Source organism: Lithobates pipiens, unplaced genomic scaffold (genome assembly GCF_037356315.1).
Source record: "Lithobates pipiens isolate NorthernLeopardFrog02 unplaced genomic scaffold, aLitPip1_a1.2 Scaffold_8, whole genome shotgun sequence".
Taxonomy (NCBI): domain Eukaryota; kingdom Metazoa; phylum Chordata; class Amphibia; order Anura; family Ranidae; genus Lithobates; species Lithobates pipiens.
Genome location: NW_027507903.1, coordinates 651,975,082 through 652,036,029, shown reverse-complemented (window position 1 = coordinate 652,036,029; position 60,948 = coordinate 651,975,082). Strand labels below are relative to the sequence as shown.

The window sequence follows — 60,948 nt, the reverse complement described above, 5'->3', positions numbered from 1 at the left end:
TAAGCTGCAGCCTGTAGCGTGGCCGAGCTCTTCTTCCTTCCTCCTGCAGTCCTTGCGGTACAGGAGATTCAGTTTCCTGTTCCCGGCCGGACTGTTTGTGAGAACTGAAAAATGTTAATGTGAGTGTGTGTGTGCATGTGTTTTAAGTATGTTGGATTTAGTTGTGCACTTTTTTAATGTATATTTGATTTTATGGTACAGTGGTGTTTTTTTTTACAAATGTTCAATTATTGAAAATTTTCAAATGTTATGCATATTATATGCAACAGCAGTATTTTCACTGTAAACCTTTTTTTATTTATATAAAGGGTTGGTCAACTTAAACTGTATCGCTATGCTGTGATTCCTGTAGGCATTGCGTGCATGTGGGGGCCTCCATGTCCATTTTGCTTGGGGCCCCCAAATTCCTTCAAATGGACCTGGTCCCTCCTTACATCAGGAATGGCCAGTAGAGTCCCTCCTTACATCAGGTGTCCCCAGGAGAGTCCCTCCTTACATCAGGTGCCCCAGTGGAGTCCCACCTTACATCGGGTGTCCCCAGCGGAGTCCCTTGGCTCTGCCTCTTGTCTTATAATCATGCATGAGTTGAACTCCGCCATCGTTACAGAAGTCCAGCTCTCGTGTAATCAGTCACTCGCCCAGGGGAGGAAACAAGAGGCATAACCTGAGTGGCTGCCAATAGAAATTGAGCTGACGCCAACTCCCCACCCCATGGTCTTTCTCACAACAGGTCACAGACCAGCAGCGGTTGGCGGCAGCTCCATTTCTATTGGCAGCCAACTTGGCTCCGCCTCTTGTTTCCTCCCCTGGGCGAGTGACCTGTTACACAAAAGCCTAGCTGGTCTTCTGTAAAATGGCAGGCGGCAGAGTCAATTCACCAGTGCTGGCCATGGACCTCTAGCGGCAGAGAAAAATCAGGAAACCACAGATTTTCCAGGACATTTCCTGTGATACAGTAAGAATGGGACAAAGGTCTAAATACCGGAAATGTCCCGGGAAATTTGGGACAGTTGGCAACGATGAATGGAGAGGAGCCTCTGTCTCCTCTCCATTTATTTTCAGTGCAGCTGAGACTGCAGAGAAAGGGACTGGGGAATCTCTGTCCTCAATCCCTTACCCTGAATCAAAGGGGAGATGCCAGGGGTCCGCTTAGTTCCCTGATATCTCACCAAGCCTCCCCCCAAGAGGGCTGATGAAAAAAAATAAAATAAAATTATGATAATAATAATAATAATAAAAATATGTACGTTTGGACACATATAAGTACACTTTTATATGGAAGTGGTACAACACTCTTTTGTTAATTAATGTAACATATGTCATAGGAACCACGTGAGTCTATACGTGGATGTGATACATTTTTTCACATGCACATATTTTCTTTTTAGCGCTACACTTTTTGCAATGTCCCCAACTCCGGTGCCAGTCTGTGGCCTGTTGGGGCCGCAATGCGCCGGGTTGGGGGGTAGGCAGTGAGTAGAGTGAGCCAGCACAACTTGCAATGCCACCCTCCAACCACCGGAGGGTGCCGGCTCCCCTTCTCCCAGCACCAGTACTCCCTCCCCTCTCTGGTCACCTTGGGAAGAAGAGGAGCAGAGATGAGGAGAAAGGAGAGAAGAGTCGGGCCAGGGAAAGGCTCCTCACCATCCTAGAGCACTGGTAAGACCTGTGAGCTGACTTCAGGCAACACGGATGTATGTCCCCCCAATCCCCCTGAAGTGACAGGCTGCCCCCATTCTCTCTTCCAGGAACCTGGTCCCTGGTGCCGGGGAGGTCAGGGACCGCTGATTTAGACCATTGAGAGTTTCTTGTGATTTTTTTTTTGATTTTCAAAACAAAAAAGTTGAAAAATGACAAATGATAGAAAATTCGACAGAAAAAGAGGAAATGATGGATTGTGTGTGGAGAGCCCCATAAACATTTGGGTATGCACTGAAGACCAATCTGGATATATGCAGCTATAAGACATCAAACAAGCCACACACTTTTCCTTACAGACAGGCCTGTGATTGGATAAAACCTTACTTACAACCCTCCCCTTTAATACATACACTATATTGCCAAAAGTATTGGGTTTTTCATCTGTATATGGAAGCGCTGCATTTCCTTTTTGGGTCATTAACGTTCATGTGTGTGTGCATAGGCAGGTGTCCCAATACTTTTGGTAATATAGTGTAGTATGTGACCAAAACATTAATGTATGTCCTATTCCAATATGACACCAACCTTCTTCTAGAATTACCAATTAAAGTGGTAAAATAAACCCGAAAACCCAAAAATAGCATATATTGCAGCTTACCAATCATTAGATGTGGCGGCTGCATTCGTTTTCTTTTTTTTAGGCTTTTTTCCCTCTGTTTTCACCTGGTGATCTGGCCAGTAACAAACCTCCTGTATTGGAGCGCCCCAATTATTCATAAAAATGTACATATTTACATTTATATGTACATTATTTCAAAATTAAATCAAACTTGAGTAGAAACACCGGCCCCCTGCCAGGAACCCTTGCCATGCGTGGAAGCAGTGGTCTCCCTGCCGAGATCTGACACACCCTCTGTTGAGTCAAATCAAGATCTCTCAAATTCATAAAGCTCATACTCCCTGTTAATTGGCCGTGACTGGTTGTGACTCAGCAATGGGTATGTTGGACCTCTGCAGAGAGACAGCTGCTTCCACACAGATAGCAAGGGTTCCTTTTTGAAGCATTTTGGCGGGGCGAAGGCTTTTCTACTTAGGCTGTGGCTGCTTTCTATAAAAAAAAAGCCCCACCTCCTGCCACCCTAAACCCCTTAAAGGGCTGGGAGGCGCTGGCGCCAAGGGGTTAAGCTGAAAGTTCTATTGGGATTTAATGACATCACAGAGTTCAAGAACTCTGATTGGATAAAGATGAGACATTAATAAGAACATGTTGTGGTGTAAATTTCCAGGGGGCGACATAGAGCAGTGCAGAGCTCAGACCCCCGACCCTGTATAAAGTAGATAGATGACAGACCTGTCCGTTTTGTTCTCTTTTCTCACTCTAACCCTAAACTTTATCTCCCCTCCCCCACATTTCTGGGGGTTCAGTCCTCCTGATAGGAGTACACCCGGACACACAATAATGTTACTTTGTACATCAAACAACCAAAGAAAAACATCATCTCACACCTACAGTATAAAGTGACTTTTTCTATTCTACTCATTTATTTCCTCTATTACATTGCAGATCAGCATGATTTTGTAGCACGGCCTCCTATTTCTGTAACCTGCACCCTGATTTGTACTGTACCCCAAACTACAATAAAAGAGACACCGACTGGAGTCCCCACCATCCGTCCCATTGGATGAATATTTAACCAATCTGTCCCTACCTTACTATGATGTCATCAGTCTCTGGGTGAAGCTCTCACATCTCCCGCCTCCCCCCACAGATCTTTATACGACCTCTATATACCCATATCCCAGCATGGAGGGGCTCAGTGAAGGTGGTGGTGAAGGTGTGGAGATGTCGGATCGGGTCACACAGATCATAAAAGGAGATCCGCCCGGCCTCATAATCCAGATCTATCCTGACTCTGTTACTGGAGAGATTGGTGGGGAAGAGGGTCTCTTTACTGTCATGTATCACCTTATACTGATTATAATACCTCTCCAATCCCCAGGACTTGTTATTCTTTCCAATCCCTGACTTCCCCCCTCTCCTGCCTATACTGGGGTAACACATCCCGACTCTCCATACATCTGACCCCCCGACATCCACTTCCCAGTAATGTCTCCCTGAGGAGAAACTCTGACTGCTTATCACCTGAAAACATTGGAATCTCTCTGGTGTTTCTGGGTAATTCTGGTATCTATCTGACCTGGATGCAGTTTTCCTGTCATCTGATATCTGTAGATAATTATTAGCTGTGTTTCCATCCAGTAATATGTCTGCAGCTCCCTGTATATAGAAGTAGACATTTACCACTGTTATTATATCAGATAAACCCATGTGTAAGACCCCCGCCACATCCAGACCCCCTCCATCATGGAGGAGCTCCTCATGTCTCTCTCTGTCCTCGTTATCTCCATCCTCAGTATCACACAAGTCACCTGTGTCTGATTCCTGTAAGACAGTCAGTGGATCCGTCACGTTACACAGCTCCTCAATGTGACGCAACTTCCTGGACAGCTCCTCCTTCTTTATTTCCAGATCCCGGATGGAGATGGAGATCCGCTCTGCCCTCCTGGAGATGTCCCTCAGGACTCTCTTCTCCAGGTCTTCCAGACGTCTCCTGAGATCTCTAAACAGGGCAGTGACTCTCTCGGTGTCACCAGCGGCTTCTTCTTCTACTTTCCTCCGGTGCTCCTGCAGACTCTGGACTCTTTCCTCCGTCTCCTCTCTCTTTGTCAGAAGTTTCTGCAGAACATTCCTCAGTGTCTCCTTCTTCTTCTCAGAAGCCTCATCCAGTGACTCCATCTCATGTCCTTTATGTCCTCCAATCATACAGCAAGACACACAGATACAGGTCTCATCCTCAGTGCAGTAATACTCCAGGATCTTCTTATGGACGGAGCATTTCCTGCTCTCCATGGACAAGGCGGGGTCACATAAGACGTGTTCTGGGGACTTTTTGTGGACTCTCAGATGTTTATCACACAGAGAAACCTCACAGTGCAGACAGGATCTAACAGCAGGTACAGGAGAGTCCACACAGTAAGTACAGAAGACCCCGGACTCCTCCTGATGTGGCTGAACAGACAGGAAATTCTCCACTATGTTACGTAGTGTTATGTTCCTCTGCAGTGCAGGCCGATCCGGAAACTTCTCTCTGCATTCAGGACAGGAATATCCTCCAGACCCCCCCTGTGTATCCAGCACACCATCAATACAGACCCAGCAGAAGTTGTGACCACATCTCAGCATTACAGGATCTGTATAAATGTTCAGACAGACGGAACATTCCAACTCAGCTCTCAGATCACCAGACGCCATCGCTGACAGCAGACGAGGAAATGAAATGAAGTTCTCTGACACCGGAGAAGAATGCAGTTGGGAGGGTCACGTCCTCCTACACAGGGCGAGGCTGGGCTGTGATTTGTACTGTAGTCATAGGATTAGTTATATGAAGGGACACAGATAATCAAGGCATCTCCTGTAGGACAATGTTCATCTCCTGGGAATATAACAGCCATGTTTGCATTTATACAATATACTGTGTACAGATAGTTTGCTATCTGGATGATATATAAAGATTACAAGCATTAAAAAAAGAAAAAACTTTGTTGCAGATTTCTTTTATTTTTTTTCTGAAGAAAAAGCTGTCCTTCCCAAACTGATTCCTGAGTGCGGGGGTCTGCACTCATTATAACCACCTGGTGCAATTTCAGTATTCTATTGAGATCAGTTGCTATGTTTGCATCCTTTTGGAAAAAATGTCACCCTTTGAAAGATATCCACCAAAAATAAAGGGGGTTTCCCTAATACTGTACTTGTGTGCAAATGTGAGATATTAAGTGAGCCAATCACAGTGGCAGGAAATTACATTTCTGGGGGTGTTCTGTACACCAGGTTACCATAGTGTATTGAATATTTGCTGTGCAAAATACAAATACCCCAGTGGATATAGTGCCAATATGGGGCAGATAGACACAAGTTGTAGGGAAGAAATGGTATCTAGCAATGTGCAGAGGGTTCATCCAGAATTTGTGGTCCCCCTTTATCACCTGATGAGTTTTTATATGTATAAGATATTGGGATCTGAGCACAGGTATGAAGGGGAGGAAAGATGAGAGATGGTGGTGGAACTCAGACTGATACTCTGACTACACCACGTGGTGGGTGAGGGCCTAGCACACCCTTACACTATGAGCACCAGTGCCCGGGGCCAGGCAGGAAATGCAGTCATGAGCAAAGTCCATCATTAAGGCTTAGAGATGAGCTGACACTGCAAGTATGAAGCTGAATCTCTTTTCTACGAGTTGTCCCCTCACTCTACATTCAGTGCTGTACTTGTGGTGCATTAGGGGCAGTGGGATGAACCACACGGCACCCACCAGTCAGCATACCTCTGTTACCTCCCTCCCAGTAACAGAATGAAACCCTGCCCAATACCTAGTGTGGGTAGGGTTGCCACCTGTCTGAGTTTTGAATCATGTGTCCGGGTTTCAGTCCACCTGAAACCCGGACACAATATTCAGACAGGAATGTAGCTCTGAACAGGGCCTGACAGGAGAGTGAGGGGGCGCTATTCACACTGCATCACTATTCTCATTGGAGCCCCAAAGATGCGCCAGGTCTGTTATGATCCTATAGTGTATGCTAAAAATAAAATGACTGTGCACCGCTAAAGTGTTCGGATTTGGTTCAAAGAAAAAGTGGTAACCCTAAGCGTGGGTCTTATGTGTGTCCTATGTTATCTCTTCATATACCGTACCTATTGGTCAGGGTGAGGGCCTCCATAATGCTGGTCTGCTCTCAGTTATCATGGGAGATAGACCACTAGAGAGAGAATCTCCCCTTTGTGAGCACAGGATACCCCACCTAACCGAGGTACCACACCTCATAGTAGGTGAGGTTAAAAAAAGACACAAGTCCATCGAGTCCAACCCATGTGTATGATTGTATGTCAGTATTACATTGTATGTAAATGAATAAGTAAAGTCGCGCTATGGAAAGAAACTCTAATTAGGTGAAAACAAAACAAACCTCAATGTGATAAAAAATGTGAAAAAAATTGTGAAAGAAATGTGAAAACAAGTTTACAGGGTTAGAGCTGCCTATACCTGGAGCCCTCACTTCCTTATCAGGGAGGGGAGGGAAATTTGAGAGTGTTAAATGAAAAGGTTATGGCGCTAAACCCGATTGGTGATGTGTTGAATTATCCTATCGCCACAGATTAGTGTTATGAGAAAGTGCTGTATGCAATTAAAGTGCTAATGCTTTCTAAAAAATGCAATCAATATTAAATCATCATATGTATCCCATCATAATTAAATCCAAAACCATGAAACTACGATCAATATTGAATCATCATATACGTGTCATCATACTATAAGTGAAACCAAATATATAATAAACATTCACTTAGGTTATTGCAGGTATGAAAAATGATAAAAATTATTTCAGACAGCCTAAGAAATACTACTGATATGCTTCAGTGTCCTTATTCAGAATAAAAAATACAAAATAAATAAAAATGAACTGTGCAAATAAGTGCAGAAAAAAAGTGCAACAAAAGTGCAAAAATTGCAAAAAGGCTAAGGATCAGAAACCAAGTTCAGCCAATAATCGCATAAAGACGCATATGCATCCAATATGTGTCCAATGTTAATATTTGGCTGGTAATGTTGTCACCGCAGACCACTGTGGTAATTGGTGCATGAAATCAATAAGGAACGTTTCATCCACTAGTGCAAAACAGTACTGATCTTCAATTTGAAACCTTCATCCCCGGTGCGCCACTCAGTGCTGTAATATGTAAATGCTCTCACCAGAAATTGATGCCCCTTATGGGGCTAGATGGACCTTCACAATGTAAGCCACTGTGTCGCTCTCTGGCTGCCGCTGGTGCACTGGGTGAAGTTTCACTGTTCCGTTCGTATAGTCTCCAATGTTAGTTATGCATGAGGAAAGACATATCCATAGTGTAATACGTTCATAACCAAATCGTTTGTTTATTTGCATTTAAAAACTACTCACATTTAATATTAAAAGCATATGCGTTTAAAAAATCTGCCGTTCGTCTCCGTCCGTTCAGATGGGTGCACACAACGTGGCCACGCCCTACGCGTTTCGTCACTCTGACGTCCTCCGGAGCGGCCATATTGGTGCACCTTGCAATCTAAATAGGGTGCAGTGCTCCACTACGCCTGCGCTAAACCGACAGCGCCATTTTAGATGTGGGATGCCCTTAATCTAATAAGCCTGAATACAGTTACTTCCCCCTTCGTCCGTAACGCCCTCGGGGATATTGACAGATTGAATTAGCCTCGGAGCACTGCAGCCTACCTTAGTCTATACCTATATAAACCGTACCCAATATTGTTGGCATCGATTAACATTATCCAATTGTTGTTGTTCATATTTTAAAACCTAAACATAAAACTCCATTCCGAAAATGAAAGTGTATAGTTGCTTCTGCCTGGGGGAGACCTAACCCAAATAAAAGGGGAAAACGGGGAAAAAACAAGGGAAAAAAAAGGAAAAAAAGGGGGGAGGGAAGAAAAAACTAAAGTTGTTAATGATAATTTTCTTCCCCCACAGGAAAGAAGCGCAGGCGTAGTGGAGCACTGCACCCTATTTAGATTGCAAGGTGCACCAATATGGCCGCTCCGGAGGACGTCAGAGTGACCAAATGCGTAGGGCGTGGCCACGTTGCGTGCACCCATCTGAACGGACGGAGACGAACGGCGGATTTTTTAAACGCATATGCTTTTAATATTAAATGTGAGTAGTTTTTAAATGCAAATAAACGAACGATTTGGTTATGAACGTATTACACTATGGATATGTCTTTCCTCATGCATAACTAACGTTGGAGACTATACGAACGGAACAGTGAAACTTCACCCAGTGCACCAGCGGCAGCCAGAGAGCGACACAGTGGCTTACATTGTGAAGGTCCATCTAGCCCCATAAGGGGCATCAATTTCTGGTGAGAGCATTTACATATTACAGCACTGAGTGGCGCACCGGGGATGAAGGTTTCAAATTGAAGATCAGTACTGTTTTGCACTAGTGGATGAAACGTTCCTTATTGATTTCATGCACCAATTACCACAGTGGTCTGTGGTGACAACATTACCAGCCAAATATTAACATTGGACACATATTGAACGCATATGCGTCTTTATGCGATTATTGGCTGAACTTGGTTTCTGATCCTTAGCCTTTTTGCAATTTTTGCACTTTTGTTGCACTTTTTTTCTGCACTTATTTGCACAGTTCATTTTTATTTATTTTGCATTTTTTATTCTGAATAAGGACACTGAAGGATATCAGTAGTATTTCTTAGGCTGTCTGAAATAATTTTTATCATTTTTCATACCTGCAATAACCTAAGTGAATGTTTATTATATATTTGGTTTCACTTATAGTATGATGACACGTATATGATGATTCAATATTGATCGTAGTTTCATGGTTTTGGATTTAATTATGATGGGATACATATGATGATTTAATATTGATTGCATTTTTTAGAAAGCATTAGCACTTTAATTGCATACAGCACTTTCTCATAACACTAATCTGTGGCGATAGGATAATTCATCACATCACCAATCGGGTTTAGCGCCATAATCTTTTCATTTAACACTCTCAGTATTACATTGTATATCCTTGTATGTTGTGGTCATTCAGGTGCTTATCTAATAGTTTTTTTTTTAACTATCGATGCTCCCCGCTGAGACCACCACCTGTGGAAGAGAATTCCACATCCTTGCTGCTCTTACAGTAAAGAACCCTCTACGTAGTTTAAGGTTAAACTTCTTTTCTTCTAATTTTAATGAGTGGCCACGTGTCCTATTAAATCCCCTTCTGTGTAAAACCTTGACTGGTTGCTTATGACTCTACATTGTGAACGTGGTTGCCCTTAGTAACGGCCTTGTTCTTCCTTCATGGTCTTGCTGTGCACTGTAATACCGTGCACTTCACACCCCTTATGTGCTTTAAACAGGCCCATGTTCTTTGTATACACCAGCCCCATTATGCTCCCCTTTAAATGACTTTAGACCAGGCCTAAGGACAAGTCTTTACTAATCTCTATATTGCAAATGAGATAACAAAACAAAGTGCAAAGGTTTCTTTTCATGACAATTACTATCTATCAGATGGCCCAGGAATACATGTTCAGTATATGATAGTCCATAATAGGTGGCATAGTCTATAGCTGGTGGCATGGTCCATGATTGGCGTCATCCCAGAACCCACGGTATTAGTGGTCCTTCTCAAGTAGTGGAATCAGCAGCAACAACAAAGCACAACAGAATGTGCGGGTAACCAGAGCCAACCCTCCCAAGCTGGAGGCCTCAGCCTTCCCCCAAATTTACACCACAGGTGGGCCGTCCAAAATCCAAAAGTCAGTAAACTGGTACAGAGAGTTTAACCCTCATCCAACCCAGTCCAAGCTGGTACCTGTCTAACTAGTTTTCAAACTGCTTATACCTGCTCCCAGCTAAACAACACATCACACACCCATAATGTACAAAACCATGATGGAACATCATAAATAACACATGCAGCAAAACAGTAATAAATATAGTTATAACAGGAACAGATAAATGCAAAGAGATCACAGTTCAGAGATAATAGTATGGGTCCGGAAGAAGGACCGTCTCTCCTGTAACTGGGCGTCTCCCATCGACTTGGTGTACAACCGGGTATACATAGTTCTGCTTAACCAGCTTGACCCGGTCAGTGTAAATATGATGTCCAATGTTCCATTCTTGATTTATATATATAACTTTGATAAATTTGTTCTGCTATCGGAATTCTTGGAGGTGTTCCTGTAGTCTTGACTTTTCCCAGAGAAACCCGCTCTTCTTTAATTGCCAGACCAACTGCTCAAGGACATACGGGAAGGTGCATGTGTGCTTTAACCACTACAGCCCCGGACCAATAAACACCTTAAGGACCAGAGGTCTTTTTCCAATTTCGCACTGCGCTGCTTTAACTGGTAATTGCGTGGTCATGCAATATTGCACCCAAACAAAATTTGCGTCCTTTTTATTTGATTGCCTCTGCGTTTCTTTTTTTTGCGATATAAATGGAAAAAGAGCAAAAATTTTGAAAAAAAAAGATATTTTCTTATTTTTGTTATAAGAAAAATCGAATAAACTAAATTTTAGTCATACATTGAGGGCAAAATTTATTCAGCCACATGTCTTTAGTAAAAAAATGTCAATAAGCGTATATTTTTTGGTTTGCGCAAAAGTTATAGCGTCTACAAACTAGAGTACATTTTCTGGAATTTACATAGCTTTTAATTTATGACTGCCTATCTCATTTCTTGAGGTGCCAAAATGGCAGGGCAGTACAACCCCCCCTCCCCCCAAATGACCCCATTTTGGAAAGTAGACACCCCAAGGAAATTGCTGATGGGTATGTTGAGCCCATTGAATATTTATTTTTTTTGTCCTAAGGGATTGAATAATGACAAAAAAAAAAAATGTTTACAAAAAGTTGTCACTAAATGATATATTGCTCACACGTGCCATGGTTATATGTGGAATTGCACCCCAAAATATATTCCGCTACTTCTCACGAGTATGGGGATACCACATGTGTGGGACTTTTTGGGAGTCTAGTCACGCACGGCACCCCGAAAACCAATCACCACCTTCAGGATTTCTAAGGTTGCAAATTTTTGATTTCACTCCTCACTACCTATCACAGTTTCGAAGGCCATAAAATGCCAAAATAGCACAAAACCCCCCAAAATGACCCCATTTTGGAAAGTAGACACCCCAAGCTATTTACTGAGAGGCATGTTGAGTCCATGGAATATTTTATATTTTGCCACAAGTTGCGGGAATATTACAAACTTTTTTTTTTGCACAAAGTTGTCACTAAATGATATATTGCTCACACATGCTATGGGCATATGTGAAATGACACCCCAAAATACATTCTGCTGCTTCTCCTGAGTACAGGGATACCACATGTGTGGGACTTTTTGGGAGCCTAGCCGCGTACGGGACCCTGAAATCCAAGCACCGCCTTCAGGATTTCTAAGGGCATACATTTTTTATTTTACTCCTCACTACCTATCACTACCTATCACAGTTTTGAAGGCCATAAAATGCCAAGATGGCACAAAACCCCCCCAAATGACCCCATTTTGGAAAGTAGACACCCCAAGCTATTAGCTGAGGGCCATGTTGAGACCATTGAATATTTTTTTTTTTTTGTCACAAGGGATTGAATAATGACAAAAAATAAAAATTTTTTTTTTTTTTACAAAAAGTTGTCACTAAATGATATATTGCTCACACATGCCATGGTTATTTGTGGAATTGCACCCCAAAATATATTCTGCTACTTCTCCAGAGTATGGGGATACCACATGTGTGGGACTTTTTGGGAGTCTAGTCGCGCACGGCACCCTGAAACCAATCACCACCTTCAGGATTTCTAAGGGTGCAAATTTTTGATTTCACTCCTCACTACCTATCACAGTTTCGAAGGCCATAAAATGCCAAAATAGCACAAAACCCCCCAAAATGACCCCATTTTGGAAAGTAGACACCCCAAGCTATTTACTGAGAGGCATGTTGAGTCCATGGAATATTTTATATTTTGCCACAAGTTGCGGGAATATTACAAACTTTTTTTTTTTGCACAAAGTTGTCACTAAATTATATATTGCTCACACATGCTATGGGCATAAGTCAAATTACACCCCAAAATAAATTCTGCTGCTTCTCCCGAGTATGGGGATACCACATGTGGGGGACTTTTTGGGAGCCTAGCCATGTACGGGACCCCGAAATCCAAGCACTGCCTTCCGGATTTAAATATAAAATGCTACCAAAAAAACTGTTAGCGATCGCAGGGATCAGGCCTGACTCTGCGATCGCTGCAGTTATGTGTTTAGTGTTTTGTAAGTGACAGTGATCGATCGATACTGCACTTGGGTGGGCTGGGCGGAGGGGCAAAACGCAGGTGCTAGCAGGTATCTGGGCTGCGTTTTTTTGGAACCCTGAACTGCTGGGGACGCTAGTATAGATCTGATCAGATCAGATATTGATCTGTTCAGATTCTATACCACTACAGGAGGTTTATGCTTTGCGTGTGGGTGTTAGCGGTACTGGCACTAACCTAGCACTGCCTGGGGCGACGCAGACCCTGACCCTAAAACCTAATTGATATCACCCACCGGGTGATCAGGGGGCTAAACTTTTATTGGGTAATAAATGGCGGGTGCCCTGATGCTATAAAAAGCAAACTAACCAGAGTCACCCGTAACACTTATACAGTGATCAGTGGTGAAAGGGTTAACTAGGGGCAATCAGGGGGTTCACATTTTTATTAGGTAGTATATGGGCATCCCTGGCGCTATATAAAACCCGACAGGGAACCTAAATAACTAACTGGCTAACCAGCGTCACCAGTGACACTTATACTGTGATCGCTGGTGAAAGGGTTAACTAAGGGCAATCAGGGGGTTAAAACCATTACTGGGTAGTATATGGGGGTACCTAACGCTATAAAAACCTGGCAGTGAACCTAAAAAAATAACTAGCTACCTAATGACACTAGTGACACTAATGCAGCGATCAGAAAAATGATCGCTTAGTGACACTGGCAAAAGGGGGGTGAAAGGGTTAACTAGGGGCAATCAGGGGTTTAAACCATTATTGGGTAGTATATCGGGGTACCTAGCGCTATAAAAACCTGGCGGTGAACCTAAAAAAATAACTAGCTACCTAGCGGCACTAGTGACACTAATGCAGCGATCACAAAAACGATCGCTTAGTGACACTGGCAAAAGGGGGTGAAAGGGTTAACTAGGGGCAATCAGGGGGTTAAAACCATTATTGGGTAGTATATCGGGGTACCTAGCGCTATAAAAACCTGGTGGTGAACCTAAAAAAAAAACTAGCTACCTAGCGACACTAGCGACACTAATGCAGCGATCAGAAAAATGATCGCTTAGTGACACTGGCAAAAGGGGGTGAAAGGGTTAACTAGGGGAAATCAGGGGGTTAAAACCATTATTGGGTAGTATATCGGGGTACCTAGCACTATAAAAACGTGGCGGTGAACCTAAAAAAATAACTAGCTACCTAGCGACAGTAGCGACACTAATGCAGCGATCAGAAAAATGATTGCTTAGTGACACTGTGGCAAAAGGGGGTGAAAGGGTTAACTAGGGGCAATCAGGGGGTTAAAACCATTATTGGTTAGTATATCGGGGTACCTAGCGCTATAAAAACCTGGCGGTGAACCTAAAAAAATAACTAGCTACCTAGCGACAGTAGCGACACTAATGCAGCGATCAGAAAAATGATCGCTTAGTGACACTGTGGCAAAAGGGGGTGAAAGGGTTAACTCTAGGGGCAATCAGGGGGTTAAAACCATTATTGGGTAGTATATCGGGGTACCTAGCGCTATAAAAACTAGGCGGTGAACCCAAAAAAATGACTAGCTACCTAGCGACAGTAGCGACACTAATGCAGCGATCAGAAAAATGATCGCTTAGTGCCACTGGCAAAAGGGGGTGAAAGGGTTAACTAGGGGCAATCAGGGGGTTAAAACCATTATTGGGTAGAATATCGGGGTACCTAGCAATATAAAAACCTGGCGGTGAACCTAAAAAAATAACTAGCTACCTAGCGACAGTAGCGACACTAATGCAGCGATCAGAAAAATGATCGCTTAGTGACACTGTGGCAAAAGGGGGTGAAAGGGTTAACTCTAGGGGCAATCAGGGGGTTAAATCTTTATTGTGGGGTGATAGGGGGCTACCCTGGACCTAACACTAACTGTCCTGACAGTTTTAACTGTTACAACTGACACTGAATGCAGTGATCATTAAAGAAATGATCAATGCAATCAGTGACACTGTAAATGGGGGGTGGGTGGGTGGGAATCGGGGGGCGATCGGGGGGGGGGGTTTGTGTACCTATGTGTACCTATGTGTACCTATGTGTCAGTGTAGTGTTTTGGTGCACTTACTTTTAGTCTTCTCCTCGTAGTCCGGTCAAAAAGACCGCCCCGAGGAGAATGACATCACTTCCTCCTTCCTGTGTAAACAATACACAGTGGGAGGAAGCTTGTCTTTGGCCAGGAGCGATCCAGAGGGGGTGGCCAGAAACCAACGGCCATCCCCTCATCACGGATCGCTCCTGGAGCGAACCGGACCGCCGTATCCAGCAGAAGGGGGTCCGATCGTACATCTACGTGCTTGTGCCTGCCTGTGCCATTGTGATGACGTACAATGGCAATACGGCGGTCCTTAAAGAGGAAGTAAACCCTGATGAGTTTACTTCCTCTTTCATTCTCTGCAAAGGCAAAGCATAATGGACTACTATGCATCGCATAGTAGTCCATTATGTGTCACTTACCTGACACAGGAGCCAGCGAAGTCGCCGCTGTCCCCTGTAGTCCGCCGCATCCATCTTCTTGGTGGGGTCTCGCAGCTCCGCCGCTGTCATTCGGCGAAGCCGCGATGACGTCACTCCCGCGCATGCGCACGGGAGCCGACACGCGCAGCAGCTTCGTCGTTGAGAATGCCGCGCTCAGTGCGCCTGCGCGCCGCTGTCTCCGGCGCATGCGCCGTAGACAGCGGTGCCTGTTTTCGGGCAAATATCTCCTAAACCATATAGGTTTAGGAGATATTTCTTGGACCTACAGGTAAGCCTTAATCTAGGCTTACCTGTAGGTCAAAGTGGTTTGTAAGGGTTTACAACCACTTTAAGTGGTTAAATAGTCTTTGCAACTTGGCCAGCAGAGTTAGCTTGTCACCCAGGGGAACTGCGCCTTCCAGGAGGTAAGAATCATCGGGATGGTGCAGCCTTCCCTGAGCCCCGGGGTGTGCATTGGGCGGTGCTGGGATTTCCTCCGGGAACCACGGCAGTGGAATGACAGCCTCTGGGGAAAATGGACATTCCTCCTCACTGCTGACAATGACACCCGGATTGGTTTGGTCAGTTTGGTAGGTTTGGTGATGCAGAAGTTTCAGAGCCTGAAGTCATAGAAAGCAGAAGCTTGACATGATACAAGAGATGGTCAGAGACTGGAGATATAATACAGGAGATGGTCAGAGACTGCAGACATTATACAGGAGATGGTCATAGACTGCAGACATGATGCAGGAGATGGTCAGAGACTGCAGACATGATACAGGAGATGGTCAGAGACTGTAGACATGATACAGGAGATGATCAGAGACTGTAGACATGATCCAGGAGATGATCAGAGACTGTAGACATGATTGAAGAGGTGGTCAGAGACTGCAGACATAGTACAGGATATGATCAGAGACTGTAGACATGATACAAGAGATGGTCAGAGACTGGAGATATAATACAGGAGATGGTCAGAGACTGCAGACATGATGCAGGAGATGGTCAGAGACTGCAGACATGATGCAGGAGATGGTCAGAGACTGCAGACATGATACAGGAGATGGTCAGAGACTGTAGACATGATACAGGAGATGATCAGAGACTGTAGACATGATAGAAGAGATGGTCAGAGACTGCAGACATAGTAGAGGAGATGATCAGAGACTGTAGACATGATACAAGAAATGGTCAGAGACTGGAGATATAATACAGGAGATGGTCAGAGACTGCAGACATGATATAGGAGATGGTCAGAGACTGCAGACATGATACAGGAGATGGTCAGAGACTGTAGACATGATACAGGAGATGGCCAGAGACTGCATAGATGATACAAGAGATGGTCAGAGACTGCAGACATGATACAAGAGCTGGTCAGAGACTGCAGACATGATACAGTAGATGAAATATATGTGCGTTGAACTGCACTTACTAAATAAAACCTAAATAAAATGAATAAACAGTGCAAATGAACAGTACAAATCAAATGTATGCAATCACATGAAAGTACATGAAAGTACATGAAAATATAACATATATCATGAACTCAGTATATCGCAATCTTAATGTTCAAAGCGATAGACAAACAAATGAAGTGCTTAGTCCAATGTATAAGTATCTGTAGAAATTCTCCACCACACCAAGCAAACAGCCTACTCACCAGATGGAGATGATCCCTACTACAGAGATCATAAGAGCCTTTGGAATGGATCCGGAAGTCCGTCTCAGCAAATCTGGCAGTGTCTCCAATCAAACATTCAGATAAGGATAGTTGCCCATATCCAGGCAGAACATAAAAATAAGGAACAACCTCCCATGGTGAAGTATTTCATAGAAAGGGGGTTTTATTCAATAAAAAAAAGGGCTTCAAAAAGCCACAAAACATGCAGTAAAGTTTAAAAAAATGTAAATGGGAGCGGGGACGCCATTTGTGCTCCACCTGTGTCCCACTATGGGTGGAAGTGACGTATCACGCTCTACCACACCCTACACATTTCGTCAGTGCATCTGACGTCATCAGGGGTCACATGACTGGATACACCACCTCCATAGTTTTATACTGCCGCCCATTTTGAACTATCCAATCCAATCCTTCCAGGTGATATTGAATTAGGGACATTTAGACTATACAATGATAAGAATACATATTAACTGCTTAAGGACCGCCTCCTGCACATATACATCGGCAGAATGGCATGGCTGGGCACAAGCACGTACCTGTACGTTGCACGCTCCCAACCCGGTCCTGAGCTCCGTAACCGTGGCCGCGGGACCAGCGGACCCGATCGCCGCTGGTGTCCCGCAATCGGGTCACAGAGCTGAAGAACGAGGAGAGGTCTGTGTAAGCAAACCTCTCCTCGTGCTTCCTAGTGAGCCTGTCACTGATCGTCTGTTCCCTGTTATAGGGAAAGACGATCAGTGACATCAGACGCCAAGCCACGCCCCCCGACAGTTAAAAAAAAACAACACACACTTAACCCCTCCCCGCCCCCAAGTGATTAACTCCTTCACTGCCAGTGTCATTTACACAGGAATCATGCATTTAAATAGCACTGATTGCTGTACAAATGACAATGGTCCCAAAAATGTACGATGTGTCTGCCATAATGTCGCAGTCACAATAAAATCGCTGATCGCCGCAATTACTAGTAAAAAAAATATTAATAAAAGTGCTATAAAACTATTCCCTATTTTGTAGATGCTATAACTTTTGCGCAAAAAAAAAATCAATAATCGCTAATTGCGATTTTTTCCCAAAAATATGTAGAAGAATACGTATCGGCCTAAACTGAGGGAAAAAAAATTATATATTTTTTGGGGATATTTATTATAGCAAAAAGTAAAAAGTATTACATTTTTTTCAAAATTGTCGCTCTATTTTTGTTTATAGCGCAAAAAAATAAAAAACACAGAGGTGATCAAATACCACCAAAATAAATCTCTATTTGTGGGAAAAAAAGGATGCCAATTTTGTTAGGAAGTCACGTTTGTCAGTTAAAGCGACGCAGTGCCGAATCACAAAAAGGGGCCTGATCCTTTAGCTGAAAATTGGTCCGGGGCTTAAGTGGTTAAAGGATCATTAAGGAATTAAATTGCCTTAAAATATTGAAAATTGGAAATTACATATGAAAATTATTATTCAATAACGTTGTGAGACGACATCTAGTGGCTGAGAGGCAAATATGAGTCCTAGAAATAATCTCAGAAAATGTCGCCATCATGTGGCAAAGAATGAGAATATATACATTTAGATAACGTCAAGATAACTTTTGAAAAAAAAGTATCGGTACTTGTACTCTTAATGGTATCGGTACAACCCTAGTACTAATTATAACCACCTGGTGCAATTTCAGTATTCTATAGAGGACAGCTGCTGTGTTTGCATCCTTTTAGAAATATTTAACCCATTGAAAGTATTCCAACCAAAAAGAATGGGTGCCTAATACTGTACTTGTATGCAAATGTGAGATATTCAGTGAGCCAATCACAGTGGCAGGAAATTACATTTTTGGGAGTGTTCTGTACACCAGGTTACCCTAGTGCATTGAATATTTGCTGTGCAAAATACAAATACCCCAGTGGAATTGTTTTCTTTTTCTTTTTTTTAATCAAGAATTAACAAAAAATACATTTATAAAGAAGAATATGATACAGGTTAAATTGTCTGCAAATGACACGACATAAATAAAGGCCAATTCACATATGTCCTATATTTCTGCATTATTCTTTTAGACCAGAGGTCGCCAACTCCGGTGCCAGTCTGTGGCCTGTTGGGGCCGCAATGCGCCGGGCGGAGGGGGGTAGGCAGTGAGTAGAGTGAGCCAGCACAACTTGTAATGCCACCCTCCAACCACCGGAGGGTGCCGGCTCCCCTTCTCCCAGCACCAGTACTCCCTCTCCTCTCTGGTCACCTTGGGAAGAAGAGGAGCAGAGATGAGGAGAAAGGAGAGGAGAGCCGGGCCAGGGAAAGGCTCCTCAGCGTCATAGAGCACTGGTAAGACCTGTGAGCTGACTTCAGGCAACACGGCTGTATGTCCCCCCAACCCCCCTGAAGTGACAGGCTGCCCCCCATTCTGTCTTCCAGGAACCTGGTCCCTGGTGTCGGGGAGGTCGGGGACCGCTGATTTAGACCAATGAGAGTTTCTTTTTTCTTTTTGGATTTTCAACACAAAAAAAGTGAAAAATGACAAATGATAGAAAATTCTACAGAAAAAGAGGAAATGATGGATTGTGTGTGGAGAGCCCCATAAAAATTTGGGTATGCACTGAAGATCAATCTGGATATATGCAGCTATAAGACATCCAACAAGCCACATACTTTTCCTTACAGACAGGCCTGTGATTGGATAAAACCTTACTTACACCCCTCCCCCTCCCTTAATACATACACTATATTGCCAAAAGTATTGGGGCGCCTGCCTTTACACACACATGAACTTTAATGACCCAAAAAGAAAATGCAGCGCTTACATATACAGATGAAGAATAATGATAATATATGTGTGACCAAATATAACACAATATGAGTGTAAAATGTCCCGGTGTCAATAGACGCGGTCAGTAAGATGACATCTCAGGAGACATCAGTGAGAACATGACAGAAAGGGGATCTTGTAAGAGGAACCACCACCAATTGTGTGAAGACTTACCGGAAACAGTGGGCCATATACTTCTTAAGTCATGCCGGCTTGTGGTGATCTTCACCGTTTAAAGTGGAACCAATCACAGATCCGGGTCACCACGATCACAATTCTGGGTCTGAACGATACTGGTCATCAGCAAGTTCACAGTAATACATTCGAATGAAGTTCACATGGAGGGAAGGAGAACCAAAGGGTATCCACGTACTCACATGATGAAACCAAGAATTAACCACCTCAATACAGTGCAGTTACACCCCCTTCCTGACCAGACCAATTTTCAGCGTTCAGCTTGAATGACAATTACAGTTACAATTACAATTACAATTACTCAGTCATGCAACACTGTACCCATATGAAACTTGTGTCCTTTTTTCCACACAAATAGAGCTTTCTTTTAGTGGTATTTAATCACTAGTGAGTTTTTTATTTTTTGTGCTATAAATAAAATAAAATGTAAACTTAGTGAAAAAAATGCCTTTTTCTTTGTTTTTGTCATAAATTTTTGCTAACTAGTAATTTTTCTTCATACATTTTGGCCAAAATTTATACTGCTACATATCTTTGGTAAAAATAACCCACATTAGTATATATTATTTGGGCTTTGTGAAAGTTATAGAGTCTACAAACTATGGTGCCAATCGCTGAAAATTGATCACATCTGATCAGGCCTTCAGTACATCAGGTGTACCTAATTTCTTGAGAAACTAACAAGTCAGGAAAGTACAAATACCCCCCAAATGACCCCTTTTTACAAAGTAGACATTCCAAGGTATTAAGTAAGTAGCATGATGAGTTTTTTTAAGTTGTCATTTTTTCCCACAATTCTTTGCAAAATGAAGATTTTTTTATTATTATTATTTTTTTACAAAATTGTTATATTATCAGGTTATTTCTCACTAGGGATGAGCCGAACACCCCCCGGTTCGGTTCGCATCAGAACTTTCGAACGGACCCCAAATTTGTACGAACGTTAGAACCCCATTGAAGTCTATGGGACTCGAACGTTCGAAATTAAAAGTGCTAATTTTAACGGCTAATATGCAAGATACTATCCTAAAAAGGGTTTGGGGACCTGGCTCCTGCCCCAGGGGACATGGGTCAATGCCTAAAATGTTTTTAAAAATGGCCGTTTTGGCGGGAGCACTGATTTTAATGACGATTAAAGTTAAAAAAAAAAAGTGAAATATTCCTTTAAATATGGTGCCTGGGGGGTGTCTGTAGGATGCCTGTGAAGTGCCACGTGTTTCCCGTGTTTAGAACAGTCCCTGCACAAAATGACATTAAACGGAAATAACACCATTTAAAACTGCTTGCGGTTTTAATGTTATATCTGGTTCCTGCAATATGGTTGAAAATCATTGAGAAAAATGGCATGGGTAGCCCTCCCTGCCCATTACCAGCCTATTTGGGTCTTGTACGCATATTAAGGGGAACCCTGTACCCATATTTAAAAAAGGAAATGCGTGTGGCCCCCAGGCCCTATATACTCAGAACAGCAGTATACAGGCGGTGCAAACAAGACAGGGACTGGTAAGGTTTGTTGTGTTAAGTTGAATCTGTTTGTAATTTTCAACTGGTACATTTTTAAAGTGTAGCTCCAGTCAAAAAAACTATTTTTAAGCTTTTTGGAAAACATAGGGAAGGGTTATCACCCCTGTATAATTTGTTTTGTCGTCCATCTTTTTTCATCTCACTTGCTGTTGTCTCCTTCCGTTTGCAAGTAGGAGATGTTTGTAAGTTGGATGTTTGAAAGTAGGGGCCTGCCCTATATGCTCTGCAGAAATGGTGGAACAAGGTGTTGGTTTTGCCACAACATTGTAAGCCCTCAAAGTGACTCTTGGTGGGCGCTTGAGCGCCCTGCTGTGAACGATTATATCAAGAATTGTAATTACATGCCATTGTTGAACAGTGGTAGAAAAATTGACCTTTGGTGGTTGTGGTGCTGGTGCCACAACACTATAAGTCCTCATCGCTACTCTGGGTGGGCACAGGAAGGGGCCCTCCTGTGAAATATTATATCAAGAATTGTAATTACATGTCCCTGTTAAACAGGGGCAGAAAAATTTGGCCTTAGGCACTGGTGCTGGTGCCACCACACTGCAACCTCTCCCATATACTCTAGTTTTATTGCAGGAATTAGCCCTGCTGCAAAGCATTGCATCAAAAATTGTACTTAAACGCCCCTGTTAAACAGGGGCAGAAAAATTGGGCCTTAGGCACTGGTGCTGGTGCCACCACACTGCAACCTCTGCCATATACTCTAGTTTTATTGCAGGAATTAGCCCTGCTGCAAAGCATTGCATCAAAAATTGTAATTAAACGCCCCTGTTAAACAGGGGCAGAAAAATTGGGCCTTAGGCACTGGTGCTGGTGCCACCACACTGCAACCTCTTCCATATACTCTAGTTTTATTGCAGGAATTAGCCCTGCTGCAAAGCATTGCATCAAAAATTGTAATTAAACGTCCCTGTTAAACAGGGGCAGAAAAAATGGGCCTTAGGCACTGGTGCTGGTGCCACCACACTGCAACCTCTGCCATATACTCTTGTTTTATTGCAGGAATTAGCCCTGCTGCAAAGCATTGCATCAAAAATTGTACTTAAACGCCCCTGTTAAACAGGGACAGAAAAATTGGGCCTTAGGCACTGGTGCTGGTGCCACGACACTGCAACCTCTCCCATATACTCTTGTTTGATTGCAGGAATTAGCCCTGCTGCAAAGCATTTCATCAAAAATTGTGCTTAAACGCCCCTGTTAAACAGGGGCAGAAAAATTGGGCTGATGGCATCACCCAGAACCAGAAATGTTCTTCCAACATATCAGCGGAGGAGGAAGAGGATAGACAATCAACATAACAGGACAGTCACTCAGCATCAGCATAGGCAGTCTTGAAGGGATGTGATATTTCAAAACAAATTATTCTGTTACATCAGCTTCAGTGGCTTGGTAGCTGTGGGTGATCCAAGACTGATTCATCTTGATGAAGGTCAGTCGATCAACTGATTCGGTGGACTGGCGCACCCTGTGATCGGTAACAAAGCCACCAGCAGCACTGAAGGTGCGTTCCGAAAGAACGCTGGATGCAGGACAGGCCAGTAGCTCAATTGCATACTGTGCAAGCTCTGGCCAGTGATAAGTGTAAATTAGACGCTGGCGATGGGTGCTGGAACCGATCATACCTTGGGGCTGCAGACTAAAAAATTGTCTGAAAGCATCAGTCAGACGGCCACCTTCTCCACCGCTCCTTCTGACCGATGCCTCAGCAACACGTTGTCCAGGACCAGGAGTTTGTAACCTCCCAGTCTCTGGGAATGCGTTGCACAGACCTTTCTGCAAGGCCTCCCGGAGATGTCTCATCCTCTGCTCCCTCTGCGATGGCAAGATAAGGTCGGCAACCTTACTAGACATGTGCATTCGTTTTCGTCCGAATGCATTTTCGTCCGAATTTCAGGTATTTTCGGTTTCGTTTTGACAAACGATAACGAAAGTGCAGATTCCGAAAAACGAAAGATCCGACATAAATAAATGCTTTTTTTCGTTTTCGTTGTTACAACAGTTCGATATAGAATAGGAGATTCGAAGTGACCGTTCGATATAGAATAGGAGATTCGACGTGACTCCATATGTCTATTGAACCTGTGGTCAAATGTGCCTAAGTTTCGTTTACCTCTATTAGTCCTATTATATAGAAAAGCTTCGACAGAGAGTAAATATTCGACATAGAGAGAACAGAATCGACAGAGAGAAACGATACTGGAATTGGGTGGGGGAAGTAAATTAAAAAAAAATAATGATAATATTCGACGGGATCGTTGCACGTTTATAATAATATTCGACGGGATCGTTGCACGTTTATAATAATATTCGACGGGATCGTTGCACGTTTATAATAATATTCGACGGGATCGTTGCACGTTTATAATAATATTCGACGGGATCGTCGCACGTTTATAATAATATTCGACGGGATCGTCGCAACTATACGACACTGCAATCGTACATTTCGGCAATCGAATGCTCCGCCTATAGGCTATATAGTTTAGCAGCTCCATCGAATCTTCTTTATCCATTCGACAGATACCATAAGCCTTCCAAGACAGATTCGACCGTAATTCATGTGGAGTTTCGGACGAATGCAATTTTTGCACGAAAAACGAAATAAATAAAAACGAATTTCGGGAGTAACTAAATAAAAAAAATTTACGGACGAAAACGAAAAAACGAAACAAAATATTCTAGTCTGCACATGTCTAAACCTTACCCTTGTACCGTGGATCAAGGAGAGTGGCCAGCCAGTAATGGTCCCTCTCCTTGATCCGAAGAATACGAGGATCCTTCCGCAGGCTTTGCAGGATCAGGGTGGCCATGCAGCGTAGGTTAGCTGAGGCATTCGGTCCGGAGTCCTCTGGGTCACTAAGGACAACATGATCCGCAGCTACCTCCTCCCAGCCACGTACAAGTCCACGTGTTTCTTGGGACTTTAAATCATCCCTACAAGACTGTTGCTGCTGCTGCTGATGCTGAGTGTCAGCCTCCACCTCCATGCTGACACAATCATCCTCCTCCTCCTCCTCTTCCTCCTCCTCATCCTCTTCCTGTGTGATGGGTGGCACAGCAGAAACACTGTCTGGATAAAGGGGGCCTTGAGAGGCAAGAAAGTCCTCCTCTTCCTGCCTCTGTTCTGCCTCAAGTGCCCTGTCCATTATTCCACGCAGTGTATGCTCCAAGAGGTGGACAAGAGGTACAGTGTCACTGATGCATGCACTGTCACTGCTCACCATCCTTGTGGCCTCCTCAAACGGTGACAGGACAGTACATGCATCCCTGATCATGCCCCACTGGCGTGGTGAGAAAAAACTGAGCTCCCCTGACCCTGTCCTGGTGCCGTAGTCGCACAGGTACTCATTGATGGCCCTCTGCTGCGTGTGCAGCCGCTGCAGCATGGCCAACGTTGAGTTCCATCTGGTGGGCATGTCACATATAAGGCAGTTCTTGGGCAGGTTCAACTCCTTTTGGAGCTCAGCCAGCCGAGCACAGGCATTAAATGATCGGCGGAAATGCACACAGACTTTCCGGGCCTGCTTCAGGACATCCTGTAAGCCGGGGTACCTGCCCAAGAACCGCTGCACCACCAGGTTAAGGACGTGAGCTACACAGGGCACATGGGTCAGTTGTCCCTGTCGGAGGGCGGAGAGGAGGTTGGTGCCATTGTCACAAACCACCATTCCTGGCTTAAGCTGGCGTGGTGTCAACCACCTCTCGGCCTGCCCCTGCAGAGCTGACAAAACATCCGCCCCAGTGTGGCTCCTGTCCCCCAAACAAACCAGCGCAAGCACGGCATGGCATCGTTTTGCCTGCGTACTTGTGTAGCCCCTGGAACGCCCAAGAAGCACCGCTGGTTCTGAGGACAGAGCACTGGAAGAGGCCATGGAGGAAGAAGAAGTGGAGGGGGTGGAGGAGAGAGGTGTGTCACAACCAATAGTAGCATTTTGGAGGCGTGGTGGCGGAACAACCTCCAACACTACTGCACCTTGTCCTGCATCCTTCCCAGCTGCCAGAAGAGTGACCCAATGGGCCGTGAAAGACAGGTAACGTCCCTGTCCATGCCTGCTGGACCATGAGTCAGCGGTAATATGCACCTTACCACTGACTGCCCTGTCCAGCGAGGCAAGGACATTGCCTTCCACATGCCGGTAGAGAGCCGGAATCGCCTTCCATGAGAAAAAGTGGCGTTTGGGGACCTGCCACTGAGGAACCGCACATTGTACAAACTCACGGAAGGGGGCCGAGTCTACCAACTGAAAAGGCAGCAGTTGAAGTGCTAGCAATTTAGCCAAGCTAGCATTCAACCGCTGGGCATGTGGATGGCTGGGAGTGAACTTCTTCCGCCGGTCCAGCAGCTGGGGCAGGGACATTTGCCTGCTATAATCGGACGTGGGTGTACCGCTAGCAGAGTTCCCGGAAGCACTTGGCTGTGACACACCTAATTCTACACCTTCATTTCTCTCAGAGCAGGTTTCAGAGAGGACTGAAGGTCTAGTGGGGTTGGAGATGCCAGCTGATGAGGAGCAAGGAGAGGTCCGCTTTGTTCTTTGGTGTGGGTCTTTGAGGTACGCTTGCCAACGAGCTGCATGGCAGGTCAATATATGTCTGGTCAAGCATGTGGTGCCCAAGCGGCTGATGTTTTGGCCACGCGAGATACGCTTGAGACATATGTTGCAAATAGCAGCAGTGCGATCTGATGCACTCGTCTCAAAAAAGGCCCACACCAAAGAACTTTTAGAATAACGCGCAGAGGCAGCGCCCTGCACAGGGGGAGCTCTGCGGTGTGATTCAGTCGGTGTGCTGCCCCTAAGCTGGTCCCCGGAGGGCATCTTGCCTCTTTGGACATGTGCCTCCTCCTCCTCCTCCTCCTCTCTCCTTCCAGGCACCCACGTGGAATCAGTGCCCTCATCATCCCCTCCCTCTTCATCGCTGTAGCAAACCTGGCAGTATGCTGCAGCTTGTGGAACATGACTGCCAGATTGCTGTCCTTCTTGAGCATCCCCTCTCTCTGCGCTCACGCTACTGCCTTCCTCTAGCTGAGTGTCATCATCAGAGCCCACAAAACACTGGGCATCCTCCTGGAGCATGTACCCAACACTGTGCTCAAAGAGTTCAGGAGACTCCTCAGGAGGACGTGGTGGGTATAGGGAAGGAGTCACTGATGATGACATTGAGAGGAGGGAAGACGATGCGTTGGCAGCTGCTTTGCTAGTACCCTGAGACTGGGTGAGAGAGGATGAGGAGGATGAAGAGGGCTTGGTCATCCACTCTACCAAGTCGTTGGCATGTTGCGGCTCAACATGTCCAGCTGCCGAAAAGAAGGACAAGCGTGTCCCATGGCCACGTGCTGATGACAATGCACCGTGCCCACGACCAGCACTGTTCTCTCTAGACACAGAGCCTGCTTGCCCTCTTTTATCGGCTCGCGCCTGTCTGCCTCTCCTTGCTGGCCTTCCAGACATGGTAATGGCAGTAAAAGCAGTTGGGTAGTGTATATTGTGCTAGAGGCACACAACACCCACTAACTCCTGCAGATGCCTTTATTATAGAACACCAGAGATAAAGGGGTATATACAGATGTATACTGTGCTGTGCTGGAGGCACACACAACTTCCAATAACTCCTGCAGAGGGCAAGTGGTCTCAAATAGAGAAGAGCTATGTAGGTGGATATAGCGGTATGTACTGGGTACAGAGCATGCAGACAGCACGCACAAGCTCCTAACACTACTGACTGCAAGCTCTATTATAAAAGATAGATCACTAGCTATATAGGTATATATCACTAGCTATATAGGTGTATACTGCGGTCAGGGCACGCAGAAAACAATCACTACACAACAGCAAGATCGGAAATAAACAAACAATCGGTGTGTACTGTGTTGAAGGTACACAGAACACCCACTGCTTCAGACGCCAACACACTACACAAGGCCGCCGCGCTGGCGGCCTTATATAGTGTGGGGCGTGCACTACACAGCCTGAGCTATGATTGGCCACAGGCATCCTGGCTCTCCTCGCTGCTGGCGCTGCGATTGGCCAAGCATGCCAGGTCACAGTGCATGCTTGGCCAATCATGAGCCAGCAATGCACTGCGCCATCGCAGTGCATTGTGGGCCATGAGCGCCACACGAATTTGGCGCGAACGGACCAAAATGTTCGGACTTCGCCGAACGGACGAACAGCATGTATATAGCAAAAATTACAACCCACAACACATTCTGATACTCCTCCCGAGTATGGCGATACCACATGTGTAGGACTTTTACACAGCCTGGCCATATAGAGAGGCCGAACATTGAAGTAGTACGTTCAGGCATTCTAGGAGCATAAATGACACATCTCATTTCATTCCTACCTATTACACTTTTGAAGGTCCTGGACCACCAGGACAGTGAAATTACCCACAAAATGAACCCATTTTGGAAAGCAAACATCCCATTGTATATTCTATGAGACATGGACTGCAAATAGGTACTCGGGTACTCTGATGGCCTGGTGACAGGTACTCGGGTACTCTGATGGCCTGGTGACAGGTACTCGGGTACTCTGATGGCCTGGTGACAGGTACTCGGGTACTCTGATGGCCTGGTGACAGGTACTCGGGTACTCTGATGGCCTGGTGACAGGTACTCGGGGTACTCTGATGGCCTGGTGACAGGTACTCTGGGTACTCTGATGGCCTGGTGACAGGTACTCGGGGTACTCTGATGGCCTGGTGACAGGTACTCGGGTACTCTGATGGCCTGGTGACAGGTACTCGGGTACTCTGATGGCCTGGTGACAGGTACTCTGTTGGCTTTGTGACTGGTATTTGGGTACTCTGAAGGGCAGTGACAGGTACTCATATGGACTGTGACAGGTACTTGGGTACTGAGATGAACTGTGACAGGTACTCAGATGAACTGTGACAGGTACTCGGGTACTCAGATGAACTGTGACAGGTACTCGGGTACTCAGATGAACTGTGACAGGTACTCGGGTACTCAGATGAACTGTGACAGGTACTCGGGTATTCTGATGGGCTGTGACAGGTACTCGGGTACTCTGATGGGCTGTGACAGCTACGCGGGTACTTTGATGGGCTGTGACAGGTACTCGGGTACTATGATGGGCTGTGACAGGTACTCGGGTACACTGTTGAACCGTGACAGATACTTGGGTACTCTGATGGACTGTGACAGGTACTCGGGTACTCTGATGGACTGTGACAGGTACTCGGGTACCCTGATGGACTGTGACAGGTACTCGGGTACAATGATGGACTGTGACAGGTACTCGGGTACCATGATGGACTGTGACAGGTACTCGGGTACTCTGATGGACCGTGACAGGTACTCGGGTACCCTAATGTGCCGTGACAGGTACTCGGGTACCCCGATGGACTGTGACAGGTACTCTGATGGACCGTGACAGGTACTCGGGTACCCTGATGTGCCGTGACAGGTACTCGGGTACTCTGATGGGCCGTGATAGGTACTCGGGTACTCTGATGTGCTGTGACAGGTACTCGGGTACTCTGATGTGCTGTGACAGGTACTCGGGTACTCTGATGGGCTTGGACAGGTACTCGGGTACTCTGATGGGCTGGGACAGGTACTCGGGTACTCTGATGGGCTGTGACAGGTACTCAAATACTCTGATGCACTGTGACAGGTACTATGAGGGGTGGTGACAGGTCCTCTTTATTAGGGCGGGCAATCAGTGTGATTGGTGTACACTAGGCGGTAACGAGATGTTACCGCAATCTCCTCCTCACACACGATCGGTGTGTGAGGAGGAGAACAACCCGGTAGCATCACGTTACCGCGGTTTGTTTACATTTTAGTGATCGGCTGTGAAAGGATCACAGCCGATCACGTGGGTAAACAGCCGGCCAATGGCTGTTTACCAGCGTCGGTGACGAGCAGTGTTCCCGGGGAACATGCCGCCGCCGACGTGCATGCGCGGCGCGCTCGCGATCGCGCGCATGCGCTGTGCACAGCCGGGGTGTGACCATGTGTGATCAGCCGTGACTTCATCACGGCCGATCACATGGTAAACAGCCATAACCAATGGTTGTTCACCCCATTCGGTGGCGAGCGGTGTCTCTGTGACACGCCGCAACCGAAGAAACAGGGATGCACGCACACGATCGTGCGTATTCCCTGTTTAAACGGGAGGCCGTCATATGACGGCCTCCCGCCACAATAGGTGCGCCGCCTGGCCGTCATTTGACGGTCGGCGGTCAGCAACTAGTTAAAGAAAGGTTCCACATAGTGTGATATTTATTTAAAAAATAGATTTTAATAAAAAGAGTGTAAACAGGAACACTCACATTTCAAATGTAGATAAAAGGGCTCTTACAGAGACATGGATTAGCTCAATGATATTGGCAGGACTCGACCCGTTTCGTCTGTTTAGACGTCATCTTGGGTTTACACACACATGAACTTTAATGGCATCCCAGTCTTAGTCCGTAGGGTTCAATATTGAGTTGGCCAACCCTTTGCAGCTATAACAGCTTCAACTCTTCTGGGAAGGCCGTCCACAAGGTTTAGGAGTGCGTCTATGGGAATGTTTGACCGTTCTTCCTGAAGCACATTTGTAAGGTCAGGGCACTGATGTTGGATAAGATGGCCTGGCTCGCTCTAGTTGATCCCAAAAGTTTTCTATTGGGTTGGGCTCAGGACTCTGCGCAGGCCAGTCAAGTTCCTACACCCCAAACCCACTCATCCACATTATATTGCTAAAAGTATTGGGCCACCCCTTCAAATCATTTGATAGAGGGGGATTATGCTGTGGGGTTGTTTTTCAGGGGTTGGGCTTGGCCCCTTAGTTCCAGTGAAGGGAACTCTTAAGGCGTCAGCATACCAACACATTTTGGACAATTTCATGCACCCAATTTTGTGGGAGCAGTTTGGGGACGGCCCCTTCCTATTCCAACATGACTGCGCACCAGTGCACAAAGCAAGATCCATAAAGACATGGATGAGTGAGTTTGGGGTAGAGGAACTTGACTGGCCTACAAAGAGTCCTGACCTCAACCCAATAGAACATCTTTGGGATGAATTAGAGCGGAAACTGTGAGCCAGGTCTTCCCGTCCAACATCAGTGCCTGACCTCACAAATACTCTTCTGGAAGAATGGTCAAACATTCCCATAGACACACTCCTACACCTTGTGGACGGCCTTCCCAGAAGAGTTGAAGCTGTTATATCTGCAAAGGGAGGGCCAACTCAATATTGAACCCGACGGACTAAGACTGGGATGCCATTAATGTTCATGTGTGTGTATAGGCAGGCTTCCTAAAACTTTCTGGTAATATAGTGTAGTGTGTAGGGATGAGCTTCGTATTCGAGTTGAACCCATGTTCGACTTGAACATTGTCTGTTCACCCGTTTGGCGAATCCTGAACGTTATGGGCCGTTTGCGCCAAATTCGAGTGGCGCATCATGGCCCATAATTCACTGCAGCATCGCAGTGCATTACTGGCTGATGATTAGCCAAGTATGCACTATGACCCACATGCTTGGCCAATCACAGCGCCGTCTGTCTAGCGAGCTGTTACTGGCCAAAGCCAAGGTGGCTTTGGCCAATTATGGCTCAGGGGGTTTAGTAAACGCCCCACACTATATAAGGCCACCTGCCCGGCGGCCTTGTGTAGTGTGTTGCGGTGGCGGAGAGAGATACACAGAGAGACAGTGTGATTTCATTTCATTTTGAAGCTGTTGCAAATACAGTGGGTGTATGGTACCATCTGCACAGTGTACACGCCTGAAGCTACCCCAATTGCTGTTATTCTGCTCATCCTATCCGTAGGCAGCTGTTGCAAATACAGTAGGTGTATTGTGCCATCTGCACAGTGTACACGCCAGAAGCTACCCCAATTGCTGTTGTTCTGCGCATCCTATCCGCAGGCAGCTGTAGCAATTACAGTGGGTGAATTGTGCCATCTGCACAGTGTACACGCCTGAAGCTACCCCAATTGCTGTTGTTCTGCGCATTCTATCCGCAGGCAGCTGTAGCAATTACAGTGGGTGAATTGTGCCATCTGCACAGTGTACACCTAAAGCTAAAATTGCTGGTGTTCTCATAGTAATAATACTACAGGCAGGCAGTTGATTCTGCTAGCTGCAGTATATCAGTATATACATCCCAGCTTTGTGCAGCTACATCTCCCTGCAGGCCATTAGTATGTCTGGAAGGCCAACAAGGAGAGACAGACAGTCACGAGGCAATAAAAGAGGGCAAGCAGGCTCTGTGTCTAGAGGCAACCGTGCTGGTCGTGGACACGGTGCATCCTCCTCTGCACGTGGCCATGGGGCACGCTCATCCTTTTTTTCGACAGCTGGACGTGTTACATAGTTAATCAGGTTGAAAAAAGGCCGAAAAAAAAAAAGAAAATAATATCATACAATCCCATATACAGAATTCTATACCCACAGTTGATCCAGAGGAAGGCGAAAAACCCCGGCAGAGTATGATCCAATTTGCTAAAGCAGGGGAAAAAATTCCTTCCTGATCCCCCGAGAGGCAATCGGATTTTCCCCGGATCAACTTTACCTATAAATGTCAGTGCCCAGTTATATTATGTACATTTAGGAAATAATCCAGGCCTTTCTTAAAGCAATCCACTGAGCTGGCCATAACCACCTCTGCAGAGAGTCTATTTCACATTTTTACAGCTCTTACTGTGAAGAAACCTTTCCGTATTTGGAGATGAAATCTCTTTTACTCTAGACGTAAAGAGTGCCCCCTTGTCCTCTTTGTTGACTGTAAAGTGAATAACTCAACACCAAGTTCACTATATGGACCCCTTATATATTTGTACATGTTGATCATATCCCCCCTTAATCTCCTCTTCTCAAGAGTGAATAAATTCAGTTCCTCTAATCTTTCCTCATAGCTGAGTTCCTCCATGCTTCTTATCAGTTTGGTTGCCCTTCTCTGCACTTTCTCCAGTTCCCCGATATCTTTTTTGAGAACTGGTGCCCAAAACTGAACTGCATATCCCAGATGAGGTCTTACTAATGATTTGAACAGGGGCAAAATTATATCTCTCTCTCTCTGGAGTCCATATCTCTCTTATACAAGAAAGGACTTTGCTCGCTTTGGAAACCGCAGCTTGGCATTGCATGCTATTATTGAGCTTATGATCTACCAAAACCAGTATGTATGATCCATATTCTTAGCCCCCAAGTGCATAACTTTACATTTATCAACATTAAACCTCATCTGCCACACAGTCGCCCAATTAGACAGAGCATTGAGGTCGGCTTGTAAATTGGAGACATCCCGTAAGGACGTTATTCCACTGCATAGCTTGGTGTTATCTGCAAAGACGGAAATTTTACTTTTGATCCCAGACCCAATATCATTTATAAAGATATTAAAAAGTAAGGGTCCCAGCCAGGGGTCAAATCCTGGGGAACAAAGTGTGGGAACTCCCACCCAAGATCCACTCCCCACCAAAAAAAAGAAATAAATGATACGCTCATATGCATATATATTTCACAGAAAATACAGTGCAACATTTATTGTAAAGTGCCAGTTTACAAAAACAAAGTAAGTTAACTTGTCAAACTAACAGAATAATCACCACAGGAATGGAGGGGGATAGCAGAATGGAGGGGGACAGCAGCAGAACGGAGGGGGACACGGAGGAGGACATAGAGGAAAACTGAAGGGGGACAGCAGCAAAATGGAGGGGGAGTGGAGGACACAGCAGCAGAAGGGAGGGGGAGTGGGGGACAGCAGCAGAACGGAGGGGCAGTGGGGGACAGCAGCGGAATGGAAGGGGAGTGGGGGACACAGCAGCAGAATGGAGGGGAAGTGGGGGACAGCAGCGGAATGGAAGGGGAGTGGGGGACACAGCAGCGGAACAGAGGGAGAGTGGGGGACACAGCAGCAGAATGGAGGGGGAGTGGGGGACAGCAGCGGAACGTAGGGGGAGTGGGGGACAGCAGCAGAATGGAGGGGGAGTGGGGGACACAGCAGCAGAACAGAGGGGGAGTGGGGGACACAGCAGCGAAACGGAGGGGGAGTGGGGGACACAGCAGCGGAATGTAGGGGGAGTGGGGGACAGCAGCAGAACGGAGGGGGAGTGGGGGACACAGCAGCGGAATGGAGGGGGAGTGGGGGACACAGAAGAAAAACAGAGGGGGAGTGGGGGACACAGCAGCGGAACAGAGGGGGAGTGGGGGACACAGCAGCGGAACAGAGGGGGAGTGGGGGACACAGCAACAGAATGGAGGGGGAGTGGGGGACACAGCAGCAGAACGGAGGGGAGCATGCTCACTGTAACTAACAAAGTGTGTGTAACACACTAACCTGGAAGTTTGTCGATGACTCTGGTGGGTGGCAAACTCGCGGTGGACCTCATGGATGGGAGGACTCGGAGGCTCAGCTCAGGAGAGAAGTTGAACTGGAGAAGTCTGGCAGCTCAGAGTTGGGCTGCACCACTGGCAATGTGCTACAGCGGCTGTGGGAGTAGTTGGTGGTGGCTCCGGGACTGTCTGGCATTGACTGGGCAGTGGGCAGAGGCTGGATCCTTACCACCAGTAAGTGTGGCTCTGTCTGGTGTGGTGTCTGTGGCTGGCTGCTCTCTCTCTGAGGCGCTGCTCAGCCTAGCAACCAGTTACTCGGGCATATGCAGGATGCGGCTGCTAACGGGAACTGAGTTCCTGTTGTGGAAAAAGTACAGGAAATTTGTTCCCGCAGGACTTGAGCCCTGGTCCCAGCACTGAACCTTCGGGTATCTCACTGATAACCTTACACCATTCAGAGTATGAATCATTAACCTCTACTTTCTGAATTCTGTCTTTTATACAGTTTTCTATCCATTTACAAACTGATATTTCCAAACCTGTAGACTTTACCTTACTCATGAGCCGTGTGTGCGAAACTGTATCAAACACTTTTGCAATCGCTTTTGTTCAAGGTTTTACTTACCTCCTCATAATAAGAAATCAGGTTTGTCTGATGACTTCTGTCTTTCATGAATCCATGCTGTCTGTTGCCTAAATTTTTTTTTTCCTGCAAGAACTCGTCCATGTGGTCTTTTATTAATCCCTCCAGTATCTTCCCAACTATAGAAGTTAAACAAATAGGTCTATAGTTACTTGGTAAAGACTGTTCCATGTTGAAATATAGGCTCCACATTAGCCCTACGCCAATCCAGTGGTACTATTCCTGTCATTAATGAGTCCCTAAAAATTATATGCAATGGCTTTGAAATTACAAAGCTCAATTCTTTTAGGATCCATGGGTGGATGCCATCAGGTCCAGGTGCTTTATCCACCTTTATTCTCTAGTCTAAATATTTCTGGACCATATCATTTTTGAGCCATTGTGGATTTGGATTGTGGATTTGGGGCTGTGTCACTACCACCATTATGGACATGAGCTCCCCCATGCTCCTTTGTATACACAGAGCTGAAGAAAGTATTTAATAAATGAGCCTTCTCTTTGTCCCCAGTCACCCACTCCAGATTATTTTGTAAAGGGCCTACATGCTCAGACTTGACCTTTTTACTATTAATATGTTTGAAGATTTTTTGGGGTTTGTCCTACTGTCTTTTGCAATCTGTCTTTTGTTTTGAATTTTTCAACTCTTGATTTCCTTTTTACACATTCACTTACATTTGTTGTAACATTTAAATGACGCTAGAGTTCCTTCATTTTTATATTTTTTAAAAGCTCTTTTCTTATAGTTTATAGCTTTTTCAACTTTGGCCATTAGCCACATAGATTTTATTTTTAGCCTTTTAAACTTATTGCCCATGGGAATATACTTTGTAGTGAGTTCACAAACAGTCTTTTTGAAAAATTCTCATTTCTGTTCTGTGCCCATTGATGCCAACATTCTCTCCCAGTCTAAGACCTGGAGAGCAGCCCTCATCCTTGGAAAATTTGCTCTCTTGAAATTAAGTGTTTTTATCTTTCCCGTATGTGATTTCTGCTTACAGCTAACATCAAATTAAATCATGTTATGTTGAGCCGCATCATGCCGAAGACTCGGTAGAGTGGATGACCAAGCTGTCCTCATCCTCCTCTCTCATCCAGGCTCAGGGTACTGGCAAAGCAGCTGCCAACGTGGCCTCTTCCCTAGGATCAATGGCATCAGTCACTCCTTCCCTAGACACACCACCATGTCCTCCTGAGGAGTCCCCCAAACTGTTTGAGCACAGTGCTGGGTACATGCTTCATGAGGATGCCCAGCGTTTTGAAGGCTCTGATGATGATACACAGCTAGAGGAAGGTAGTAACATGAGCCCAGAGAAAGGGGGTGCCCAAGAAGGACAGCAGTCATGTTCCTACAGTTGCAGCATACTGCCAGGTTTGCTCCAGTGATGAGGAGGGAGGGGATGATGAGGTCACTGACTCCACGTGGGTGCCTGATAGGAGAGAGGAGGAGGAGGAGGCACATCTCCAATAAGGCAGGATGCCCTCCATGGGCCAGCTTAAGGGCAGCACACCGACTGAATCACACCGCACAGCTGCGCATGTGCAGGGCGCTGCCTCTGCGTGTTATTCCAAATGTAGTATTTGTTCTACAGTGATTTCCAGCTTCAATGGGGATCCCTCAGGTATGACACATACATTCAACAAACAATACAGTTGCAAAAAAAAGTATGTGAACCCTTTTGGAATGATATGGATTTCTGCACAAATTGGTCATAAAATGTGATCTGATCTTCATCTAAGTTACAACAATAGACAATCACAGTCTGCTTAAACTAAGGGCCGGTTCACACAGCGGGAGATGCGAGGCGACACGACTCGCCTCGCCTCGCTCCCGCAAGTCGCCCCCGTTCTGTACAATGGAACCGTTCTGAGAGGAGCGACTCGAATCGCTCCGACTCAGAAAAAAGGTTCCTGTACTACTTCTGGGCGACTTCGGGGGCGACTTGCATTGACTTCTATACAGAAGTCATCTGCAAGTCGCCGCCGAGGCCGCCGCAGGTCGCGGCGAGGCAAGTCGGAGACGCCTCGCCGCGCCTGCAGTGTGAACCGGCCCTAATAACACACAAATAATTAAATGTTACAATGTTTTTATTGAACACACCATGTAAACATTCACAGTGCAGGTGGAAAAAGTATGTGAACCCTTGGATTTAATAACTGGCTGAACCTCCTTTGGCAGCAATAACTTCAACCAAACGTTTCTTGTAGTTGCAGATCAGACGTGCACAACAGTTAGGAGTAGTTCTTGACCATTCCTTTTTACAGAACTGTTTCAGTTCAGCAATATTCTATGTGTTCCAGACTTCAGGCTGTAATTGACTGCAAAGGATTTTCAACCAAGTATTAAAAAGTTTAAGTTTGATGGATGATTGTTAATCTGTCCCATTACTTTTGGTCCCTTAAAAAGTGGGAGGCACATATACAAACTCTTGTAATTCCTACATCGTTCACCTGATTTGGATGTAAATACCCTCAAATTAAAGCTGCAATTAAAGCACATCTTTTTTGTTTCATTTCAAATCCATTGTGGTGGTGTATAGAGCCGAAATGATTAGAATTGTGTCCATGTCCCAATATTTATGGATCTGACTGTAACTGTAAGGCCGCGTACACACGCGCGGACTGTTCGCCCAACTTTGTCCGTCCAACAGTTTGACCGAACAGTCCGCTCAAACTTAGCATGGACGGACATGGCCACACACGACGAACGAACAGTTTGCTGAAACCGTGCGCGATGACGTTTCGGCACGCACGACGGATCGAAAATTTCGACGTCCAATACACTGCAATGCAACCTTCCGACGTGGAAATCCTTTCTGAGCATGCGCGAGACTTAGTTGGCCGAACAAGCCTACACACGAGCGAACAATCCGCTGAAACCTTGTTTCAGCGGACAGTTTTTCGGAATTTCCGTAAGACCTTGTTCGGCCAACTGTCCGCTCAAACTGTCCGCTGAAGCCCCACACACGAGCGGACTGTCCGCCCAAACACTGTTCAGCGGACAAGGTTGGGCGAACAGTCCGCCCGTGTGTACGCGGCCTTAGTCCTCACAGTTACTCTTGATGGGCGCAGGAATGGGAAATTCTCTCCTGTAAGAGTTATGGGAAAAACGTGTCTCCTCTCAACTGATGCTTTATCACCAATCCTTGTTTCACTAAAAACCCCAAATTTTCAAAAAACATTTGTCATTGGGACAGAAAGTGAGGTGAAATCTTCTGAAGAGGTGCACAGGCAGCAAAACAAATTATACAGGGGTGATAACCCTTCCCTATATTTTCCAAAAAGCTTAAAAATCTTTTTTTTTTTTTTTTTGGGCTGGAGCTACACTTTAAAAATCTACCAGTTCAAAATTACAAACAGATTCTACTTAACACAACAAACCTACACAGTCCCTCTCTTGTTTGCACCACCTGTATACTGCTGTTTAGAGTATACAGGGAATGGGGGCCCCACGCCTTTCCTTTTTAAAATTTGGGTACGGGGTTCCCCTTAATATCCATACAAGATCCAAAGGGCCTGGTAATGGACTGGAGGGGGGTACCCGGGGGGGGGGGGGGGGGGTACCCATGCCGTTTGTCTCACTGATTTTCATCCATATTGCCAGGACCAGACATTACATTAAAGCCACAAGCAGTTTTAAATGACTTTTATGCCTTTAAAAATGTCATTTTGTGCAGGGACTGTTCTAAGCACGGGAAACACGTGCCACTTCACAGGCATACTATAGACACCCCCCAGGCACGATATTTAAAGGAATATTTCCCTTTTTTTTTCATTTTAAGCGTCATTAAAATCACTGCTCCCGTAAAAACGTCAGTTTTTAAAACTTTTTTTGCATTTACCCATGTCCCCTTGGGCAGGACCCGGGTCCCCAAACCCTTTTTATGACAATAACTTGCATATTAGCCTTTAAAATTAGCACTTTTGATTTTGAACGTTTGAGTCGATTAGACTTTAATGGGGTTCTAACGTTCGTGCAAATTTTCGGTCCATTTGCAGGTTCTGGTGCGAACCGAACCGGGACATGTTCGGCTCATCCCTACTTGTTAACAAATAGATCCTGGACGGTCTGAATGCCTAGGCAGGACTTTTTCTTCCCATTATTAAAATTCATGTAATTTTAAAGATTACAGTAATACCTTGGATTGCAAGCATAAGTCGTTCCAGAAGCATGCTTGTAATCCAAAGCACTAGTATATCAAAGCGAGTTCCCTCATAGGAAATAATGGAAACTCAGATAATCTGTTCCAAAGCCACTGCTTGTCTATGCAGTATCGCATGTGGCCAGAGGTGGGGGGAGATACTCGGAAACACTAAGGCGGCGTACACACGCGGGGACTGTCTGCCGAAACTAAGTTCGTCAAACAGTCCGCTCAAACTTTTGAATGAACGAACACGCCCACACACGGCACTTTTTGAGCGGACAAATACGGCAAACTTTGTTCGTCGTACTAAGTCCGCGCAACTTTTGAAATGAGCGGACTCGCCCACACACGAGGCAACAGTCCGCTCATTTCGAGCGCGTGTCAAGGTAGGCGGGGCCCGCGACGGAGACGTCGCGGGCTCCGCCGGCTGAAATGGACTTAAAGGGGAACCCCAACGCCGGAAAAAATCGGCGTGGGGGTCCCCCCAAAGTCCACAACAGACCCTTGTCCGAGCACGCTACCCGGCCGGCCAGGAAAGGGGGGCGAGCGAGCGCGCCCCCCCTCCTGAGCCGTACCAGGCCGCGTGCCCTCAACATGGGGGGTGCCTTAGGGAAGGGGGGGCCGCGCAGCCCCCCCACCCCAAAGCACCTTGTCCCCATGTTGATGAGGACAAGGGCCTCTTCCCGACAACCCTGGCCGTTGGTTGTCGGGGTCTGCGGGCGGGGGCTTATCGGAATCCGGGAGCCCCCTTTAATAAGGGGGCCCCCGGATACCGGCCCCCACCCTATGTGAATGAGTATGGGGTACAATGTACCCCTACCCATTCACCTGTAAAATAAAAGTACCCAAAAAAAAAAACACAACACACGAGATAAAATATTTTATTGCACAGCTCCGGGGGTCTTCCGTCTTCGGGGGTCTTCTCGCCGGACTCCTCCGCTATCTTCTTGTAGCTCTTTTGCTAGCGGAGGAGTCCGGCTTTCTTCCTCCCCGCCGCCGGCCTCTTCTCCCGACTTCGGGGGTCTTGTCCCCCTCTTCGGTTCTTCTGCCGGGCCACCGCGCCTTTCTTATAGCTCTTTTGCAGGCGGTGGCCCGGTCTTCTGTCGTCGCTGTCGCCGCCGCCTTCCGTTCTTCTTCTTCTTCTTGTTCTTCTTGTTCTTCTCCAGGAGATGTTGACACGTCGCTCTCTCCGGCCGGAATGCCAGAGCCGCGCTGTGCGGCCACTTATATAGTGACAATGGGGCGGTGTCACATGGTATATGTCACATGGGTTGGTCACATGGGTTGATGTCACATGGGGACTATGACATCGTAAGGGGGCGGGGTCACCATGTGACCAACCCATGTGACATATACCATGTGACACTGCCCCATTGTCACTATATAAGTGGCCGCTCAGCGCGGCTCTGGCATTCCGGCCGGAGAGAGCGACGTGTCAACATCTCCTGGAGAAGAACAAGAAGAACAAGAAGAAGAAGAAGAACGGAAGGCGGCGGAGACAGCGGCGACAGAAGACCGGGCCACCGCCTGCAAAAGAGCTATAAGAAAGGCGCGGTGGCCCGGCAGAAGAACCGAAGAGGGGGACAAGACCCCCGAAGTCGGGAGAAGAGGCTGGCGGCGGGAAGGAAGAAAGCCGGACTCCTCCGCTAGCAAAAGAGCTACAAGAAGATAGCGGAGGAGTCCGGCGAGAAGACCCCCGAAGACGGAAGACCCCCGGAGCTGTGCAATAAAATATTTTATCTCGTGTGTTGTGTTTTTTTTTTGGGTACTTTTATTTTACAGGTGAATGGGTAGGGGTACATTGTACCCCATACTCATTCACATAGGGTGGGGGGCCGGTATCTGGGGGCCCCCTTATTAAAGGGGGCTCCCGGATTCCGATAAGCCCCCCGCCCGCAGACCCCGACAACCAACGGCCAGGGTTGTCGGGAAGAGGCCCTTGTCCTCATCAACATGGGGACAAGGTGCTTTGGGGTGGGGGGGCCGCGCGGCCCCCCCTTCCCCAAGGCACCCCCCATGTTGAGGGCACGCGGCCTGGTACGGCTCAGGAGGGGGGGCGCGCTCGCTCGCCCCCCTTTCCTGGCCGTCCGGGTAGCGTGCTCGGACAAGGGTCTGTTGTGGACCTTGGGGGGACCCCCACGCCGATTTTTTTCGGCGTTGGGGTTCCCCTTTAAGTTCATTCCAGGCGGCGGAGCCCGCGACGTCTCCGTCGCGGGCCCCGCCTACCTGCACACGCGCTCGAAATGAGCAGACTTCCCTCCGAGCGGGAACAGTTTGCTCATTTCGAAAGTGGCCTACACACGGGCGGACTGTTCGCTCAAACCAAGTTTCAGCGGACAGTTTTTCTGAATTTCCGAAAAACTTTGTTCGTCAAACTGTCCGCTGAAACTGTCCGCTGAAGCCCCACACACGAGCGGACTGTCCGCTGAAACACTGTTCAGCGGACAAAGTTGAGCCAACAGTCCGCCCGTGTGTACGCGGCCTTAGAGACACTCAGAGAACTCTCGGAGATGCTTGGAGACACTAGGGAGTCGAGTGTCTCTGGGTGTCTCCGAATGTCTCCGTGTGTCACAGGTGCCCCCGCACCTCTGGTCAAATGCGGTACCACACACCCCAGCGACTTGAATCCTGCCTGTCTTGCGAGACAATGCTCACAAAGCGAGGCAATAGCTTGTTTTGTGAAAACGCCCATAAACCGTTGTACTACCATAAATATAAAAGAGCGTGTGTGGAAGTATTAAAAATAAAAACATAAAACACCTCCTCCGTCCTCTTCTCCATAACATAGAGGGCAGATGTGCTGTAGTCCACAGAGATAACTGGGAACGATGTAACTGATAAAGGTCAGCAAAAGCACAGTTTGAACAAGTTTTTTTGCACTTATAGGAAAGATATAACAAAACTTGTTCAATGGTATATTAGACAAGAAGTAGCAAATAAGAGAAGAAGCGAGAAACGTGTCAATTCCTGCGCATTGCGTTGACGTGATGTGTTATGTAATCACTTTGCATTAAGGTAGACCATTCATATTCATTTTCAGGGGGCTGCCACTTCACAGAAATGGACCAAACCAAACAAAAATGGACAGTGCAGCATGAGACATGGTAATGCATACCATGTGCTATGGTGAGGGAAGCCCGGAAACGCAGGCTGGACGGAGGTGCAGGGCTGGCATGACAGATGCTAGGTAGCCCCTATAGGGTTAAGTTTAGAGAGAGGAACGAGGAGGGGGTGGAGCGGCAGGAGAGAAAGAAGAGAGGGCGGAGCGCCATATAAGAAGGGGGAGGAGCTACGGCAGTAAGCGTGGGGTCACAATCAGGAAGTTGGCCGGCGGAGAGGACGCACAGGACAAGCGGAGGCCGTGCGGCGGTATCGCGGCGGGACGGGTGGGTTTTTTGTGCACAGGAGGCTTCTGCTGGACTTTCCAGGCCATGGGGGACGTAGCTGAGCTTTTGGAGCGGCTCCGGGCGGTGGCGGGAGAGCGCGGGACGGACTGGCTGCAAGAGCAGGTGGTGGCCATTACACGTGCGGCGGCGGGGGGGCCTGTAGAAGGGGGGGATGGCACACCACGCGCTCGGCGGTCCAGGCCGCCAGAGCGCTTCTTGCCTGGCCCCTCCACCAGAGTCCAGCGCCCTACCAGGAGCCCGATAGCGGACCCGCCGCCCCCCCGCAAAACGGTCTTCAGCGGGGGCTCGGGGGGGGGGTCCGGGCGGAATCCTCTTCGTGGGCGGGGCTCGGGGAGCGGGGGGTTGGAGCCAGCGGTCACCCCCTCCCCACCGGCGCGGTCAGGGGACGGACGGAGCACGGTTCCCCTTGCGGCCGCGGTGCTGCCGCCGCAGGGGGAGACACAGCGGAGGAGATCCAGTGATACACCTGCGCGTCCGCTACCAGACGCGGCGGGCGGGTCGGAGCGGAGCGGAAGTGGAGCCATGAGGGTGGACGGGGACAGGCCTACGGGGCCTGCACGTGGACACGGTGCGGGCGCCTTGCTCGGCAGGAGGGTCGGTCGGGCCTATGGCGACGACAGAGCATCTACCAGCACCGCTGACACACCCCCGGGCTGCCCTGCGGCCGGAGGGTCTGCTACGCCTATGCCATCCGCGGCAGATGTGCGTTCCGAAGGGGAGCTGTCGGGTTCCGAAGAGGAGGTCCTTGGTCGAGTGGAGGCGGCTGGAGCATCCAGAGGGACGGCTGACGGAAGGGGACCCACGCAGCCAGGTAAGGGGCTTCCTTTTACTTCTAATGCTTTGCCTGATGCTTTGGGGTGTCTGTCGGGGGGGTGGTTGGGGACGCGGCGTGGGGCCGCGCGGGGGAGGTGCCGCGGGAGGCGGGCGGTCTGCCTGCCTCCGGCAGGACCCAGGAATCGTTGCAGGCGTTGTTGGGGGGTTTGAAGGATCTGCTGCAGAGGTTTGCTGACGGGGCTTCCGCGGGACCCCCGCAGGTTGCGCCTTGGGTAGGTGGCCTGGGGGCTGGGTCGGGTTCGAGTTCCCTTCTAGGGGGCGGGGCGTCCCGTGGGGGTGGGGCCTCACAGGGGCCAGGGGCCTCACAGGGGCCAGGGGCTGGGGCATTCGGGTCGCTGGGTTTGGGCTCCCCCTCGGGGTTTCAGGTGCAGGCGTCCGGGAGTGTGGAGGTAAGTGCGCAACAGGAGGCGCCGGTGGCTGGAGCATCCTCGGTAAGTACGGGGGACGACATGGCGGCGAAAGAGGCCGCGGCTCGGGTCGATTTGGTTCGGCTGGCTGACGCGGCTAGGTGTGAGGTTTATGTCTGTTACGAAGGGCCATTGGGGGCACATCTCAAGCCGGAGGTACGGGACAAGATCAAGAAGGGTGAGTATGTGGAGATCTTTTCGTTGCTCCCCTTGGAGAAGTTCAATTTGGATAGGGTCAAGCCTGACAGCTCTAAGAAGGACGATGAGGAGAAGAGGCGGTATCGGCTGATACCGCGGACTTCCCCTAATTGGCTGCAGGCGTTTGCCATTCTGGCCAGCGTGATTGGCGAGACGGCGCCGGAGCATTGCTTGGCCCTGTTTTGTTACATGGACGCTATCTGGGAAGCGCATAGGGTGTATGGGGGTACGGCTTGGCTGCGTTACGATGAGCAGTTTAGGCAACGGCGGGCGGTGCGGCCTGATATTCGGTGGGATCACAAGGATATCAGCCTTTGGATGCGGTTGATGGCGTCGGCGCAGACGCCTTCGCAGTTTTTTCAGGGGGGGGGGGCGGGGGAACCCCCGCCTCTGGACTTCCGGCCGGGAAAAAAATGGGCGTGTGCTGGCAGTTTAACGAAGGGGCCTGCAAGTTCGGGGGGTCCTGTCGATTTAAACATGAGTGTTCCGGTTGCGGTTGCGCTCACTCCCTCTCCCGCTGTTTTAAAAAGGGCAAGCGTGCCGGGGAACCTGCGTTCAAGGGGAGCAACCCCGGTGAGGGTGGAAAGGATGCGTCCTTTTCTAAATAGGTACCCGGACAAGGGGGCTGCGCGGGTGCTGGGGGAGGGGTTTGCGGTGGGTTTTCGGATTCCGTGTTCATTGGAAGTAGTTCCTCCGGTGGCTAAGAACTTGAGGTCCACCTTGCGGCATCCGGGGGTGGTCAGCGACAAATTGGCTAAGGAGGTTTCCTTGGGGAGGATGAGTGGCCCGTTCGTGGAACAACCGTTGCCGGTTTTGGTGGTGTCGCCGTTAGGGGTGGTGCCTAAGAAGGAGCCTAACAAGTTCCGGCTTATCCATCATCTGTCCTTCCCGAAGGGGGGTTCAGTGAATGACGCCATAGATCCCGAGGCCTGCACGGTGTCTTACACGTCGTTTGACGCGGCGGTGGGCTGGGTGCGGCGTTACGGGAAAGGGGCCCTTATGGCGAAGTCTGACATTGAGGCGGCGTTTCGGCTGTTGCCAGTGCACCCGGAGAGCTCTTGGCTCTTGGGGTGTTATTGGCAGGATCGGTTTTACGTGGACCAGTGCTTGCCCATGGGCTGTTCCGTGTCCTGTGCCTTGTTTGAACTGTTTAGTTCATTCTTGGAATGGGTGGTGCGCGATGTGTCGGGCTGGGCATCGGTGATTCATTACCTCGATGACTTTCTCGTCGTGGGCCCCCCGTCCTCCAATGTGTGTGCGATCCTTTTGGCCACGTTGCAGCACATTGCGGATCGCTTTGGGGTGCCGTTGGCGGCCGACAAAACGGAGGGGCTGGCTACGGTCTTGAGTTTTTTGGGCATTGAAATAGACACGGAGGTGATGGAGTGCCGCTTGCCGGAAGACAAAGTCGAGGGACTGAAGCGGGAGCTGCGGGAGTTGGTCGGCGTGCGGAAAGTACAACTGCGGAAGTTGCAGTCGGTCCTGGGTAAGTTAAATTTTGCTTGCCGGATCATTCCGATGGGGCGGATTTTTTGCCGCCGGCTGTCGGGGGCTACGGCAGGTGTCCTGGTTTCCGACCCACTTCGTTCGGTTGACGAGGGAACTTAGGGAGGACTTGCGGATTTGGCAGACTTTTTTGGAAGGCTTCAATGGACGGTCGGTGTGGATGAAGGGGCCGGTGAGTAATTTTGATGTGGAATTAGTGACGGATGCGGCAGGGTCCACGGGCTATGGGGCCTTTTTTCAGGGACAATGGAGCGCGGAGGCATGGCCCCAGGCGTGGGTGGAGGCGGGATATACAAAGAACCTGGTGCTGCTGGAATTGTTTCCGGTGGTGCTGGCAATGGAGCTTTGGGGGGGGTCGTGCCGGGATCTGAAGATCAGGTTGCACTGCGACAAAATGGGAGTGGTGCAGTTGATCAATCGTATGTCGGCGTCTTCGCAGCCGGTGATCCGGCTGCTGCGCCACCTGGTGCTGTGGTGTTTGCAGGCGAACATATTTGTGTATGCCGTTCATATACCGGGGGTGGACAATAACGTGGCTGATGCCTTATCTCGATTCCAGTGGGAGAGGTTTCGGGCGTTGGCTCCGGAGGCGTGGCGAGAGAGGGGATCCCCTGCCCGGGGTGGCTCTGGGAGGTTGCGTTGGAATCGCCTCGGAATGGATCAGGAGGTCGGTGAGCAGTGCGACCTGGGCGGCATACAGTAAGGTGTGGAAGGACTGGATGGATTTTGCACGGCTAGCGGATGCTGAGCTGGGTGGGGGTGGCGATCAGGGGCTGTTGGTGTTGTGCTTTGTTTCTAAGGTCAAGGAACGCACGGGGTCGGTGTCCTCGATTGAGCGTAAGCTTGCGGCGCTGGCTTTTTGGTTTAAGTTGCGTGGGGAGGTTGATCACACAAAAGGTTTTTGGGTCAAGCAGGCGGTCAAGGGGTACAAGAAGGGCAATCCGCGGAGGGATATGAGGAGGCCGGTGACCTTCCGGGTCCTGCAGGTCATCTGCGAGCGATTGGGGGAACAGTGCACTTCTAGTTATGAGGTGCGGTTGTTCCGAGCGGCTTTTTCGTTGGCGTTCTTTGGGGCTTTTCGGGTGGGGGAGTTGGTCAGTCCGGCAAAGACTGTTGGGGGGGACTGTTGGGTCAGGATGTGACCTTGGGGGCTGATAGGGTGCGTTTGCGGCTGCGTAGGTCCAAGACAGATCAGACTGGGACTGGGGTGGACATATGGTTGTTTGCGCTGCCGGGATCGGGGTTATGCCCGGTGAGGGTGGTATCGGAGTTCCTGGGGGTTAGGCCGCAAGGGGTGGGCCCGTTGCTGGTGCATCAGGACGGGACCTTTTTATCCCGCTTTCAATTTGTGGCTGTGTTTCGGAGGTGTCTGCGGGCGGGGGGTTTGGATTGCTCTCAGTTCGCCTCCCACTCCTTCCGCATCGGGGCAGCCACTGAGGCGGCCAGGTGCGGGTTGGACGAGGCTGTGGTCAAGAGGATTGGGCGCTGGGAATCACGGAGGTTTAGGTCGTACGTGCGGCCACACTTGATGTAGGCGGAGTTCGTGGTTTTGGTTCATGTTTTACAGGTGGAAGGGGGGGGTTGATGTTTTGGGGGGTCGTGGTCGGGTGTTGCATAGTTGCTTTAGTATTTAGTTTTTTCCTTTCAGATGGAGGTCGCGAACGCCTCGTCTGGATATTGGGGCACTCCTACGTTTTTTGGGGTGCCAGGAGAGCAGATGTCAGGCCGGAAGGAAGGCAGCTGGGGATTTCTCGGGGGGAGGCGAGCATAAGGTGGTTGGGGATCCCCGGGCTAAAATGGAACAGGGTGGTGCCGGAATTTCATCGGTACGCCAGACTGGATAGGCCCCCGGATGTGTTGGTGTTGCATGTGGGGGGTAACGACTTAGGGGTCCGGTCCACTAGGGACATCGTTGCAGACGTAAAAAGGGATTTTCTCATGCTTCGGAGGGATTTTCCGAGTATGGTGGTGATCTGGTCGGACATCGTTGCGCGGACCGCGTGGCGTATGGCTCGCTCTGTGGTTCGACTCAATCAAGCTAGGATTAAGGTTAATAAGGCCCTGGGGAGGTTTGTGTCCCGGAATGGGGGATTGGTGATACGGCACACGGAGTTGGAGGTGAATGTGGGCATGTACCTTAGGGGGGATGGCGTGCATCTCACGGCGGTGGGAACTGACCTTTGGACCCTGGGGGTGCAGGAGGGGATTGAACGGGCTCTGCGGGTGTGGAGGGGCCCTTAAGGCTAAGGTGGTCATCCTTGCGGGCGGTGGCGGTGTCTTTGGTCTTTGACGGGGTAAAGGAAATTAGGTGATGGAACTGTGTGGGGGGCTCATAGGTGGTATGTACCCCTTTTGGTGTATCCCAGCGGAAGGGTAGGCTGGGATACGGGTTTGGTGACACTGCGGGAAGGTGGGGTTGTCTCCGGGCTGTTAAACGGCCGGAGGCCTTGTATGGTAAAAATTTGGGTCCCGCAGTGGTTTTGGAAAATGGTAACGTTAAATGGAACCGAGGTACCGTCAAAGACCAAACGACTGGGAGTTGTAATTGCTGTTGCAATATATATAAGTATGTTTCTATTATAACATTAAAGTTATTTATTTTATTTTGGTTAAAGTTTTGGTTAAATAAAAGGCTGCTATGGCCAATTTATACTCCAAACTCTGGTGTGGTCTATTTATTGGGAATGGGGAAGGTAAAAATGGGAATGGTACAGGTATGGGTAGTAAAAGGGAATATTTACGGAAGGGGTAATTACCGAATGCATAGGTCATGTGCAATGCACAGTGCTGCATTGCCTTGGTGCATTGGGATGCCACTCAAAAATATTGCATGACACGTGTTACCATAATGTACCTGTAGCCATGTAATGCTGGCTATAGTCCCTGCTCTCCTCCTGTTGACAGTGCCAGTGTGGCTGTGCCTGAGAGCTGCCCTCACTCCATTCTGGTGGCCACTGCTTGGGCCATTTAGCGGCAGGAGGAGGGTACAGCAGCCATATTGCCGACTGGGGCAGATAGTTTGTGGAGGAACTGCTGAACTGCACAGGGATGGCTGAAGAACCTATAGATCTCAATAGACTCTGGGACCGGAGGAGGGGTTGGGAGGGATTTTTTCCGGGAAAGATCGAGGTTGTTGGTGCCAGGGGGACTTAGAGAGAGGAACCGCTATCCCTATGCCCACTGCCTTTTGGAGGCTTGGTCATAAGAGACCCGTTCTGGTGACTGGGGGGGAAGACACCTGTTGCAGCGTAGCATCACCCACACCAACAGCAGCTGCACAGTTGCTGCAGAGAGGCTGTAGCCTTCATCTACTGCCTAATCCCACCGCTATTTGATGGATGCTTCGGTGAGAGACTGAAAGGGCCCCTTTCTTTGTGGAAGCCTACAGCTGTACCCTGTGAACTGGTGAGAGGGCTATCTGCCCAGCACTGGCATTGCTAACAGAGGCTGATTCGCTGAGAGCAGGACACAGAGTGCACCCAGTTCATACTGACTTATACTGCGCCCCTACCAACGCTATATCACTGCTATACTGAACTGTTCTCACATCTGACCCCTCCCTGCCTGGCACCTGTCCTGCATCAATGCTGCATCTGTGCAAAGACTCTACCACCACTATACTAAATGTTACCTGCATGCAGGTTCATCAGGACTGTTGTTAAAGAATAAGTAAACCCTCCTATCGTTTTCAGTCAAGGAAGCTGCCATCTTGGCCTCTGTTTAATCTACAACTGCCATGATGCTGCACATGTGCTCAGTTATGACACCAGCCATTGGACGGCTTGACAGTTTGGTTGAGAGCACAACCAATGGGAGTGTTACATTTCTGGCACCCGCTGGATATGAAACTGATTTAAGGATGGGTTTACTTTCGCTTTAAGTGGTTGTAAACCTTTACAAACCACTTTGACCTACAGGTAAGCCTAAATTAAGGCTTACCTGTAGGTCCAAGAAATATCTCCTAAACCTACACGGTTTAGGAGATATTTATTAAAAGAAAGTCACCGCTGTCTACGGCGCATGCGCCGTAGACAGTGGCATGCAGGCGCACTATCGCTGTTAGTAGCATGCGGCTGCTAACGGCGATATGCTGTTAGTGGCGGCTCCCGTGCACATGCGCGGGAGCGACGTCATCACTGGCTCCGGCGCTGTGAGTGGCCGGAGCAGTGATACCCGGAAGAAGATGGACACTCCGGACTACAGGGGACAGCGGTGACATCGCTGGCTCCTGTGTCAGGTAAGTGACACATAATGGGCTACTATGCGATGCATAGTAGCCCATTATGCTTTACCTTTGCAGGGAGACAAAGAAGACGTAAACCCATCTGGGTTTACTTCCTCTTTATGTGCAAAGTGTTCTCTGATTGGACAAGGTGGAGAGGCAGGGTGGTGATCTCACAATTTTTATCTTGTCCAATCAGAGAACACTTTGCATTTAATGAGAAAATGCAAGGTGTTATCTTAATGGCACCCGTGCTGAGTGGGCAACCTCTTGTGCTCACGAAGTGACAGGGCAGCCTCTCAGCACAGAACCCGTGAATCTAGCGGCAATCACTGTAGTACCAACAACTACTACAGTGGTTTGAAGAGAGAGAAAGAGCAGCGCCACTCTGAGTGCAGCATGTAGGAATAATCAAGTTTAATAGGTTCAAGTCAAACTCACATTTGAGAAGTAACAAACAAGCGTGTGTATAACAGAATCCTTTGGGCTCCCTGACCAGAACCTTTAATACAGGTATGGTTCCAGGAGCATATGGACTTTTGCCTTAGGGCATACTCTGGACTGTTGAAATTGTCCCATTGTTCACTAGCTGCCTATTTAGCGCTTCATTTTATTCCTATTTGTATTACAGTGATTTCCAGCTTCAATGGGGATCCCTCAGGTGTGACACATACATTCTTTCATTTCAATAGTCTGGTGGAAGAATCTGAATTACTAGCAGATAGAGATCTGGTCTTCTCTCGTGTGCAGCTTAGGATATTTTCTAATATAGTCTGGTGGTGTAAAGTTGGGTGACACACTTGGAGCTTTTCTCCATTCAACCAGTGGGTTGAACAAAAAAATAAACCTCACAGACTCTTGTATCCACATGAGAAACCAGGGATGTAGGAATCTCTCCCTTTGTATTATTGTATTTTGACCCATCAGCGTACACCTTTTGGCGCTGAAGCCATTGGCTGCAGCTGCTGATCGAATGATGGGTTTCCAGCAGGATGGTTTGACAAAAGCCAGTCTAACAAAAAAATTTGTCTGGTTCTTGCTGAGCTGGCAGAATTTTTATGCATGTGTACCCAGCTTTAGAGTATTAATTGGCAGGTGGAAAACTTGTCTCCTCTAATAATGCCCACGTCAGGATATTTTCTTCTATTGTATAGTTGGGTAGGAAGAGTTGTAATTGGCAGATGGAGATATTGGGGTTTATTTACTAAATCTGGAGAGCAGTAGAGGGCGCACAGGGTGCCACCCCTCCTATCCATGCTTTCGGCCCCCCTGATCTACATATCAGGACGCCAGACTATAGATTTCAGAAAGGGGGTGTTTTTGTTTTTTTTGAAGCACGTGATTAGAGCCGGAGGCTATATTAGGCTTCAAGAAAGGGTGGGCTGAGCATTGAGCTCCAAGCCCACCCAGTTGAGTGATGATAGCAAATACATTTTCACTATTTTCACACTAAAGTTCCTCCCCCGCCAATCAGGAGGCAGGTCGTGATCAGTGGCGGCCCGTCCATTAGGGGTGCCCAGGTGCCGCCTCTTCTCTGCTCGCCACCCCCTATATGCAGTTGATAGATTCATGCATAGCATGAATTTATCCACAGCCACCCTCTATTAATGTGTCCGGCCCCTTTCAGGGCACCAGGAGCATGAATTACAGTGGCGGGGTGTTTTTTTTAAGCACCTGATTAGAGCCAGAGGATCTAATAGGCTTCAAAATAGGGTGGGCTCAGGTCGCAGAGGATACGACCGGAGCCCACCCAGGTGTGTTGCAACAGCGAATGGATATTTGCTGTTGCAACACTGATCCTCCTCTAGGCCAATTGGGAAGCAGGAATGGAACCGTTAACCAATAGGCCAAAACATCAGGCGATCCGATTGGACACCTAGCACCGGGAGGAGAAGATAGGAAGCTGCTCCAGGAGAGGACAACGGAGCACCGTTCCCCGAGCCAGCCAAGCTTAAAGTGGTTGTAAACCCTTACAACACACTTTGACCTACAGGTAAGCCTAGATTAAGGCTTACCTGTAGGTCCAAGAAATATCTCCTAAACCTACATGGTTTAGGAGATATTTACTAAAAGACCGTGACAGCTGTCTACGGCGCAGGCGCACTGAGCGCGGCACCGTCAACGGCGAATATGCCGCACGTGGCGGCTCCCGTGTGCATGCGCAGGAGTGATGTCATCGCTGCTCCGGTGAATCACAGCGCCGGAGCAGTGAGACCCACCAAGAAGATGGACACTTGGACCTACAGGAGACAGCGGTGACTTCGCTAGCTCCTGTGTCAGGTAAGTGACACATAATGGGCTACTATGCGATACATAGTAATCCATTATGCTTTACCTTTGCAGGGAATGAAAGAGGAAGTAAACTCATCAGGGTTTACTTCCTCTTTAAGGACAGGGCTGGAAGATGGCCACAACAGCTGCAATCACTTTTCTGACCGTCTGCGTCCAGGGTAAGGACAGCGGGTGGTGAGGGGGTGTTAGTGCCATGCTATGCCATGCCGCGAGTGGTGAGTAGGGGCAGTTGTGCTAGTGACGCTCCACCAGCAGCCCGGGTGGTGGTTTGTTTGCTGCCCCCCCCCCAAAAAAAACACCTGCCGCCACCGGTTGTGAGCCCCGTTTCCGGATTGGCCAAAGCTTCAAACGATCCTATTGGATGCCTGGCGCTTAGGCGGAAGAGAGAGGGGGCAGCAGAGGAAGCCGCTGGCATAGCAGCCATCATGCTGGAGGACACCACAGCCCACCACCTACCATGCAGGGCTGCACAGATTTTGCATGCTCCGGTTTTAGTAAATCAACCCCATAGTCTTCTCTGATGTCTGGGTCAGGATATTTTTTTCTATAGTCTAATTAAAGAAGAGGAATGACTAGCTGGAGACCAGGTCTTCTCCTATGTCCAGGTCAGGATATTTTCTTCTACACTCTGGTTGTGGAAGAGGAATGATTAGCAGATGGAGATCTGGTCTTCTCTGATGTCCTGGTCAGAATAGTTTCTTCTCACAGATGTATGGGATTCTCCGGGAACAGTGGTCATCATTCCATTCTCTGACCGGTACTATTGCAACACAATCCTCCCCTCCTCCAAACTCATGCCCATTCCAATTATTAGGCTCATCCTTCCGCCAGAACCTGGGAGAAACAAATGATAGTGAATGGAGCAATGAGGGGTTAATTTCCTCGACTAAAATATTTTTGTCTACTAAATTAACACTGTTACCACTGAAATCTGTTCAAATTTATTTTGTTTATTCATTTTCAAACAAATTTCCACTTTTAAGAACAATTAGAATTTGGATCGGTTGAAAAAAGGATCGACCGATCCGAATACTGTGTTAAGAAATAGCTGGTTGTTAAGCAGTGGGCCGGGAAGCCGGCTGTCCGCGTCCTTAACAACCATGACTCATCATCTGTCAGCGGGCTTCCCTGCAGACAGATGAATGTAAAAAAAAGAATGGCTGCAATAGAAAATATAAAAAAAACGGCGTAGGGCCCACACTAGTCCATACCAGGCCCTTTGGGTCTGGTATCGATTTTAAGGGGAACTCTTATCGGAAACAGGAAGCCCCTTTTACAAGGGGGCCCCCAGTGCCCTCCCCCCATATGAATGGGTATCGGGTACATTGTACCCCTTTCCATTCACCAAAAAAGTGTCTAAAAATAATAACCACACAAAATCGTTTTTGAAAAGTCCATTATTTAAAAAAAAAAAACATTGTGTCCTTCGATGTCCATTGTCAATCATGGCGCCTGCCGGACCCAAAAAATATAAAACATTTAAAAATGCTCCATCTCCTGGGAGGCCTCCCGCCATCTGTCTGTTCTGCGCTTTGACAGTTCTTATATAGGTAACGAGTGGTTTACTTGGTGACGCCACCCCCTTATGACATCACGTTACGATGGATTTACATCAAAGGACACTATTTTTTATTTTAATAAAGAACTTTTCAGAAATTGTTTTATGGTTATTACTTTTTTGACACTTTTTTGGTGAATGGGTAGGGGTATGATGAACCCGATACCCATTTACACAGGGGCAGAATCTGGGGCCCCCCCTTGTAAAAGGGGGCTTCCAGATTCTGATAATCCCCCAACCTGCAGACTCCGACAACCACAGCCCAGGGTTGTCAGGAAAAGGCTCTTGTCCCCAACCAACACGGGGACAAGGTGCTTTGGGGCGGGGGGGCAGAGCCCCCCCGCCCCAAAGCACCCGCCCCCATGTTGAGGGCATGTGGCCTGGTAAGGTTTGGGGGTGCTCCCTCACCCCCACTTTTCTGATCTGATGGGCTGCATGCTCGGATAAGGGTCTGGTATGGATTTTGGGGGCCCTATGCTGCTTTTTATAACATTTTTCTATTGCCGGGCAATTGCCGGCATTCTTTTCTTTACATTTATCTGTAAATAAATGATTCATGGTTGTTAAGGACATGGGCTGCCGGTGTTCTGGCATATTCAGTCCGGCCGTCATATAGTGCCCGCCCCGTACTGCGCATGCGCAGCGCTTACGCAGTACGGAGCAGAAGAAGCTTCGGAAAATCTCCGAAGATGAATGGCGCCTGTGCCGTGAGTGGAGGTGATAGCCCCACCATCCAAGTGGACATAGGGCTGGGAAAATTAGAGGGCACCTCGCAGGCTCGCTTCGCTCGCCACGCTTCGGGCTCGGCCTCTCTGCGCTCAGCTCTTTTATATTCCAACTCTATGTCCACTTGGATGGTGGGGCTTGAGTAGAGCAGGCGCCGTTCATCCTCAGCTATTTCTTCACTCAGAATTCAGATTGGTCGATCGTCTTTTTCGACTAATCCGAATTCCAATCATTCTGAAAAGTTGGAATTCATTAGAAAATAATAAATTAAACAAATTTGAACGAAAACGAAACATAACTAAATGAATTCCGAAACCAAACTAAACAAATTCCATAATAAAACAAAATTCTAAATTGGTAACAGCAAATCTATCGGAAGCAAAACAAAACCAATTTTTCCATTCTGCACATGTCTATATACAGTATGTTTTATGTTGTTCTGTATGAGTTTCTGAGTGTATTTTGACACAGAAAATAACTCCCCATTTTCACATATACAACTCACATAACATGCATTTTTTTATCTGTGTCCTTTGATTCCTTAGAAAAAAACAAACAAACAAGAAAAACAAAAGCAATAATGACAACTACCAAGATCAATTTAACCCTTTCACTGCCATGGATGTTACGCACATGGACCTTCAGAGCCATTTCCAGCTGGCCAGGTCTATATATCTTGTCTATATTCCCATCGCACACATTCCGTGAAACAAGACTCATCAATAGTGGGTGCTGGTCTGTATATTTAACATTGGCTGCATTCCCGCTTTTGCTGATAGCGGACGGTCACTTCAGTGAACATGAACTTATAGCAGAACTCTGCAGCAGACTCCACTGACTAAGAGAATAGCTGTGATTAGCGGCCAACAAGCCACTGATTCCAGCTACTTACCTAAAATGTGACCCCCCACCATCATGGGCGTCCGCAGAATTTTTTAGGGGGGGGGGGCATAAATTTAGGGTCATCCATGCGCCTCCCCTTTTCGACAATGTCATAATCATGGTCAGAGACGTAGCACAGTCCATAGGATAGGTAATGAATAATGGCCAAAAGGCCCTCTTACCAGTCCCAGTGAAACTACAGCAGTGATCCCTCCGGCTGGACGATCGCTCACTCTGGGTTTCCCGGGGGAGACTCTGGTCAGTAGTGTAGCATGTCTGTACCCTGGCAGTGGCTCAGTCTTTCTCTCTCTGGCAGTGCTGGGCAGCATTGCTCTTTCTGGTGGAGCTGGGCAGCATGGCTCTCTCTGGTGGTGCGGGGCAGTGTAGCTCTCTCTCTGGTGGCGCTGGACAGCATGGCTCTCTCTGGTGGTGCGGGGCAGTGTAGCTCTCTCTCTGGTGGCGCTGGACAGCATGGCTCTCTCTGGTGGTGCGGGGCAGTGTAGCTCTCTCTCTGGTGGCGCTGGGCAGCGTGGCTCTCTCTGGCTTCTGCCCAGCACACTCCTCGTTCTTTTTCCTCTAGCACTCTCTCCCTCAGCTTTTTTCCAGGCTACAGTCTCTCAATCTCTCTCTTGATCGAGCTGTAGCCTCCTCCCTGTGGAAAATGGGGCCACCAATCTTTGGGACTACATGTCCCATGATGCTCTCCTCTCCTAGTCTCCTTTGATTGGCCCTCAGTTATGGCCAATAGGGAAGGAACGGAGCGGGCAGAGAGCTGGGCATTGAACCTGGTGAGAGCTGTCGTCTCTTCTCCCTGACAGGAGAAAGGGGGGGGTGACCGGGGGAAACCTGATAGCCCGCAGCTCGCCTTTCTCCTGTCACAGCGCCGCCGAGTTCTCTGCTGGACTGAGCAGGGAAAAGAGCCCGCAGACACACTACACTGATAGGGGGCTTGACAGAACCACGATGGTGTCACCCCAATAGTGATGGAACTGTGTTGAATTTAAGATATGATCCCTGATTCCGAAGGGGGGGCACTTGACCACCCTTTCCCCTACCTGCGGACGCCCATGCCCACCACCACTGCAGCCACTGCTCTGCTTCCCCCACCTCTCTGTCATCTCTTTGCTCTTTCTCTAAATGCCCCATTGCTGGTCTTATCTCCCCTTTGGTTTCCCTCTTTGTTGCTCTGCTTTCCTTCAATCCCCTACAGCACTGATCCCCTGTGGCTCCCACTGCAGAGCTGTCAGCTTCTCCTCCTGTTCCTCTCTCTCACTCAGTCAGCTTCTCCTCCTCTTCCTCCCTCCCACTCTGTCAGCTTCTCCTCCTCTCCCTTCCTCCAGCTCTGTCAGCTTCTCCTCTCCCTCTCCCAGCTCTGTCATCTTCTCTTCTCTCTCCTGCCAGCTCTGTCAGCTTCTCCTCCTCTCCCTCCCTCCAGCTCTGTCAGTTTCTCCTCCTCTCCCTCCCACCAGCTCTGTCAGATTCTCCTCCACTCTATCCAACCAGCTCTGTCAGCTTCTCCTCCGCTCCATCCCACCAGCTCTGTCAGCTTCTCCTCCTCTTCATCCCTCCAGCTCTGTCATCTTCTCCTCTCCCTCCCACCAGCTCTGTCAGTTTCTCCTCCTCTCCCTCTCACCAGCTCTGTCATTTTCTCCTCTCCCTCCCACCAGCTCTGTCATCTTCTCCTCCTCTTCCTCCCACCAGCTCTGTCAGCTTCTCTTCCTCATCCTCCCGCCAGCTCTGTCAGCTTCTTCTCCTCTCCATCCCACCAGCTCTGTCAGCTTCTCCTCCTCTTCATCCATCCAGCTCTGTCATCTTCTCCTCTCCCTCCCACCAGCTCTGTCAGTTTCTCCTCCTCTCTAGGGATGAGCTTCGTGTTCGAGTCGAACATCAGCTGTTTGCCCGTTCGGCGAATTCCGAACGTTATGGGCCGTTCGCGCCAAATTCGTGTGGCGCTCACGGCCCACAATGCACTGCGTCATCGCAGTGCATTGCTGGCTCATGATTGGCCAAGCATGCACTGTGACCCCGCATGCTTGGCCAATCACAGTGCCAGCAGCGAGGAGAGCCATGATTGGCCACAGGCAGGATGCCTGTGGCCAATCATAGCTCAGGCTGTGTAGTACATGCCCCACACTATATAAGGCCGCCAGCGCGGCGGCCTAGTGTAGTGTGTTGGCGTCTGAAGCAGTTAGTGGGTGTTCTGTGTACCTTCAACACAGTACACACCGATCGTTATCGCCCGATTTTCGATCTTGCTCTTCTGTAGTGGTTGTTGTCTGCTTGCCCTGACCGCAGTATACACCGCTATATTCACCTCACCTATATAGCTAGTGATCTATCTTTTATAATAGAGCTTGCAGTCAGTAGTGTTAGGAGCTTGTGCGTGCTGTCTGCGTGCTCTGTACCCAGTACACACCGCTATATCCACCTACATAGCTCTTCTCTATTTGAGCCCACTTGCCATCTGCAGGAGTTATTGGAAGTTGTGTGTGCCTCCAGCACAGCACAGTATACATCTATATATACCCCTTTATCTCTGGTGTTCTATAAAAAAGGCATCTGCAGGAGTTAGTGGGTTTTTTGTGCCTCCAGCACAATATACACCTGTATCTACCCTTTATTGCTGTTCTCTAATAGAGGCATCTGCAGGGCTTAGTGGGTGTTGTGTGACTCAATTACAGTATACCCCTTTATCTCTGGTGTTCTATAATAAAGGCATCTGCAGGAGTTAGTGGGTGTTGTGTGACTCCAGCACAATATACACCTGTATCTACCGTTTATTGCTGTTCTCTAATAGAGCCATCTGCAGGGCTTAGTGGGTGTTGTGTGACTCCATTACACTGCTGTTTTACCCAACTCCCTTCAGGCCATTACCATGTCTGGAAGGCCAGCAAGGAGAGGCAGACAGGCGCGAGCCGATAAAAGAGGGCAAGCAGGCTCTGTGTCTAGAGACAACAGTGCTGGTCGTGGACGCGGTGCATTGTCATCAGCACGTAGCCATGGGACACGCTTGTCCTTCTTTTCGGCAGCTGGACATGTTGAACCGCAACATGCCAACGACTTGGTAGAGTGGATGACCAAGCCCTCTTCATCCTCCTCATCCTCTCTCACCCAGTCTCAGGGTACTAGCAAAGCAGCTGCCAACGCATCGTCTTCCCTCCTCTCAATGTCATCATCAGTGTCTTCTTCCCTAGACCCACCACGTCCTCCTGAGGAGTCTCCTGAACTCTTTGAGCACAGTGTTGGGTACATGCTCCAGGAGGATGCCCAGTGTTTTGTAGGCTCTGATGATGACACTCAGCTAGAGGAAGGCAGTAGCGTGAGCGCAGAGAGAGGGGATGCTCAAGAAGGACAGCAATCTGGCAGTCTAGTTCCACAAGCTGCAGCATACTGCCAGGTTTGCTACAGCGATGAAGATGGAGGGGATGATGAGGGCACTGACTCCACGTGGGTGCCTGGTAGGAGAGAGGAGGAGGAGGAGGAGGCACATGTCCAACAAGTCAGGATGCCCTCCGGGGGCCAGCTTAGGGGCAGCACACCGACTGAATCACACCGCAGAGCTCCGCCTGTGCAGGGCGCTGCCTCTGCGCGTTATTCTAAAAGTTCTTTGGTGTGGGCCTTTTTTGAGACGAGTGCATCAGATCGCACCGCTGCTATTTGCAACATATGTCTCAAGCGTATCTCGTGTGGGCAAAACATCAGCCGCTTGGGCACCACATGCTTGACCAGACATATGTTGACCTGCCATGCAGCTCGTTGGCAAGCGTACCACAAAGACCCACACCAAAGAACAAAGTGGACCTCTCCTTGCTCCTCATCAGCTGGCATCTCCAACCCCACTAGACTTTCAGTCCTCTCTGAAACCTGCTCTGAGAGGAATGAAGGTGTAGAATTAGGTGTGTCACAGCCAAGTGCTTCCGGGCACTCTGCTAGCAGTACACCCACGTCCGATTATAGCAGGCAAATGTCCCTGCCCCAGCTGACCGGCGAAAGAAGTTCACTCCCAGCCATCCACATGCCCAGTGGTTGAATGCTAGCTTGGCTAAATTGCTAGCACTTCAACTGCTGCCTTTTCAGTTGGTAGACTCGGCCCCCTTCCGTGAGTTTGTACAATGTGCGGTTCCTCAGTGGAAGGTCCCCAAACGCCACTTTTTCTCACGGAAGGCATGTGGAAGGCAATGTCCTTGCCTCGCTGGACAGGACGGTCAGCGGTAAGGTGCATATTACCGCTGATCATGGTCCAGCAGGCATGGACAGGGACGTTACCTGTCTTTCACGGCCCATTGGGTCACTCTTCTGGCAGCTGGGAAGGATGCAGGACAAGGTGCAGTAGTGTTGGAGGTTGTTCCGCCACCACGCCTCCAAAATGCTACTATTGGTTGTGACACACCTCTCTCCTCCACCCCCTCCTCTTCTTCTTCCTCCATGGCCTCTTCCAGTGCTCTGTCCTCAGAACCAGCGGTGCTCCGTAGGCGTTCCAGAGGCTACGCAAGTACGCAGGCAAAACGATGCCATGCCGTGCTTGCGCTGGTTTGTTTGGGGGACAGGAGCCACACTGGGGTGGATGTTTTGTCAGCTCTGCAGGGGCAGGCCGAGAGGTGGTTGACGCCACGCCAGCTTAAGCCAGGAATGGTGGTTTGTGACAATGGCACCAACCTCCTCTCCGCCCTCTGACAGGGACAACTGACCCATGTGCCATCAATGAGTACCTGTGCGACTACGGCACCAGGACAGGGTCAGGGGAGCTCGGTTTTTTCTCACCACACCAGTGGGGCATGATCAGGGATGCATGCACTGTCCTGTCACCGTTTGAGGAGGCCACAAGGATGGTGAGCAGTGACAGTGCATGCATCAGTGACACTGTACCTCTTGTCCCCCTCTTGGAGCATATGCTGCGTGGAATAATGGACAGGGCACTTGAGGCAGAACAGAGGCAGGAAGAGGAGGACTTCCTTGCCTCTCAAGGCCCCCTTTATCCAGACAGTGTTCCTGCTGTGCCACCCATCACACAGGAAGAGGATGAGGAGGAGGAAGAGGAGGAGGAGGATGATTGTGTCAGCATGGAGGTGGAGGCTGGCACTCAGCATCAGCAGCAGCAGTATTGTAGGGATGATTTACAGTCCCAAGAAACACGTGGACTTGTACGTGGCTGGGAGGAGGTAGCTGCGGATCATGTTGCCCTTAGTGACCCAGAAGACTCCGGACCGAATGCCTCAGCTAACCTACGCTGCATGGCCTCCCTGATCCTGTAAAGCCTGCGGAAGGATCCTCGTATTCTTCGGATCAAGGAGAGGGACCATTACTGGCTGGCCACTCTCCTTGATCCACGGTACAAGGGTAAGGTTGCCGACCTTATCTTGCCATTGCAGAGGGAGCAGAGGATGAGACATTGAGAAAGGTCTGTGCAACGCGTTCCCAGAGACTGGGAGGTTACAAACTCCTGGTCCTGGACAACGTGTTGCTGAGGCATCGGTCAGAAGGAGCGGTGGAGAAGGTGGCCGTCTGACTGATGCTTTCAGACAATTTTTTAGTCCGCTGCCCCAAGGTATGATCGGTTCCAGCAACCATCGCCAGCGTCTGATTTACATGGTGCAGGTGTCAGTGCACCGCAAGGTTGTGGACCCTACGGCTGACTGTTGCAGACGGGGGACAGATCCCACTGGGGATAGAGCGTGAGATTCCCTGGGGCGCAGAGTCTAAGAGCCAGCAGGTGTTCACCAGAGCCTCCAGTGGTGAGGATGGACTTGGCTGCAACTGGCTCCAGGTCGCGACCCCCAGGGTCCCCCAGCTCACACCCACATTAGGCAACAGGAGGATAGGGATGGTGAGGGACAAAGCCAAGGTCGGGGCCACAAGCAGAGAAGGATAGTCGGGTACACACCAAAAGGTCAGGGTCACAGGCATAGCAGGGACAGTCCAGACACGCCAAAGTCGGTAACGGAAACCAGTAGCAGAGCACACGGCAGGAAACAGGACACTAATACACAATGGATACACAATGGTTGATCAGCACTGAGGCCTGCAGTGCACAGGTTAATATAGGGCTCCCTGATAGGCCTGGGGTGGAGCCATGCTTAGAGGAGAGGTTATAAAAACCACCAGGTGGAAGAGGCTGGCTTCTTAGTCTGAAGACATGAGGGAAGGTAAGCAAATACAGGAAGATCACTGCATAACCATGACAGTACCCTCCCTCTTACGAGGCCTCCCCCTTCCCTGCCTGGGTCCAGGCTTAAAGGGAAACTCCAGATGAAACCTCCTTAACAGACAGGGAGCAAAGACCTCAGATGCAGTGATCCAAGACCTCTCCTCAGGACCCAACCCTTTCCAAAGTACGAGGTATTGAAGAATGACTTTACGGAGCCGGGAATCCAAAACTTGACTAACCTCATATTTTAGATTATCCTCAGAAACCAAAGCAGAGGTAGGGAGAGGACGAGGGGACTTGAGGACTAAAGGCTTTTTAGGAATGGGTAAGGGCATGAGAAGATCAAGAGTCTGAGCAGGGTCCCCCAGACCCTTAAAGATGAGTTGGGCATCCATAACCGGACCACCAGACTGGGCAGAGGTAAGTGGATCCCTGAGGTCAGGTTGGATAGAAAGTGA

General features: G+C 48.5%; 1 protein-coding gene across 1 annotated transcript; it reads right to left on the bottom strand.

Annotated features, from left to right (window-relative positions):
* Nucleotides 1-3,155: 3,155 nt before the first annotated feature.
* Nucleotides 3,156-5,038, bottom strand: LOC143961711 (E3 ubiquitin/ISG15 ligase TRIM25-like). Its single transcript, XM_077471039.1, has one exon. The coding sequence runs from the start codon at nucleotides 4,952-4,954 to the stop codon at nucleotides 3,386-3,388; it is 1,569 nt and encodes a 522-aa protein (XP_077327165.1). The 5' UTR covers nucleotides 4,955-5,038; the 3' UTR covers nucleotides 3,156-3,385.
* Nucleotides 5,039-60,948: the final 55,910 nt, after the last annotated feature.

Excerpts from the sequence above, each read along its gene's own strand:
- LOC143961711 (XM_077471039.1), bottom strand. The coding sequence starts at position 4,954 with ATGGCGTCTGGTGATCTGAGAGCTGAGTTGGAATGTTCCGTCTGTCTG.